Below are 70064 nucleotides of genomic sequence, written 5' to 3'. Positions count from 1 at the left end.
TGAACGGTGAACGGCGGAGAATCCACTCCTTCAAAAGCCACAGTGCGCCCAAAGGTCAGTTCCTAGAAGGAGTTTGGGGAAAAATGGGGACTATTTACTTTACTGTCTGCCTCAATGGATTTTTTTTCACAGGAAAAAAAAGTAACACCCAATATAAAACATTACAAAAACAGCCTGTCCCCAACCATCGTCCCACCACGGAAACACCTGATAAGGAAGCCAGAGCGGCTTTTTCCTCATATTTGGGCTTCAAATTAGTGGTATGTTGGTGTTTTTGTGTTGTCTTATGGGAGGCAGGAGTTAACCCCCACATGGAGCTCGCAGTTTATCCTGGGCAGAAAGCCTGTGCGTGCCAGGTTGCTGTACAAATACTAGCAGCACGTTGGGTTGGTTTTTGGAATACCAAATAAACAGTTTTGTAGTTGAGCAATGCTGGGGAAAGCTCCTCCTGCTCACAAAAGCACTTCGCTCACGAAAATGAACCTCTGGCGACTTGCCCCCAATATAAATACGGCCATTCAGTGTTCAAAGCATGAGTGGTGCCTGCAGCCAGGTGTGCAGTGTGGCAGACTAACTCCCGGACTTTAATTGCTCATTCTCTGACTCACTTCAGAGACTGCCTCAGAGTAGGTAGTCCCCCCTCATTAGGTGGGTGGTGACAATCAGCACAGCCACACCCAATCTCAAGTGTTCCAATATTAATCAGATTGAGATGATCAGCTTGAAAAAACCCAGGTTTCCCAGAACCATGCAAAATGCAGATCCAAATAACGTATATTGCCTGCTGTCTGTGCACGCTTTATTTTGGATGTGGGGGTTGTGCGTCCTCACCAACCTTGTCTCGCTGACTACAAAGTGCAAGAATACATGACCTTAGGGATGCCAAGATCCTGCTTTTTGCAATCTCAGGACTATCCAGGAGCTGGGGCTCAGTGGAAAAACCCTGCCCCTCTCAAAAATGATGAGAGCTGGCTAGCACTGTCAGGGATGGGCGATTTTTGGGGGGGGAGACCACGGGCATGCTTGGTGTTGGGGGCGTATGAATGGGCCAATGGCTGCACCCAGTGTTTCCTCCTCCTGGAGGACCCTAAAAGAATCTTCTCACCCCCACGCAGGCTATTCAGGGCGATTGGGGATGAGCTTGTGTCATCCTTGGTCAGATGGTGGGTGGAATGGTCAATGGGGAATCACAGCTAGCTTCCCAGGTGCCCCGTCAGCCAGGTTGAGGCTAGAAGGCTCCTGGGGTTTTCTACTGGCCTATGGGAGAAGGCTGGGGGGATGGCAGGGACTGGGGGCTGAATTTGCAGCCCAGGACTTTGGCGTCTCCATAACCCTCTTCTGCCTGGTGGAGAAGGGAGGAGTGAGCTCTACACTTCCACTCTAGTCACTGTGGACTGTTGGGCAAGGGAAGGAAAAAAAAAAGCAAAAAAGAAGAAGGATTGTGGCAAGGGCCCGGTGGGAGAGAGTCAGAGCGTAGCCAAACCCTCCTCCACCTACTAGAGGGGGGACTTTCGTTGTCCTCACAGCTGGAGAACACAAAGGGGCTATTCCGCTCACCACAAGTTAAGGGAGCCCCCCCTGGGAGGCCCCACCTCAACACTGGGTTCTGGAACAACCGAGCAACAAGCACCCCTGGCCCGACGGATGGGCTGTGGGAGGTTGTGGCTGGGCGCTCTTCACCAACATGTGGGAGCGGGGAGCGGGGGTTTAGCGTCCGCCCCAGAAGGCTCCCTTTGCCAAAGGGCCACCCAGGGGCCCGCCTGGTTCCTTATGCAAACCGGGCTGTCACTCTACTACTACCTTCCCACAACAAACTCCCAAACTGCGACACTATCACTGTCACTGCTCAGACCTGACAAACTCACTTGCTTCAAAACAGGCTGTACAGGCTGATTTTCCAGAAAGGAAGGAACAATGAGAGGCAAATTCTTGCAGGAGGGAGCGCCTGACTTGGTCCCAAGATATCACAGTCCTTGTGCGCAGATCGTGTGTCCCAAAGACGGCTTAACAAAGACTGTTTGCTGCTGCTAGCTCTGGCTACTACAACAACAAACTTAGTTACACTACTACTATACTACACTCCGAGCCAGGGGTGCGTGGGGGGCTCGGGTGGTGCGACTACTTCACTCAGCCACTGAATGGGAGGTGGGTGTGATCCCAAGTCATCGACCCCCAAAACCCCACCTCCCCCGCCAATCACCACATTAGCCAGGTAATGCCAGTTCTAGTCTGCCCTGGCCACAGCCCAGCCAGTCGCTGGACAGCCAGCAAAGACAACTGCCGATGAGCTCAGCCAGTGGGAGGTGACCCAGCCCGCCGGAGAGCGCCCTGGTGGGAAGTAAAGACAGTCGCGTCTCAGGATAGCAGAGGCTTTCGGTGCACAGTCATTGAGGGAACCCCTGGAGGGGGGCTTCCTTGAACATCTGGCTCCTGGGCCTTGGGCGTGGCAGGGAAACCGGCTCTGTTACCTAGACCAGGGTACTGCAGAGACGGGCGGAGCCAGGGCTGTGGCTCATGCTTTGCTCTGGGTTGTAACCAGGTGTTCCCATCACTTCTCATCATTCCCATAAACCTGCATATGGTTTGTTACAAGAGCGCCCAGGTGCTGCCTGGTTCCTGGGGTGCGGTTTGAGGGAACACGAGGGCCCATGGCTCCTGTGGGGCAGAGGCTCTGGGATGGCTGCGAGCAGCCAGTGTTGGGCTGCATGGCACAGGGGAGCGATGCAAAGCAATGTGGGAACTGGGGAGCACCTACCGTTACCCTGCGAGGCGAGGCTCAGGGCTGATGGAGCCCAGATAGAGCACGTGAGCAGCTGGCAGGCTGGGGGGGGCCAAGGAGCCGCCCAGCAGCCACCAGGCTCTGTCCTGCTGGGCAGGCGGTACCGAGGGGTCTCAGAGTCCTGATCCCCAGAACCATCACAGTTAGTGCCCCATGGCTGTACCCCATATACAGGCCATGGGGCTCACAAGGGAGTCAGTGCCCCATATACAGGGCCGTGGGGACCACAGGAGAATCACTACCCCATATACAGGCCATGGGGCTCACAAGGGGTCAGTGCCCCATATACAGGCCATGGGGCTCACAAGGGGTCAGTGCCCCCTCTATGGGTGGGTTTAGTGCCCTATGTGCAGGACACAGGGGCTGTAACTGGCTCCTTAGCGGATGCAGGCCCACATGGGGCCGTGTCCCAGCAGGCAGACAGGGCTGCATGGGATGGGGGTATGGGCAGGGGTGAGCTGCAGCGGGTTCGCACGGGGTTCGCGGGAACCCGTTGTTAAATTTAGCAGCCATTTTAGAACCGCTTGTTAAGGGCTGCTAAATTTAACAAAAGTTCCCGCCCCACTCTCTCCTGCTCCGCCCCCTTCTCCTCCCCCTCCCCTGCTTCCGCGAATCAGATGTTTCGCGGGAAGCCTGAACAAGCAGCATGGAGGCAGCCAGCAGGTAAGCTGGGGCGCGGAGGGGGAGGGGAGGTGCGGCTGGCTCAGCAGCTCCCGGTCCCAGACCGCGGCTCCCTCCAGCCCAGCGCCGGCCCGGGGAGTCGAGCCCCGCGGCTGCCGCCGAGCGGCCGGGCCCCCATGCCGGCCCGGGGAGTCGGGCCGAGTGGCTGGGCCCCGGTTGCCGGCCCGGCCCGGGGGAGGGGGGCCCCGGTGCCGGCCCGGCCCGGGGAGTCGGGCCCCGCGGCGCCAGTCGTGGTCCTGGCAGAGTGGACCCGGTCCCCAGGCAGTGTGGTAAGGGGGCAGGGAGGGGGTGGGTTGTGGGGGGGTGGATAGGGGTCAGGGCAGTCAGAGGGCAGGGACCAGGGATTGAATGGGGGCAAGGGTCCCGGGGAGCAGTCAGGAAAGAGCAGGGTTTGGATGAGGTGGTGGGGGCACTCAGGGACAGAGAGAAGGGGTAGTTGTATGGGGTAGGGGTTCTGGGGGGCCATTGAGAATGAGAGGAGGGGTGGGGTGGGGTGGCAAGGGGCAGTCAGGGGACAGGGAAGGGGGGGATGGGTCAGGGGTCTCGGGAGTGTGTGTGTTAAGGAACATGAGGGGTTGGATGGGGGCACGACCCCCCCCCACGGGGGGGGGGGAAAGAAGGGAACCCGTTGTTAAAATTTTGGAGGGAGGAGGGAACCCGTTGTTAAAAATTTGGCAGCTCATCACTGGGTATGGGATGGGTGGTGCCCTGGGGCCAGTCCCCAGGAGCTATGGGGGGTGGGGTGGAGCCATGGAGCAGTAGTACCATGGGGGCAGTGCCATGGTGTGAGGTGGGGGTTGGTGCTGGGGGGTTCAGTGCCTGGGGACTACTCCCCGGGGCAGCGCTGGCAGCATGTGGCCAGGGCTGGGGTGGTGGAAATCTTCTGCACTAGGATCCCTAATCCGGGGGCAAGCAGCTGCTCCCCCTCCCCCGGCTGGGCTGTTTATTTTCAGCACATGCAGCCCAGCAGGTCCCTTATAGGGTAAGGGAGCATGGCCCAGCCCCACAGCTCCTTCAATATGGATGGGGGGGCAAGGTCCCTGAGCAGCCCCTGTGCACACCCATGTGTCGGGTCAGCGCTTGCACTAGTGACACCGACATGTTGCCCCCCGGCACTACCAGCCCCTTCCATGGGTGTGAACTCACCACCGACACTGACATGGGGTGGGGCACACAATGCAGCCTCCTCTGCACCATACACGACCTCTCCTCAGACACAGCGTTGATGGGGGATTAGAGTTCCCAGCTCCCCCCCACACCTCAATAAACCCCCAATGCACTCAGCTCCCCCCACTCATCCAGTTCCCCCATCGCACCCAGCTTCCCCCACCTCAATACACCCCTAACGCACCCAGCTCCCTCCAATCCACCCAGCCCCCAATACACCCAGCCCCCCACACTCACCCAGTTCCCCCCACGCACCAGCCCCCCCACGCACCCAAACACACCCAGCTCCCTCCAATCCACCCAGCTCCCCACACCTCAATGTAATGTAATGTAATAATTGGAGCTATACCAATCTCCTAGAACTGGAAGGGACCTTGAAAGGTCTTTGAGTCCAGCCCCCTGCCTTCACTAGCAGGACCAATTGTTGCCCCAGATCCCTAAGTGGCCCCCTCAAGGATTGAAGCTCACAACCCTGGGTTTTAGCAGGCCACATGCTCAAACCACTGAGCTATCCCTCCCCAACCACTGAGCTAGCCCTCCTACACCTCCCCAATACCCCCAGGATGCCCCAATACACCAATCACCCAACGTACCCCACTCCCCGCATGCACCCAGCTCCCCCCACCTCAATACACCCCAAACACACTCAGCTCCCTCCAATCCACCTAGCCCCCATACACCCAGCTCCCTGCACTCACCCATTCCCTAATGCACCCAGCTCCCTGCACCGCAATACTCCTCTCCAATGCCCCCAGACACCTCCATACACCAATCTCCCAACGTACCCCACTCCACCCATCACCCAAGCTCCCCACATCCACCCAGGCCCCAAGGCACACAACTCCCCCCATGTACACAGCTTCCAACACACCCAGCTCCCCTCATACACCCAACCTCCCAATGCACCCAGCTCCCCCTGTGCACTCAGCCCCCCACTTCAATACACCACCCAATACACCCAGCTCCTTCCAATCCACCCAATGCACCCAGCACCCCCAATACACCACAACCCCCAATGCACCCAGCTCCCCCTGTGCACCAAGCCCCTCACCTCAATACACCGCCCCAATGCACCCAGCTCCTTCCAATCCACCCAACCCCCAATGCACCCAGCTCCCCCTGTGCACCCAGCTCCCCACTTCAATACACCACCCAATGCACCCAGCGCCTTCCAATCCACCCAATGCACCTAGCTCCTTCCAATCCACCCAATGCACCCTAGCACCCAATACACCCAACCCCCAATGCACCCAGCTCCCCCTGTGCACCCAGCCCCTCACCTCAATTACACCGCCCCAATGCACCCAGCTCCTTCCAATCCACCCAACCCCCAAGGCACCCAGCTCCCCTGTGCACCCAGCCCCTCACCTCAATACACCGCCCCAACGCACCCAGATCCTTCCAATCCACCCAAACCCCCAATGCACCCAGCTCCCCCTGTGCACCCAGCTCCCCACTTCAATACACCACCCAATGCACCCAGCTCCTTCCAATCCACCCAATGCACCCAGCTCCTTCCAATCCACCCAATGCACCCAGCACCCCCAATACACCCAACCCCCAATGCACCCAGCTCCCCCTGTGCACCCAGCCCCTCACCTCAATACACCGCCCCAATGCACCCAGCTCCTTCCAATCCACCCAACCCCCAATGCACCCAGCTCCCCCCATGCACCCATCCCCCCACCTCAATACACTGCCCCAATGCACCCCGCTCCTTCCAATCCACCCAACCCCCAATGCACCCAGGCTCCCCCCATGCACCCATCCCCCCACCTCAATACACCGCCCCAATGCACCCCGCACCTACCAAACCACCCCACCCCCAATGCACCCAGCTCCCCCATGCACCCATCCCCCCACCTCAATACACTGCCCCAATGCACCCAGCTACTTCCAATCCACCCAACCCCCAATGCACCCAGCCCCCCACCAAAATACTCCATCCAATGCACCCAGATCCCACCATACACCCAGCCCCCAACGCACCCAGCTCCCCCCATGCACCCAGCTCCCCACTTCAATACACCACCCACTGCACCCAGCTCCTTCCAATCCACTCAGCCCCCAATGCACCCAACTCCCTCTGTGCACCCCTCCCCCCACCTACATACATCGTCCCAGTGCACCCAGATCCCACCATACACCCAGCCCCCAACGCACCCAGCTCCCTCTGTGTAACCAGCCCCCACCTCCCCCTGTACACCCAGCCCCCAACACACACAGCTCCCTGTGACACCCTGGCACCCCCATATTCACCACGGTCCATATAATAACAATTAGGATATGTTTTGTAGAAAGTCTGCCTTGTGAGGTATCATTCTCAAAGTCTTGATCTGCTAGGCATTAATATTTCATTGGATTGGATTTGCTATTGTTGTATGTGAAGTTATGAAGTTTGGCTGTGTATTTGTTACTGAAAGATGTTGTGAGGTTGAAAACACCCACAAGCAGCCTTTCCGGTGCGACAGTAAACAGGCCAAACAATGTTAATGGCTTATTGAGGAAATGCACACAAGCACCAGGATCACCCCCAGGGACTGTGTGCAATAGAAACTTCTCAGAGATCGCACTGCACAGTGGGAACTGTCTGATCCAGGTCATAAGCAAAAGAGCTTTCCAGCGAGTGGGGAGAAGATATAAAAGGGAGAAATAACATCATGACTACAGCTCACTCTCCCTACAACCACACACCTGAAAGTACCAGAGGAAAAAGACTGACCTGGGGGAAGTGCTGATCCCAGGCTAAGAGGATTTCTAGCCTGTGTATGGAAACCTGCTGGACTGTTTGTATCATCAGCCAGGGTGAGAAATTACTAATTCAAACCCAATCTTTCTCATATTTTAGGCTTAGTTGGCAGTTTTGTTTATTTGCTAGATAATCTCCTTTGATCCGCTTGCTAGCACTTACAATCACTTAAAATCTATTTTCTGTAGTTAATAAATCTATTTTGGATTTTAGCTAAGACACTGTGTGTTATTTGAAGTGCAAAGGGGCTAAATCTCAGCTCATGAACAAGCGTTGGTGCACGTCCACTTTCCTTTGTAGAAGTGTTGAACCGGGTGATACATTCATACTGGTGGGGTTTTGACCAGGGCAGGATGGTTCAGCTCTGGGGTCCTAGTCTGGGAAGCTGAGGGTTATCTTGGCTGTAGCCTCTCGATTGTTGGCGCATGCAGTGGCTGTCCAAAGTGGCACCTGCAGCTGGGTGTGTCCCTGCCTGTACAAATGCTGGTTGGAATGTAGGATTGGGAGCAGTGAAAAGCTTGTCACACCAGCACAGTGCTGATAGGGAGCCCAGCCTGGCATGGGGGAGCCTGGTGAGGCAGAGGGCTCAGTGGTACCCCAGTTCCAGGTTGCACCCAAGGGGGGATCCATCACACTGCCCCAATGCACCCAGCCCCTCACTCATCCAGCTCCCCCCATACACCCAGCCCCCAACACACCCAGCTCCCCCATGCACCCAGCTCCCAACAAACTCAGCTGTCCCATACACCCAGCACCCAATGAGATTCTATGATTCACCCAGCTCCCCGATTCACCCAACCCCCCTATTCACCCAGTTCCCACTATGCACCCACCCCAGCACACCCAGCTCCTCCATCCCCAGCCTCAAAGTGCTCTGGCCCCAGTCCCCTCACCCCAGCTCTCCCTCCAGCACAATCACATGCAGGACCCGGACGCCCTCATGTGTTGGACCCTCGTGCTCCATGGACTGCTCCTCCAAGTGCCATTTCCTCTCCCGCGTCAGGGAATCCCCTCTTGCCCTTCCCCCTCTCCCCTCCCTCCTTGCTGGGATTCCCTGTCCCTGAGGCCTGGAGCAGCCTCATATCACCCCCCCCGGGGGCGGGGCAGGGAGCAGACCAGGTCAGCTGCAGCCCCCAGCGTAAGGGGTGAGAGTACAATCTGAGAACTGTCCGTTCCCCCCCCCCCGCGACCTCATTTTGGGGAGGGCGAGAGACTGTCTCCTTTAAACCAGACACCCTGGTTCAAAGTCAGCCAGAGGTGCACCTCAGCAGCCAGGACTCCTGGGTTCTCCCACCAGCTCTGGGAGGGGAGTGGGGGACTGGGAGAAAGGATCCTGGGTTCTGTGCCCCAGGTCTCTGTGTGATCAGCCCCTTCACAGCTCTGTGCCTCAGTTTCCTTTTACTCAGTGCTTCCCCCTGCCCCATCCAGCTGTCTGTCATTCTCTCCAGCACCTGGCCCATGGGGCTGTGGTCCCAGCTGCAGCAGCCGGGGTGGGGGCAACCCGTCCACTTCAGAGACCCCCAGCACCAAGAGATCCTGGAGTTTGATGGTGTGTGTGTGCGCACATGAGCAAGAAAGAGAAACAGCTGTGGGGAGCCACCCCACCCCCCAACCCTGCAGAGCTGGGGGTCACAGGCCCCACTGTGACCACCCCCTAGCACAATTCCCCCCCCCATCCCTCCTTACCCTTTCTGCCCCCTGCCCCCAGCCTGTTCCCCTGTGGGCGCTGACGTGGCCAAACAGCAAAGGTTGTGTGGGTAACTGGAGCCAGGACAGGCAGCAGCTGCTGCTCGAGTTACACTTCTCTGCCTGGCCTTGGGGGTGGGGGTGGGGGGGGAGTCTGGGGGCTCAGGCTCTCTGCAGACTCTGGCAGCGTCGCTGCATTGGTCACTCAGAGCAGCTCCCCAGTTTCAGTGAGATCAGCAGACTCAGGCTTGACTCTGGATTCAACTGGTGTGATTGAGACCAGAATCTGCCCTTCCATTCACAGCAAGGTGCACTGCCAGAGCCAGACAGGGCTGCCTAGGGGGCAGGGGATTGTGGGGGGCAGAGCTCTGTGCTGCTGCACGGTCTCTGGGAAGGCTCAGAGGCTTTGAAAATGGAGTCAGAGATGGAAATGCCTCACTAGGCTGGAAGATTAATGTTCCCCTTCAACTCCTCTGGGAGTCAGGACGCCTGGGTTCTATCCCCAGCGCTGAGATGGGAGTCGGGTCTAGTCGGGAGGGGCTGGGAGGCAGGACGCCTGGGTTCTATCCCTTGCTCTGGAGGGGCAGGTGCTGAGATGAGACCCTCAGCAACTGTGCCACCCTAGTCACTGAGGACATGGATCTGTGGTGGGGACAAGCCACCCCAATCCCCTTGGAGCAGAAGCCATAAATTAACTTTCCTGCCAGCACCCAATAAATCAGCTTCCATCGCCACCCTCCCCCCGAATATCCCAGCTGGGGCCAGTCACCTCAGGACAGGACAGGGAGCAGCCATGGGGGCGGAGCAGGCTGGGATTGCAGTTCTCTTGGGGTCAGGGAGGTGGGGGGCTGGGGGCAATGAGACTGGCTCAGCAGGGATCCATGGGGGTGGGGAGCAGGGCCCTATGACTCACTGGCTGCCCAGCCTCCAGGCTGCTGCTGGAGAGGAGTCTGGGTGCAATGGGGCCCCATGGAATATGCTGCATCCCCCTACCCCTCCCAGGAGCAGATAAATGCCCCATTAACAACCTGGGCCCAGACACAGGGATCCCACTGGGCCGGCCCAAGACCACAGGCCAGGACTCCTCCATCCCATGGATCCCCCCCAGCCCCACACACGATTCCCGGAGCCTCCCGGGCCGAGCCCTGTCTATGCACCAAGGGGCTGAGCTGGCTACGGACCGATCGCGTTACTGCTGCTGGCTGCGCCGCCTCCTCCAGCCAGAGGCAGGTTTTACCCGTCAGTGGGGCCCCCGTTCGCCCGCCCTCCGGCCCGGCGCTCCAAGCGGGGAAATGGGGTCGGGGTGCGGGGAGCACCCATTGGCCCATTTCCCCATTGGCCCAGTGGCTAATCCACCACTGCCTCCAGCCCTCAGCCCCACTGCCCTGCCCCTGGCCCCAGTGAGCCCCCAGCCCCACTACCCTGCCACATTGCCCTGCTCCTATCCCAGCCTCCGGCCCCACTGAGCCTCCATCCCTCAGCCCCATTACCCTGCTGCCATCCCACCCCCAGCCCCACTGATCCTCCAGCCCCCAGGTCAATTGTCCTAACCCCAGCCCACCCCCAGCCCCACTGATCCTCCAGCCCCCAGGTCCAGTGCCCTAACTCCATCCCACCCCCAGCCCCACTGATCCTCCATCCCTCAGCCCCATTACCCTGCTGCCATCCCACCCCCAGCCCCACTGATCCTCCAGCCCCCAGGTCCATTGCCCTAACCCCATCCCACCCCCAGCCCCACTGATCCTCCAGGTCCATTGCCCTAACCCCATCCCACCCCCAGCCCCACTGATCCTCCAGCCCCCAGGTCCATTGCCCTAACCCCATCCCACCCCCAGCCCCACTGATCCTCCAGCCCCCAGGTCCATTGCCCTAACCCCAGCCCACCCCCAGCCCCACTGATCCTCCAGCCCCCAGGTCCAGTGCCCTAACCGCTTCCCACCCCCAGCCCCACTGATCCTCCAGCCCCCAGGTCCATTGCCCTAACCCCATCCCACTCCCAGCCCCACTGATCCTCCAGCCCCCAGGTCCATTGCCCTAACCCCATCCCACCCCCAGCCCCACTGATCCTCCAGCCCCCAGGTCCATTGCCCTAACCCCATCCCACCCCCTGCCCCACTGATCCTCCAGCCCCCAGGTCCATTGCCCTAACCCCATCCCACCCCCTGCCCCACTGTTCCTCCAGCCCCCAGGTCCATTGCCCTAACCCCATCCCACTCCCAGCCCCACTGATCCTCCAGCCCCCAGGTCCATTGCCCTAACCCTATCCCACCCCCTGCCCCACTGATCCTCCAGCCCCCAGATCCATTGCCCTAACCCCATCCCACCCCCTGCCCCACTGATCCTCCAGCCCCCAGGTCCATTGCCCTAACCCCATCCCACCCCCAGCCCCACTGATCCTCCAGCCCCCAGGTCCATTGCCCTAACCCCATCCCACCCCCAGCCCCACTGATCCTCCAGCCCCCAGGTCCATTGCCCTAACCCCATCCCACCCCCTGCCCCACTGATCCTCCATCCCTCAGCCCCATTACCCTGCCCTTATCCCAGCCATCAGCCCACTGAGCCTCCAGCCCCCAGCCCCACTACCCGTGCCCCGGCCCCCACACCTTGTCACCTCTCTACCCCATTTCCAAATGCCCTGCTCTGCCCCACAACAGCATCCCTGACTCCAGGCCATTTGCCCTGCCCTGGTTCCCACCCCATCTCCCTGAGATCTCCCATCCATGCCCCTACACCTCCTGTTCCCCAAGGGCCACCCCCAGCCCCAATGGAGCCAGGTCCCCTCTGTTCTTCTGGCAGCTCCATTCACCCCAGACCCTAACTGAGGGGGCAGAGGGGAGATGCAGTCAGCATGGGATCCCTGAAGGGGGTCGGGGAGGAGGTGTCACTGTGTCCCCTGCCCCACTCAGCAGCAGACACAGCAGGAGCAGAAGGGCCTGGGGTGAAAAGTCTCTGACAAGACAGACGTGGTTTCCCAGGGGTTTCTGCATAGCATCCACATGGGCACAGCCAGGGCGCGCTGGCCCCGGTGGGAATGGTGGACATGGACAGATGGGCAGACAGACACGGACCCAAAATGAAAATTCTTCTCACGTCCCACCCACTCCAAATCACTCCACCAGGCACTCAGTCCCCGATGGTCACCCCTGAGGCCGGTCACCAGAGCTCCTGGCCCTGCCCTTTGGGTGGGAATAGCCTCCCTCCCTGGGCTCACAGCCCCCCACCAGCCCTGGGGCAGCAGGCCCTTCCCCCACTGATGGGAACCCCCTGGCTCACCCCCCGCCCAGCCCTGGGGCTGCTGGCCCTTCCCCCATGGAGGGGATCCCCCCGGCTCACAGCCCCCCACCCAGCCCTGGGGCTGCTGGCCCTTCCCCCACCGAGGGGATCCCCCCGGCTCACCCCCCGCCCAGCCCTGGGGCTGCTGGCCCTTCCCCCATGGAGGGGATCCCCCTGGCTCACCCCCCGCCCAGCCCTGGGGCTGCTGGCCCTTCCCCCACTGATGGGAACCCCCTGGCTCACAGCCCCCCACCCAGCCCTGGGGCTGCTGGCCCTTCCCCCACAGAGGGGATCCCCCGGCTCACCCCCCGCCCAGCCCTGGGGCTGCTGGCCCTTCCCCCACTGATGGGAACCCCCTGGCTCACAGCCCCCCGCCCAGCCCTGGGGCTGCTGGCCCTTCCCCCACAGAGGGGATCCCCCTGGCTCACCCCCCGCCCAGCCCTGGGGCTGCTGGCCCTTCCCCCACTGATGGGAACCCCCTGGCTCACAGCCCCCCACCCAGCCCTGGGGCAGCTGGCCCTTCCCCCACAGAGGGGATCCCCCCGGCTCCCCCCCCGCCCAGCCCTGGGGCAGCTGGCCCTTCCCCCACAGAGGGGATCCCCCTGACTCACAGCCCCCCACCCAGCCCTGGGGCTGCTGGCCCTTCCCCCACTGATGGGATCCCCCTGGCTCACCCCCCGCCCAGCCCTGGGGCTGCTGGCCCTTCCCCCATGGCGGGGATCCCCCTGGCTCACCCCCCACCAGCCCTGGGGCTGCTGGCCCTTCCCCCTCTGATGGGAACCCCCTGGCTCACCCCCCGCCCAGCCCTGGGGCTGCTGGCCCTTCCCCCATGGAGGGGATCCCCCTGGCTCACCCCCCGCCCAGCCCTGGGGCAGCAGGCCCTTCCCCCATGGAGGGGATCCCCCTGGCTCACAGCCCCCCACCAGCCCTGGGGCTGCTGGCCCTTCCCCCACAGAGGGGATCCCCCTGGCTTACCCCCCGCCCAGCCCTGGGGCTGCTGGCCCTTCCCCCACAGATGGGAACCCCCTGGCTCACCCCCCGCCCAGCCCTGGGGCTGCTGGCCCTTCCCCCACAGAGGGGATCCCCCTGACTCACCCCCCGCCCAGCCCTGGGGCTGCTGGCCCTTCCCCCACAGAGGGGATCCCCCTGACTCACAGCCCCCCACCCAGCCCTGGGGCAGCTGGCCCTTCCCCCACAGAGGGGATCCCCCTGGCTTACCCCCCGCCCAGCCCTGGGGCTGCTGGCCCTTCCCCCACAGAGGGGATCCCCCTGACTCACAGCCCCCCACCCAGCCCTGGGGCTGCTGGCCCTTCCCCCATGGAGGGGATCCCCCCGGCTCACAGCCCCCCACCCAGCCCTGGGGCTGCTGGCCCTTCCCCCACAGATGGGATCCCCCTGGCTCACAGCCCCCCACCCAGCCCTGGGGCTGCTGGCCCTTCCCCCACAGATGGGATCCCCCTGGCTCACAGCTCCCCCCCCCAGCCCTGGAGCTGCTGGCCCTTCCCCCATGGAGGGGACCCCCCCCCGGATCAGTCCCCCCAGCCCTGGGGCTGCTGGCCCTTCCCCCATGGAGGGGATCCCCCCGGCTCACAGCCCCCCACCCAGCCCTGGGGCTGCTGGCCCTTCCCCCACAGAGGGGACCCCCCCCGGATCACTCCCCCCAGCCCTGGGGCTGCTGGCCCTTCCCCCACATAGGGGATCCCCCTGGCTCACAGCCCCCCACCCAGCCCTGGGGCTGCTGGCCCTTCCCCCACAGAGGGGATCCCCCTGGCTCACCCCCCGCCCAGCCCTGGAGCTGCTGGCCCTTCCCCCACATAGGGGATCCCCCTGGGTCACAGCCCCCCACCCAGCCCTGGGGCTGCTGGCCCTTCCCCCACAGAGGGGATCCCCCCGGCTCACCCCCCGCCCAGCCCTGGGGCTGCTGGCCCTTCCCCCACAGAGGGGATCCCCCTCGCTCACCTCCGAGCCCTGGGGCTGCTGGCCCTTCCCCCACGGAGGGGATCCCCCCAGCTCACCCCCCCAGCCCTAGGGCTGCTGGCCCTTCCCCCACAGAGGGGATCCCCCCAGCTCACCCCCCCAGCCCTAGGGCTGCTGGCCCTTCCCCCACGGCGGGGATCCCCCTGGCTCATAGCCCCCCCCCCCAAGCCCATGGGCTACCTGACGTCCCTCAGGCAGGTCGATCTAGGTGGGTTGCTGGTTAGTGATTGTGGGCACAGCTGGCTGGTAGCTGGTGGGGGGCACATGGGATCTGACCAGTGGGTGCAGCTCAGCTGGCTGGGGGGTAGGCCGAGGAGCGGAGGACTGGACGAGGGAAGGGGGTGAGGACACGGAAATGTGAGTGAGGCAAGCCCTGAGCCACATGTCCATTATGGCCAAGGGACAGAAATAACCTGCAAGGAGCCAAGGAGCAGGATGGGGGGTGGGGGAGGTTTCTTGCAAGGAGCTGGCGGATGTTGATTGACATCTCGGTGTGCGGCTGCCTCAGCCTCTCTCCTAAGTCACCTCTCGGCCTCCCTCCTGCTGCCTCAAGTCAGCAAAAATACTTCCCTGCGCAGAATGCCATATGTGTGCCGGTGCCTGCGTGATGTCAGGGGAGCTGCCCAATGGGAGGGCAGGGACGGGACCCAGGAGTCTGCCCCGTGGGCTCCCTCATAAGGACCAGGGACAGCCCCAGTCCCCACTGAGGGTGTCTACACCGGGACGGGTTGCGTGGGCTCCCCTGTCGGATACTGGGCGCCGAGGAGGGCCATGGTCTGCTGAGTGGCAGGGGACGAGAGGTGGGAGACGCTCTGAGACCAACTGACCAGCCAGGGCTTGTGAGGGGCAGAGACAGGCTGAGCCCAGGGGGAACGGGGCTTACAGCACTGTGGGGCAGCCATGGAGAACTCCCACGCAAAGACCGTGGAGGAATGTCTGGCCTACTTTGGGGTGAGCGAGAACTCTGGCCTGACACCTGAACAGGTGAAGAAGAACCTGGACAAATATGGCCCCAATGGTAAGTGCTGGCAACGCCCTCATCGTGGCTGGACCAGCCACCGGGGCGGGGAGAGCTGCAGTGGCGAGAGGTGGAGGGAGAAAGAGACCGAGCAAGGAAGAAGGATGGAGAATGGGGAACAGAGAGTTTGCTTATGTCGGGGGAGGGGGAATGTCTGGGGCTGGGGGGGCGAGAAAGGAGACAGGCAGACAGAGAAGGAGAGAATGGAACAGGTGGCTAAGGGTGCATGGGGTTGGCTGGACACAGAGAGGTAGGGATGGAGCGAGAGACACTGAGCGAGGCTGGCATCAGCCACTGGGCCCTGGGAGGGGTGTAGCAGCATGAAAGGAGCCGGGTGTCAGCGCAAGAATCAGCAGGGCTCCCAGAGCCACATATTGGAGCCTGGAGATCCATGTATTGCATCTCGGGGAGTTGTGTATCAGAGCCCGGGGGACCGCGTATTGGACCCCGGGAGCCACATATCACAGCCCGGGGAGCCGCATATGAGAGCCCGGGGAGCCGCGTATGAGCGCCTGGGGAGCCACATATCAGAACCCCGGGCAGCTGCGTATCAGAGCCTGGGGGGGCTACGTATCAGAACCCTGGGACCCGCCTATTGGAGCCCATGAAGCCACGTATCGCAGCCCGGGGAGCCGAGTATTGCTGCCAGGGTAGCCGCGTATCAGAGCCAGGGAGCTGCATATCAGAGCCTCGGGGACCATGTATCGCAGACTGGGGAGCCGCGTATCAGAAACAGGGTCAGAGCCTGTCACAGAGAAGCCAAAGATGCACACACAGGCAAGGCCCGGCTGTCCTGGGGACAAGGCAGCTGCTCCTTGGCTAAGAATAACCTGCCTGTAATTCCCTCTGGAATGGATCGGACACCAGAGATGCTGCATGGGGCGGAGGGCATCCTTCACTCTGTGCCTCCTGTCCTGGCACAGGGTTAAGGGGAGCTCCTAATGCCGGTGGGGCAGGAAAGTCCTGTGCTGGGCCAGCATGTGTGGAAGTGATGGGAGGCTCAGACTGCAACTGAGGATGGGCATGATCACAAGCGCACCGTGGTGCCTCTCCTTACCCCATATCCTCCGGCTTCCTGCCACCCCCAGCCCCTCTGGGTTTGGTGCAGGTCCCAGAGCAGCGGGCCAAGGAGCTCAGGAATACTCAGCCCAGCTCAGGTCACTGCAGGAGAGTTTGTGAGTGAGAACTTGTGTGAATGACTATGTTTGTCTGCATCTATGTGTGTGAGGGCTTGGTCACGTTTGTGTGTGAGGGTGTGTAGGTGTGTATGGGCATTGCTGTATGTATGAAGGTGAGTTCACGTGGGTGTGTTTACATGTGTGTGTGCAGGTGTGTTCATGTATGTGAGGGCATGTTTACAGGCCGTGTTTACACCAGTGGGCATGTGCGCACCCCATTCTCTGCATGTCTGTGCAGCCCCAGCTAGGGAAATATAGGGCCCTGGTACCTCATTTCAGCTGGGCCTATCCCACTCCCATTTCACCCCATTAATTTTGGGGGCCCTGCCCCCTTTTTCCTCCTCCTGTCAGCCCAGCATGTGTCTCAGTGTGTCGTGCGCACACCCTTAGCCTGCCAAAGGCGCCAGGGCTCAAGGCCCCATGCCCTGTGTGACCCTGGGCTGGGATATTGTGCCCCAGGCCAATGAATCCATCTGCCCTGTTTGTGTGCCATGTCTCCTCATTTGGGGCTCATTCCTGTCTTCCCCGTGTGCAGCATGCGCCCTGCCCTGGGGGTTCCCTGCTCAGGGTGCTAACCAGCCTCTTCTCCTCTCTTCCTTTACTTCTGCGGCGGCGGCGGCGGCTCCATGGGCAGAGCTCCCAGCAGAGGAAGGTGAGTTCCAGCCACTGGTGGCCCCAAAACCGCAAAGTGCCAGAGCCCACGGCAGCCACCGCCGGCCACATCCTCAGGCCAGCCCCAACCTCTCTCTAACCCAAACCCTGGGGCCAACACCCCCCCCATAACTCCCCACGGCCCCTCCCATAGCCCAGTGCCCTCTATCACCCCATAACCCAACCCCTGTGGCCAGCCCCCTGTCCATAACCCACTGCTCCCAGGGCCCACGGCCCCTCTGATAGCCCAGTGCCTCCATTGCCCTATAGCTTTACCCCTGTGGCCAGCGCCCTCAACCCACTGCCCCCAAGGCCCTCCCTTGGCCCACAACCCACTCCCCAGCTCTGAGCCCCATTCTCCATTCTGGCTTCAGCCCCTGGGACTTGCAGGGCTGCCCGTTTTGGTTGCACGGATTCCTGGAGCTTTCATCACCTGACAGAATCTTTAATTCCTGGTGACTCCAGGACAGTCCTGGAGGGCTGGCACCCTAGTGACTTGGTGTTCCTCCCTCTGACCCCCTGTGCCCCCACACCCAAGGAAAATAGGGATGGGATCCCTGGGGGGGGGGTATCCCTGCTGATCCCTGACCCTGCCCCACTCCCCAGGCAAGTCCATCTGGGAGCTGGTGGTGGAGCAGTTTGAGGACCTGCTGGTGCGAATCCTGCTGCTGGCAGCCTGCATCTCCTTCGTGAGTGACGGGGGGCTGGGGTCCCAGGGTGTGGGAGGGGCTGCATCTCCTTCGTGAGTGACGGGGGGCTGGGGTCCTAGGGTGTGGGAGGGGCTGCATCTCCTTCGTGAGTGACGGGGGGCTGGGGTTCCAGGGTGTGGGAGGGGCTGCATCTCCTTCGTGAGTGACGGGGGGCTGGGGTCCTAGGGTGTGGGAGGGGCTGCATCTCCTTCGTGAGTGACGGGGGGCTGGGGTCCCAGGGTGTGGGAGGGGCTGCATCTCCTTCGTGAGTGACGGGGGGCTGGGGTCCCAGGGTGTGGGAGGGGCTGCATCTCCTTAGTGAGTGACGGGGGGCTGGGGTCCCAGGGTGTGGGAGGGGCTGCATCTCCTTCATGAGTGACGGGGGGCTGGGGTCCGAGGGTGTGGGAGGGGCTGCATCTCCTTCGTGAGTGACGGGGGGCTGGGGTCCCAGGGTGTGGGAGGGGCTGCATCTCCTTCGTGAGTGACAGGGGGCTGGGGTCCTAGGGTGTGGGAGGGGCTGCATCTCCTTCGTGAGTGACAGGGGGCTGGGGTCCTAGGGTGTGGGAGGGGCTGCATCTCCTTCGTGAGGGGGGGGGCTGGGGTCCCAGAGAGCTGGGGAGTCCCAGGCGGCTAGGCAGAGGCAGCATCTTTGTCAAGAGTAATGGGGGGTGCTGGGGGGCGCTGGGGGGTCCCATGAGTGACTGAGGGGTCCCAGAGGCTAGGGGCGGGGCAGTGCTGGGAGGGGAGCTCTCTATGGATAACATGGGAACTGAGGAGTAGATTTTAGTGTGAGAGGCCGGGAAACCCGTGGGGGTAGAGCTTGGGAGCCAGGACTCCTGAGTTCTATCCCTGGCTCTGGGATGGGAGTGGGGTCTAGTGGTTAGAGCAGGGGGGGCTGGGAGTCAGGATTCCTGGATTCTATTCCTGACCCTGCCACAGGCTCTCTGTGCCTCGGTTTCCCCCTTTGGAGTGGGGCGGGGTGAAGTCTGGATCACTCCTATGTGCAAAGTACTGGGAGGTGCCGGGGGACAGGTGTCCCGGGGCAAGGGCCAGGGGTACAGTCCCCACGCGGTGTCTCTGGCAGGGGTGCGGGGCCCGGGGCTCCTCAGGCCAGGAGGGGAGCAGGCACTGCGCGGCATCTTGCATCGTCCTTCACCATGACCTTTCTGTGCGGAGGCCTGGCCCAGGCCCGCCTGGAATTCAGTCTTGAAGGATTCAGTGTCGGCTCCCGAAGAGGCAGCATCTCAAGTGTCGGCAGCTGGGCCAGGGCTGGGGGTGGAAGGAGGGAGCCAGGGCTGCGTCTGGCAGGTGTTAAAGGATGGGAGACCCTGCCTGGGTAGGCAGTGGAGGGAGGAGGAACCCCTCCCCCCAGTGATTCTCCCCTCATGTGGCTCCATCAGCCCTCCTCCCATGTCCCCTTGATCTTGATATGTACTGGGGGGCGGGGGGGCGACAGCTGGGCCCCCCTCTCCCCTTGCGTGAGTGCAAGAGGCCTGTAAACTGATCTCAATCTCACTGGGCCTTGGATGAAACCTGAGTGGGCACAGTTGGGCCCAGCCTGGGCAAGGCTGCAGCATCCCTGTTGTATAACTAGGGGCGGGGGAGAGCTGGTGTCTGTGCAAAAGTGGGAGACACTGGGGGGGGGGCGGGGGTTCTGTGTAAGTGTGTGCACACACCTGTGGCTGCATTGCTGCAGGGGTGAGTCAGAGGGCTGGCCCCTGTGTCTGGGGAGGTGTGCATTGTGCTGTGCATGTGTGCATGCCTGAGGGTGTGTCTGTGCAGGAGTGCTTCGCTCAGTAGGGGTGGAGTGCATTGCTGTAGGTGCGGGATGTGTCTCTGCACCTAGCTGTGCAGGATGTGTGGGTGAAATCCAGCCATCCCCAGAGTCAGAGCAGCAGGAGGTGACACCCCAGCACCTCAGGAGCCCTGGGACAGTAAACCTGCAGCTTACCAAGCTGACTGTGACCAGGTAGAGGGGATGAGCCAGAAATGGAAGCTATTTGGGGATAAGATAGATTGATGAGTGTGTATGGAGATAGATAGATAGATAGATAGATAGATAGATGGAAGGAGAGGTAACCACTCTGACTTTTTGCCTATCACTTATAATCACTTAAAATCCATCTTTTGTAATCAATAAACTTTCTCTAATGTTTTTCCTTACCAGTGAGTTTGACTGACGTGCTCGGTAAACCTGCCCAGGTCACAAAGGCTGGTGTATGCCCACTTTCCATTGAGGAAGTGGTGAAACAATTAATAAACTTGCATTGCTCAAGAAAAGGTCTTGAGCGGTGCAAGATGGTATATTCCAGTGGTACAAGGCTGGGAGCTGGGGGGATTTGGTGGGTGCCTTGGTCTGTGTGATTCGTGAATGACTCTGGGAGCATTCATGCAATCTAGCTGGGTGTGGGCTCCACATGTGGTTGTACTGAGTGGAAACAGCACTAGGAGGGGTTTGCTGCTTGTCACCAGTGAGGCATTGTGAGAGACAACCCAGATTAGTGAGTTAAGGGGACACAGCAGTCCCACAGTGCCATGTTGCACCCCAGGGATCTCGTCATATACCCTATCTATCTATCTATCTATCTATCTATCTATCTATCTATCTATCTATCTATCTATCTATCTATCTATCTATCTATCTAAATATCTATCTATCTTATAAGAATGGCCATACTGGGTCAGAACAAAGGTTCATTTAGCCCAATATCCTGTCTTCCAACAGTGACCAGTGCCAGGTGCCCAAGAAGGATGAACAGAATGGGGAATCATCAAATGATCCATTCCCTGTCACCCATTCCCAGCTTCTGGCAAAGAGAGGCTAGGGACACCATCACTGCTCATCCTGGCTAATAGCCATTGATGGACCTATCCTCCATGAACTTATCTAGTTCTTTTTTGAACACTGTTATGGTCTTGGCCTTCATAGCATCCTCTGGCAAAGAGTCCCACAGACTGACTGTGTGTTGCATGAAGAAATATTTTCTTTTGTTTGTTTTAAACCTGCTGCCTATTAATTCCATTGGGTGACCCCTAGTTCTTGTGTTATGAGAAGGAGTAAATAACACTTCCTTATCTACTTTATCTACAACAATCATGAATTTATAGACCTCTATCCTATCCCCCCTTAGTCATCTCTTTTCCAAGCTGAAAAGTCCCAATACTATTACTCTCTCCTTACATGGAAGCTGTTCCATACCCCTAACCATTTTTGTTGCCCTTTTCTGAACCTTTTCCAATTCCAATATATCTTTTTTGAGATGGGGCGACCACATCTGCATGCTGTATTCAAGATGCGGGCATACAATGGATTTATATAGAGGCAATATAATATTTTCTGTCCTATAATCTATCCCTTTCTTAATGATTCCCAACATTCTGTTCACTTTTTTTGACTGCTGCTGTACATTGAGTGGATGTTTTCAGAGAACCATCCACGATGACTCCAAGATCTCCTTCTTGAGTGGTAACAGTTAATTTAGACCCCATCATTTTATATGTATAGTTGGGATTATGTTTTCCAGTGTGCATTACTTTGCATTTATCAACACTGAATTTCATATGCCATTTTGTTGCCCAGTCACCCAGTTTTGTGAGATCCTTTTGTAGCTCTTCACAGTCTGCCTAGGACGTAACTATCTTGAGTAGTTTTGTATCATCTTCCAATTTTGCCACCACATTATTTACCCCTTTCTCCAGATCGTTTATGAATATGTTAAATAGGACTGGGCCCAGTACAGACCCGTGGGGGACACCACTATTTACCTCTCTCCATTCTGAGAACTGACCATTTATTCCTACCCTTTGTTTCCTATCTTTTAACCAGTTACCGATCCATGAGAGGACCTTCCCTCTTATCCCATGACAGCTTACTTAAGAGCCTTTGGTGAGGGACCTTGTCAAAGGCTTTCTGAAAATCTAAGTACAGTATATCCACTGGATCCCCCTTATCCGCATGCTTGTTGACCCCCTCAAAGAATTCTAGTGGATTGGTGAGGCATAATTTCCCCTTACAAAAACCATGTTGACTCTTCCACAACAAATTATGTTCATCTATGTGTCTGACAATTTTGTTCTTTACTACAGTTTCAATCAGTTTGTCCAGTACTGAAGACAGACTTACCAGCCTGTGATTGCCAGGGTCTCCTCTGGAGCCCTTTTTAAAAATTGGCGTCACATTAGCTATCCTCCAGTCATTTGGTACAGAAGCTGATTTAAATCAGAGGTTACAAACCACAGTTAGTAGTTCTGCAGTTTCTCATTTGAGTTCCTTCAGACCTCTTGGGTGAATACCATCTGGTCCTGGTGACTTATTACTGTTTAGTTTATCCATTTGTTCCAAAAACCTCCTCTAATGACACCTCAGTCTAGGACAGTTCCTCAGATTTGTCACTTAAAAAGAATGGCTCAGGTTTAGGAATCTCCTTCAGATCCTCAATCGTGAAGACCGATGCAAAGAATTCATTTAGTTTCTCCGCAATGTCCTTATCATCCTTGAGTGCTCCTTTAGCATCTTGATCATCCAGTGGACCCACTGGTTGTTTAGCAGGCTTCCTGCTCCTGATGTACTTAAAAATGTTTTTGCTATTACTTTTTGAATCTTTGGCTAGCTGTTCTTCAAATTCTTTTTTGGCCTTCCTAACTATATTTTTACAATTCACTTGCCAGAGTTCATGCTCTTTTCTATTTTCCTCACTAGGATTTAACTTCCACTTTTTAAAGGATGCCTTTTTGTCTCTCACTGCTTCTTTTACTTTGTTGTTTAGGCACGGTGGCTCTTTTGGGGTTCTCTTACTATGTTTTTTTAATATGGGATATATATTTAAGTTGAGCCTCTATTATGGTGTCTTTAAAAAGTTTCCATGCCGCTTGTAGGGATTTCACTTTTGGCACCAAACCTTTTAATTTCTGTTTAACTAACATCCTCAGTTTTGTGTAGCTGCCCTTTCTGAAATTAAATGCTACTGTGTTGGGTTGTTGTGGTGTTTTCCCTGCCACAGGGATGTTAAATTTCATTATATTATGGTCACTATTACCAAACAGTCCAGCTACATTCACCTCTTGGACCTGATCCTGTGCTCCACTTAGGACTAAATCAAGAATTGCCCCTCCCCTTGTGGGTTCCAGGACCAGCTGCTATAAGAATCAGTCATTTAAGGTGTCAAGAAGCTTTATCTCTGCATCCTGTCCTGAGGTGACACGTACCCAGTATGGGGGTAGTTCCCCCATTGTTATTGAGTTTTTTATTTTTATAGCCTCTCTAATTTCCCTGAGCATTTCAAAGTCACCATCTGGGTCAGGTGGTTGGTAGTATCCCTACTGCTATCTAGCTATATATCTAGCTATCCATCCATCCATCCACCCCCATACACTCCTGGATCCTAGGCAGGGTCTGTGTAGCACTTGGCTTAAGGAAGTGGTTCTCAAACTTTTGTACTGGTGACCCCTTTCACATCACAAACCTCTGAGTGCGACCCCCCCAATAAATTAAAAACATTTTTAATATATTTAACACCATTATAAATGCTGGAGGCAAAGTGGGGTTTGGGGTGGAAGCTGACAGCTCACGACCCCCCATGTAATAACCCCATGACCCCCCAACGGGTCCCAACCCCCAGTTTGAAAACTCCTGGCTTAAGGGGACTCCTGATCTCAGTTGAGGTCTGTGTAGCACCTGGGACAAGACTCCATTATAACTGAAATACCCAAGAGAGTAATGAGTGTTGGGAGCTAGGTAGCTACCTGAGGGAGTATGAAGCAGGGTGTTGTGCAGTGTGTGTGCAAATGGGAAGGACTATAATGCTCCGAGTGCATGGGCTGGGGTGTAGTGTTCACGGTGTCTGTGGGGAGTTCTGTGTGGGATTAGGGTGACCAGATGTCCCGATTTTATAGGGACAGTCCCGATTTTTGGGTCTTTTTCTTTTATAGGCTCCTATTACCCCCCACCCCCTGTCCTGATTTTTCACACTTGCTGTCTGGTCACCCTAGTGTGGGATATATGTGAGAGCGAGACATGTAGTTCTTGAGGAGTAGAGCAGGGTGTAGTGCTCTGGCTGTGTGTCTAAGAAGCTATAGCGCTCTGAGCATCTGTGGGAGGTGTGTGAGTGTGTAGCTAGGTGGGGGAAGGAGAGGGGGTGTAGCACTATGTATGTGTGGTGTGAGAGACAGAGAAGGTGTAGAACTGTCTGTGTGTCTGGGGGAGGGTGTAGAGTTGTGGAGGGGTGTAGCACTTCTGCTATGTGGTGTGAAGGGTGTAGCGCTCTGGCTGTGTGTCTAAGTGGGCACAGCTCTGTGGAGGACAGGGGAGGGGTGCAGCACTGTGTGAGTGTCATTCTGTGTGTGCATGTGGAAGCGTATAATGCAGGGGGGTGATGTATCTCTCTGGCCATGTGGATGGGAGGGGTGTAGAACTCTGCGGGAGGGAGGGTGATGGTGAAGCTTTGGGGCTCTGGCTGTGGGTGGAAGGGGTGTAGCATTCAAGGGTGTGTGGGGTGTGTAGCTCTGTGGAGGAGGGGAACGGAGAGCTGTAACTCCCTGGCCATGAGGTGGGAAGGGTGACTTGTGCTGTGCTGTAGCTCACACAGGTGTGACCCTGGCTGTGGCTCTGCCCCTCACAGGTGCTGGCCTGGTTTGAGGAAGGTGAGGAGACAGTCACTGCATTTGTGGAGCCATTTGTCATTCTGCTGATCCTCATCGCCAATGCCATTGTAGGAGTCTGGCAGGTAACCAGGGGTCAGCGACCACCCCCTCTATGTGCTAAGCAGGGTCAGGCCAGATCAGTACCTGGATGGGAGAGTGCTGAAGTGGCTCAGGAGATAGGGCAGGCGACTTAGAAGGGGTCACTGATGTCAATGTCTCATCCCAGAAGGGGGCTGCGTCTTGGCACCGGCCATGGGCCCCTGTGTAAACAGCCCCAGTGTCCCACCCCAGAGGTGGCCACACCTCAACACCAAGCGACGGATCGCTGTATAAACAGCCCCCTGCATCCCAATCCATATCTCAGTGCTGGTCTCAGTGCGCCCAGCCCCTGGGGGGCTGTGGGCAGGTGGGCGTGACTGTTTGTGCTGCCCTGGCAGGAGAGGAACGCTGAAAACGCCATCGAGGCCCTGAAGGAGTATGAACCCGAGATGGGCAAGGTGTACCGTGCAGACAGGAAATCTGTGCAGAGAATCAAGGCCCGGGACATGGTCCCTGGCGACATTGCCGAGGTGGCTGGTGAGTGTGCGGCCATGAGCACATGGGGTTCAAGGTGCTGAAGGCACCATGGGGCAAAGGGCAGGGGGCATTCTCAGGGCAACGGTTAAACACACCCTGTGTGCTGAGAGTTGAAGGGTCAGGGGTGACGTCCCAATCATGCTGGTGCCATGATTACCCACAATGCCCTTGGAGGATCGCCAACGCTCCTCACCCTTCCCCTCTGCGAGGGTGTCAGGGGCTGTGGGGGCTGGCTAAGCAGGGCCTCCTAGCAGCTCTCGGCCTTGTTTACTGCCTGGCCCCGGCCTGCCCTGACCCCAGCTCGTGGGGCAGACGCAGCCTCATTCTCCCTGTGCTGGGAGGCGGGTGTTTGGGAACAGACAGTCCCTGGCCCCAGCTGAAAGCGGAGCCCCGTGGAATCCCCTTCGCACTGCACTTGTTCAGTGACAGGTGTTCCTGGGCCTGGGCTGCAGCCAACGCTTCTATCATGCCACTGCCCCCCCAGCCTGGGGGAGAGACCCTGTATCCCCCGCACCAACCCCGTCTCCGCCCCTCCCTGCAGGCTGGGGGGATGACCTTATATCCCCCTTCCCAGTGCCCCCCAGCCATGCCAGCCAGCCAGCCGGGAGCCCTGACCTCGCCATCTCCTTGAGAGCCCCCTGGGCAAAGGGTGGGGGGGCTGAGGCGCCGGGCGCTCCTTCTATGGCAGTGCCAAGCGGCCAGGGCGGCAGGAATGTGATGAGCCAGGTTTACGAGGACAGGGCCAGCAGGACATAGAGGGCACCGCGGGGAGGGGGAGGAGGGAGACACTTACTGAGCTGACAGGAAGGGTCCCAGCACAGGGGGGTGGCTAGTGTTACACTGCCGGGGCGGGGGCTGATCCCCAGCTGGAATAGAGGGACTGGTGCCCCGGCTAGGGGTGGACAGAGAGAGAAGATCCAGCATTTTCTCTCCCTGTATAACCTCCTCCACACCCCTGGCTGTCTGGCTCCCTCCCGCCATGCATTCTCCCAGTGTTGTGTGTTACTGATACCCAGGGCCCATGTCCCCCGAGCTGCTGCTCCAACACTCTCAACCCAAAGTCACAAAGCCCCCTCACCCTTTTGCCCTGAGCATCCCCTGCAGCCCTGCTGAGAGGGAGTGGGGTGCAGGGTCTGCCCTCCAGACTCTGGTAGTGGGGACACCCCTTCCCCCCATCCATCCATCACAGCATGTCCTGTGCCTCTTCCTGCAGTGGGTGACAAGGTGCCAGCTGACATCCGGATCATCTCCATCAAATCCACCACCCTGCGTGTGGACCAGTCCATCCTGACAGGTACAGGGCCTGGTGGGGTGGGGGGGGCAGAACTAGCCTGGGGAGCTGGGCTGAGGGGAAAAGAACTGGGGTGGGGGCTGGTCTGGGGTGGGAAAGAACTGGGCTGAGGGCCTAAGAGCAGCAAAACTGGGCTGGAAGGGACAGAACTGCGGGGCAGCCATGAGAAATACAAGCTTGTGATTGTGAGTCTGTACCCACTGCAGCTGGTGTGTGTGTGTCTAGGGGGGTGTACATTGGGGGGTGTCTGGGAGGTGTTTGTGTATGTGTCACTGTGTGTGGGTAGGGGTGTTTCTCTGGGTGACTTTGCCTCTCTGACTGTGTCTGTGTGTCGGTTGGTTGGTTGGTGGTGGGTCTCGCTGGGGTGGAGGGAGGAATCTCTAAGTTCCTGTTCTGCTCCCTGTGTGTCCACGTGTCTGGGCCTGTTTGCGTCTGTGGGTGCCCATCTGTCCATGTGGTGGGGATGTCTGGGTGTCTGTCTGGCAGGACTCCTGGTGCCCTCGTACCATGTGCTCAGCCCTCTCTGCTCCTCCTGCCAGGTGAGTCTGTCTCTGTTATCAAGCACACGGACCCTGTCCCGGACCCTCGCGCTGTCAACCAGGACAAGAAGAACATGCTCTTCTCGGTGAATGTTGCACAAGGGCTTGAATATCACTCCCCCCATGCTGAGGGCTGCCCCTCTGCCCTCCCAGCCAGAGAGTTGCCCCCCAGATCACCCTCTGACATGGACTCCCAGGCCCTGTGCTCTCTTGGCTCCATACGGCCCCTGGGAGGACGCCTCTTCAGTGTGACAGCCCTTCTCGGGGGTCCACTCTGTCTCAGGTGTTAAGCCCTGGGCTCCAGCACCTCCTGGAGCCATACCTTTCTGAGCCTTCAGCACCACTGTGTCTGCCGCTGGGCCCCCTCAGGGAGTCCCCTCTCTCTGGACCCCCAGAGCCTCCATTCCCAGAGGGAGCAATGCCCCCCAATCTGTAGCCTGCAGCGACTCTCAGCCAGCGTCACACAGGAGATTTATTGAGCATCTGAACCTAGCCCAGGCAGTTCTCAGGGCCCAGCTGGGTCTGTCCCCATCCAGGTGGACTCTGGCTGTTCTCTCTCTCCCAAGTCCAGCAGCCCCCTCCTTCCAGCCGAGCCTCCTATATCACCGCCCGCTCGGCCCCTCCTTGTCCTTTGTGTTCGGTCCTGGGTAAACAGGTCACCTGGGACCTACTCTCTTCCGTCCTTTGTTCCCCTCTGGCTGGAACCAGCTGGTCAGGTCACGGGGGGGGGGCTTCTCTCCGCAGCCCATTGTCCTCCCAGTGGCCTGAACTGCCTGACTTCCAAGCTTGGGGGCCGGTTCACAGTCACCAGTTGCTAGGGTACCCAAGCTCCAGGCCATTGTCTGGGGTCCAGGCTGCTAGGCAAGGTCACACCTGGTCTTCTGCAACAACAACCCCCCTCACCCACTCCCCTGTTACACACACAGCATGCAGGGAAACTGAGGCACTCACAGTGTTCATGAAAACCATTAAGAAAATCCCCTGCTTCATGTTATCCCCACCCTGCACCCCAACTGGAGTCACCCCAACCTTGCACCCAGCCAGAGAGCTACCCCCAGGTCACCCCCACCCTGCACCCAGCCAGAGAACTACCCCCAGGTCACCCCCACCCTGCACCCAGCCAGAGAGCTACCCCCACAGTCACCCCATCCTGCACCCCGACAACCAAAAGCTACAGCCCAGGGTCACCCCCAGACTAGAGATCTGCCCCTGGGGGACACCAGTGCCCACAGCCCTGCAGGCCAGACAGAGCTTTGCCCCGGTCCCCTGTCCTGGGCTCCACGGGGTCTCCATGCACACCCCCTGTTGGTGCCGCTGCTTTTCCTCCCCTGCCAACACCCCTTGCTGCCTCCCCCTGCAGGGCACCAATGTGGCAGCTGGCAAGGCTGTGGGCATCGTCATTGCCACAGGGGTGGCCACCGAGATCGGGAAGATCCGGGATGAAATGGCAGCCACAGAGCAGGAGAAGACGCCGCTGCAGCAGAAACTGGATGAATTCGGGGAGCAGCTCTCCAAGGTCATCTCGCTCATCTGCGTGGCCGTCTGGCTCATCAATATTGGCCACTTCAACGACCCTGTCCACGGTGGCTCCTGGATCCGCGGTGCCATCTACTACTTCAAGATCGCCGTGGCCCTGGCCGTGGCCGCCATTCCTGAAGGTCAGTCTGTGCGGCTGCGGGGCCTGGTGTCTGCCCGCCCTTCGGAGCCATTGCAGGGGCTGTGTGTCCGGGCTCCTTCTGAGTCCCAGCAGCCATTGCTGCAGCCCTCTGGAGGTGAACAGATTCCAGCCGTTCCCGGCCCTGCTCCTTCCCGGTCCAGAGCAGGGGCTGGCAGTGACTCCATGGTAACACGCTGGGCGTTAACCTCTGCTCCCCTCCCCTGCAGGTCTCCCCGCCGTCATCACCACCTGCCTGGCCCTGGGCACCCGCCGCATGGCCAAGAAGAACGCCATTGTCCGGAGCCTGCCATCTGTGGAGACGCTGGGCTGCACCTCAGTCATCTGCTCTGACAAGACCGGCACCCTCACCACCAACCAGATGTCCGTGTGCAAGGTAAGGGGCGCCCCCCTCCCTGGACAGCCCCCTGTGTCCCCGCCCCACAGCCCCTTGGGCCGCCCACCCTGACCTGTCTCTCTCTCTCTCTTGGCAGATGTTTGTTGTTGAGAAGGTGGAGGGAGATGTCTGTTCCCTGAATGAATTCAGCATCACTGGCTCCACCTATGCCCCTGAGGGAGAAGTGTGAGTGATCCCCAATATCCCCCTGACATCCCACGTTCCCTGACACTCCCGAGGGATAGCTCAGTGGTTAGGGGGGGAGAGATAGCTCAGTGGTTTGAGCATTGGCCTGCTAAACCCAGGGTTGTGAGCTCAATCCTTGAGGTCACTTAGGGATCTGGGGCAAAAATTGGTCCTGCTAGTGAAGGCAGGGGGCTGGACTCAATGACCTTTCAAGGTCCCTACCAGTTCTAGGAGATTGGTATATCTCCAATCATTACCTTAACCTCAGCATCCCCCATGGTCCCTGCCATCCCCAATATCTCCGGACCCCCAGCATTCTCCTGACCCCAACATCCACCATGGCCCTTGACATCCCCAACCCCAGCACCCCCTGAGCCCTGACATACCCCAACCCCAGCATGCCCCATAACTCCTGACATTCCCTTGACCCCATGTGACACACCCCGGGGTAGAACCTGAACCACTAAACCGTTGTGTCCCCTTAACTCTCCAGCCCACGGTGCTTCTTACACAGCCTTGCTGGTGACAAGCAGCCTCTCTAGGCTCTGCGCACACGCAGCCATGAGCATGTACAGTCACTCCCAGCAAAGTTACATGGATGTGCTCCCAATCACTCCTGAACTACGACCTGCAAATCCTTAGCCCCAGCCTTGCACCCCAGAAATGTGCATGTTACACTGCTCCGGACCCCCACCCTGAACAGTGTACACTCATGAACAGTCCATCGTTCCATCAAAAGGAATGATCGTGCACCAGCTTTTGTTAACCTGACTAGAGATTCCCCAAACACGGCAACTGGTTTAGACAGAACAATAAAACCAGTTTATTAGCCAGAGAACGAGAGAGTTTAAGTGATTATAAGTGTTAAGGCACAAAGGTCAGAATAGGTTACAGGAGAAATACAAGATCAACACACAACTATTTCCTAAATTTTACCCAGGCTAATAGTTTAAACCAAAAAGGTTTCGCTCACCCAAAAACTTCCAGCAGACTGTGCTAACTGGAAAGCCTCCCAGTCAGGACCCCCCTGCCCCAGCCAGTTCTCCTATTGTCTTTCAAGCAATCTTATGGCCGTGAGTGGAGGTGGGGGAGGAGTGGTAATTTGTGTGTTCTCTATTCTTATACTCCAACCCCTTGTGCTGGAAAAATCCTTGCTGAGTCATGGGGTTAGGCAGTTCCATTGCATATGTAGTCTGCAAACTGTCCTTCATATGAATTGTAAATTCTTTTGCCTATACCTTCCCCCCCACAGCCCGTCTTTTGAATGCCCAGTTAAACAGGGAATGGCTCTCTAGCACTTGTGCTCATTCTTTTTGCTATTTTTTTCTGGGGACCTAGTCTGTGGGTGTTCTCCAGAATTGCAGCATATTTTAGCAACACACATATAGTAAAATCTCATCATTTTACACGGAGTGCTTTTACATACATTTTAACAGGACAACGGTGTTCAGTAGTTTATGAGTTTTCAAATGATACCTCACAAGGTATACGTTGTACTAAATGTATCATAACCATATAAAAGTGTTGAACATGGGGGTACAGGGTGTCAAACCCTGACACTCCCAGCCCCAGCTTCGCTCATGACCCCGACATCCCTAACGCCAGCATCTCTCATGACCCTGACCCCCAGTATCCTCAGCCAATGTGCAACCCCCACACTCCCAGCATCCCCATGACTCCACTCTGCCTTTGACCATCCCGCTGTGAAAACTTGTCATCATCCTTCTGTTGCTGCCAGCTGGTGTCTCCTCTCTCCCCCACCTCTGTGTGTCCCTGCCTCCCCCTCCCCATCTCTGTGCACCCCCCTTTCTTCCCCACATCTCATCTCCCCCTCACTCCCCTTCCCTGTGTCTCTGCAGGCTGAAGAATGACAAGCATGTGAAGGCTGGGCAGTACGATGGGCTGGTTGAACTGGCCACTATCTGTGCCCTCTGCAATGACTCCTCCCTGGATTACAATGAGGTGAATGCCCCGCATCCTGCCTGGACCACGCTGCACCCCCCAGTCCCCAACCTGCCTCAGTCACCCTGCACCCCCCAGATCACCTTGCATCCTTCCATTCCCTGCCCTGCCTGCATCACCCTGCACCCACCAGGTCACCCTGCAACCCCCATTCTCCATCACACCTGCGTGACCCTGCATCCCCCATTCTCCACCCTGCCTGGGTCACCCTGCACCCTCCATTCCTGACCTGCCTTGGTCACCCTGCACCCCCCAGGTCACCCTGCAGCCCGCATTCCCTATCCCACCTGGATCACCTTGGCTTTCCCCCTCTTGGGTCAACCTCACCCCCCATCCTTCTCACTCCTACCTGGACCCAGGGCCAGATTTAGAGGTAGGCAGCCCAGGCGACCCCCTGGGGTTTCGGGCTTGTGGGGCACTGGGCTCAGGGTGCTGTTTTTGTTGTTATAACAAGAAATGATGGAGGGCCTATTACTAAGGAATTAGTGGATTTACCGGAAGATAAGCAATGGAAATGTGAGGAAAGTGGTGGACAGTCATCCAGTTTTCCTGTCGGCATAAAGGCGAGTGAAGATAAAGAAGAATGTGGCTCACATGAAAAGGAAGGAAAGTAATAACAAAGAAAAATCTGGTTTATATTAAAAGGAGAGAAACGATAAAGAAGAATCAGCCTCCCATGATGAAGCAGCAGTGAGAAAAATTGCACACCACAACTCGATACATCAGATCTTGCTTTATGGCTGGCAATCCTAAACTTTGCCAATATGGATCGTACAATTTTCAACAGGGCAGGGAAAATCGAGGATATGATATTGCCAGTAAATGAGCAGAAGCGACACTTTTCAAAGTCATGCTGCGATAGAGTGCTCGAGAATGGTGAGAAACTGAATCGGCGTTGGCTAGTTTACTTGAAAGCAACTGACAAAGTGTTCTGGTTTTGTTGCAAAACATTTGACAAGAATGCCAAATCATTGCTTGCGTTTTCTGGGTACAGTTACTGGCATAACTTAGCCGATGCTCTGAAGCAACATGAAAAGCCACTCAGCCATTTTACAGCCTACTCCAAACGGATGGAGGTCGAGTCCAGGCTCGAGCTAAATAAATGCACAGGTGCAGAAAACCAGCACGTTAGTAATGTAGCAACCCAGCATTGGAGGAACATGCTCGAGCATCTGATCTCAATTACCCTCTTCCTCATAGGTGTAGATTGACTGTTATATTGGGGGTGGGGGGTGGGGGAACCACATACACACACACTGAAGCCAGTTCCCTTGGCTCATTGGCTTGGGGGACGGGACGGCTTAAAAGGGGAGCTCCAGCTGCTGCTGGGAGCCACTCCGGCACTCCATGTCGCTGCTCCTTGCTGGGGCTGCTGCTGCTGTTCTGGGGACGCTACATGCCAGGCTCCTGCCCCCCCCCCCCGCCCATTCCCGTATCCCCTTCTCTTCCCCATCCCCTCCCACTTCCACTCCCCACTGTCCCATGCCCCATATCCCTCCCCTTCTCTTCCCCTGCCTGATCCCACCCCCTTTCCCACTGTCTCTTTCCTCCCACCCCACCTCTTGCCCTGCCCCTGTCCCCGCAGGCACTTACGCTTGTACAGGAAGGAGGCAGGCACTAGGACCCTGGAGGCAGCATGCAGCTGCCAAGGCAGAGACCTGGAGAGCAGCTGCTCCATGTGCAGCGGGTGGGAGAGGGAGGCACAGTGTGGGAAGGACAGAGCCCACTTTCCCCTGCCCTCCTAGGGCAGCGCTGTGCTCGCAGAAATGGGGGCGTGAAATGACACATGACCCCATGTAACTCTCCCCACCTCGCCTCTTTTGGGGGGGCAATGCCGTCCCTACACCCCCCACCCACCCATGCTCTTCCTTGCAAAGAATAATTTGTCTTTCCGGGGCTCCTCGGATAAGTTGTTCACTGAACATAACGGTAATTTCCTTGGTTTGGTAGGGCTCCTTGGGTGATACGACGGTGTCATGCATGAGCACCTACGAGGAGTAGTTTGTAAAGAAGCAATGGACCATTACTGTAGCAAAACAATTCAAAATGACTCGATTAACTTTATGGCAAGGAAGGTGCTTCATACCATATTGATGCAGCTCAGCAAAGCGAAGTTCTACGCTGTAATAATGGACTGCACGCCCAGCAGTCACAGTGAAAGATGCCATTTACAGTAAGATTTGTTGACGACGATGGTGGCTGTATCCAAGTAAAGGAACACTGCATCTATTTCCGGTCTGTGGCTGACTCTACTGGAAAAAGCCTAACAGAACTATTTATGAATGTTTTGAATGAGAATAAAATAAGATGAGATTGCACCCTCAGCAAGTTTGTGGATGACACTAAGCTGGGGGGAGAGGTAGATATGCTGGAGGGTAGGGATAGGGTCCAGAGTGACCTAGACAAATTGGAGGATTGGGCCAAAAGAAACCTGATGACAAAGACAAGTGCAGAGTCTTGTACTTAGGATGGAAGAATTCCATGCACTGCTACAGTCCGTGGACCGACTGGCTAAGTGGCAGTTCTGCAGAAAAGGACCTAAATAAAAGGTAATAATTGGAGATATACCAATCTCCTAGAACTGGAAGGGACCTCGAAAGGTCATCAAGTCCAGCCCCCTGGCTTCACTAGCAGGACCAATTTTTGCCCCAGATCCCTAAGTGGCCTCCTCAAGGATTGAACTTACAACCCTGGGTTTAGCAAGCCAATGCTCAAACCACTGAGCTATCCCTCCTGGGATTACAGTGGATGAGAAGCTGGATATGAGTCAACAGTGTGCCCTTGTTGCCAAGAAGGCTAATGGCATATCGGGCTGCATTAGTAGGAGCATTGTGAACAGATCAAGGGACGTGATCATTCCCCTCTATTCAGCACTGGTCAGGCCACATCTGGAGTATTGCATCCAGTTTTGAGCCCTCCACTACAGAAAGGATGTCAAATTGGAGAGAGTCCAATGGAGGACAACAAAAATGATTAGGGGGTTGGAGCACATGACTTATGGGGAGAGGCTGAAGGAACTGGGCTTATTTAGTCTGCAGAAGAGAAGAGTGAGGGGGGATTTGATAGAAGCCTTCAGCTACCTGAAGGGGGGTTCCAAAGAGGATGGATCTAGACTGTTCTCAGTGGTAGCAGATGACAGAAAAAGGAGCAATGGTCTGAAGTTGCAGAGGGGGAAGTATATGTTGGATATTAGGAAACACTATTTCACTAAGAGGGTGGTGAAGCACTGGAATGGGTTACCTAGGGAAGTGGTGGAATCTCCATCCTTAAAGGTTTTTAAGGCCTGGCTTGACAAAGCCCTGGCTGGGATGATTTAGTTGGTGTTGGTTCTGCTTTGAGCAGGGGTTGGACTAGATACCTCCTGAGGTCTCTTCCAACCCTAATCTTCTATGATTCTATGAAAGCTTCAGGACTGCTGTGGCCACAGCTATGACAATGGCACGAACATGAAGGGAAGAAAAAAATGGTGTCCACGAAAGGATCCTTGCGCTGAATCCAAGGGCTTTCTTCATGCTTTGTGGCTGCCATTCCCTCAGCCTGGTTATGTCAGACGCAGCGTTGTCATCTTTACATTCAGTATCTCTCTTTGGAGTACTGCAAAGGATATACGTCTGGTTTTCAGCATCAGCTATCAGGTGGAAGATCCTCAAGGACAATGTTATGAATCTGACGGTGAAGCCGCTAAGTGACACTCGCTGGGAGAGTTGCATTGACAGCATGAGGCCAGTGAGGTACCAAGTGACTGAGGTTTACAATGCCTGATGGAACTGGCACAGTCGAGTAAAGCCAAGACCAGAATGCAGCATGAGATGCAAAGTCTGGCAAACCAGATCACTGACTTCAAATGTCTGGTCTCAGTTGTGGTTTGGCACGATATCCTATTCCAAGCAAACATTGTAAGCACGGCATTAGAAACTCAATCAATGGACATTGCAATCGCTACTACTTTGATAAGAAGCTGCCTTGATTTCGCTGTGGCCTAAAGAGACCAAGGATTTGAAGATGCCATCACTGCTGCCAAAGAAATGGCAGAAAACTTAGGAGTTGAGCTTGTCTTAAAGGAAACTCGGATTCACCAGAAGAAGAGACAGTTTGGTTACGAGGGAAGAGATGAAGTGATGGGATGCTCAGAAGAAAAATACAAGAGGGAGTTTTTTTGCTCACTCATTGACACTGCTCGAGTGTCCAACGAAGAAAGGTTTGGACAAATGAAGCACCACAAAAAGATCTGGGGGTTGTATGACCTTAACCTGCTGGCGGACAGGAAAATACTCTTGAACAATCGTACGGACCTTCACCATACGCTGACACATGGGGAATACTCGGACATCCATGACAAAGACCTCTATGTCAAATTGGACAACATCCATAACATTTTACCACTTGGGAAGTGCTCTCCACTCCAACTTCTCCAATTCATTCATGATGTAGAGCTAAAAGACTCTTTTCCTAATGTGTGGATAGCTTTGAGGAGTCTGCTCATGCTGCCAGTCACAGTCGTGAGTGGTGAGTGCAGCTTTTCAAAGCTCAGGCTCATTAAAACATAGCTTCGATTGATGGCAGCCAATGAGAGATTGACATCGCTTGCTGTTTTACCCCTTGAAAATACCATTGGCCAGTCTTTGGATCTCTCTGACGCTGTGCTTCAGTTTGCAAGGGCAAAAGCGAGAAAAGCGACTGTTTGAACCAAAGACCTAGGGTTAACATTGACAAAGAGTCCTGTGGCACCTTATAGACTAACAGACGTATTGGACCATAAGCTTTCGTGGGTGAATACCCACTTCGTCAGACGCATGCCATAAGACTCTTCATCACCTTTTACAGATCCAGACTAACATGGCTACCCCTCTGATACTAGTGTTAACATTCTAACCCTGTCAACTACTGTAACACTATTTAATACAGGTCCACCCAATATCAGTGCACAGTTCAATTTCTTGATGTTAGTACATTTCAGTTATTCTTAAAATTAAAAATTGTCTATAAGTTTAGAGGAAACAATTTTGTTTATTTGCCTATATATCGCATGAATATATACAGATTTTACAGGTCCTAGTGTGCAAATTTATTGTCTTATATGACAGGGATAAGTCATGCATACACATTGTGCCTCAAAGTTGTGAAATGGTCTACAAATGCAATAAAGTATAAGGTATTCAGACGTTTAACAAATGCGGGGGGGGGGGGGGGCTGAAGATGCTCCTCTCCTGTGGTAACATTGGTCTAGTGCCATCCCTTCCAGGGCCACCTGCATCCCCCATATCGCTGCCCACCTGCCAGTATTACCCAGATCCCGCATGCCCACCCTGCTGCCTGGACATGCCCGTCCCTGACCTGCTGCATGTACTTCCAGGCCAAGGGTGCCTATGAGAAGGTGGGGGAAGCCACCGAGACGGCGTTGACCTGCCTGGTGGAGAAGATGAATGTTTTCAACACAGATGTGCGGAGCCTGTCCAAGGTGGAGCGCGCCAATGCCTGCAACTCTGTAAGTGTTCATCCACTAGGATCTTTGCCCCAGATAACCACCCCACTGCCCCCTCCAAGACCCCCCAATGCCCCCTCCCCACCATGCCAATGCCTGCAATTCTGAGCAATTGCCCCCCTACTACCCATGCCCACCCACTCTGCCCCCCTGCCTGGCCCAGCAGGAGACGTGTTGTGCTGGGCTCCCCAGGGAGACACACTTTCCTGGTCTGGTCTCATTTTCCCTGTGGTCCCTGAGTCAGGGAGGAGGAGTTGCCCTGAGCTCCATGTCCAGTGCTTTTTGGGAGGTCACTGCTCCCCCATTAGCCCCTGTTCTGCCCCTCCAGGTGATTAAGCAGCTGATGAAGAAGGAGTTCACCCTGGAGTTCTCCCGTGACCGGAAGTCCATGTCCGTATACTGCTCCCCGGCCAAGGCCTCCCGCGCAGCTGTCAGCAACAAGATGTTCATCAAGGTCAGTGCCAGGCGCTCTTATACCCTGGGTATCCCCCAGCTGCCTCTTCTTGTTACCATGGTAACCTGGGTGCCTGGGTAACCCCAGCCGCCTCCTTTCATCCCCGGCTATCTCCCCAGACACCTCCTCTCATTCCCATGTTAACCAGGATGCCCAGTGTCACAGAGCTATGGTGGGTTGGATGCTCTGTCTTTTATCCAAACCCTTTTGGAATGACCCTGTTATTTACTAGGCTAGGCCTAGCTTGTCAGCAGGGGGAGCCATGTGGCCCCACAATTCTGAGAAGGGGCCTCTGAGCACCAGCTTCCCTGTGTCTCCTGGTGAGCTCCTGCCAGTGGAGAACTGAGTTGTCCAGTGCAGCCCGTTCCCAAAACTCCATCTGTCTGGGCCTGTCCTGTTCTTGCTCTGTCCGGCCGTCTCTTGCTCTGTCCCCACTGCGCTCTGTCCATCCGCCTCTCTCTATGTCCATCCATCTCTCGCTCTGTCCCCATCTCACTCTGTCCATCCTTCCGTCCGTCTGTCCATCTCTCTCTCTCTCTCTCTCGCTCATGTTCTTGCTCCCAAAGGGTGCCCCTGAGGGGGTTATCGACCGTTGTAACTATGTCCGAGTGGGCACCACCCGTGTCCCCCTCACACCCCTGGTGAAAGACAAGCTCTTGACCGTCATCAAGGAGTGGGGGACGGGGCGGGACACACTGCGCTGCCTGGCCCTGGCCACGCGTGACACCCCCCACAGGAGAGAGGACATGGTGCTGGAGGACTCCACCAAGTTTGTTGAGTATGAGGTCAGGTTCAGGCCTCCCCCACAGGGTCTGGTGGGGCAGTGGTGGGGGGGGGGTCAGGTGGGGCTTGGTTGGGGGAGGGTTTGGGGAGATGGAAGCAGGGGTTGCTTGGGGGCTGGGAGTGGGGTGACTGGGGGTTGTTTGGAGAGTAGTTTGGGGAATGGGGGAGGGGTGGTTGGGGCATGGTTTGGGGTGAGTGTGGGGGTGTGGTTGGGGGGAATAGGGCAGAGGTGGTTGGGGTGTGGTTAGGGGATGGGGCAGGGGTTGGTTGGAGGGATTAGAGTGGGGGTAATTGGGGATGAGGATGGGGGGGCATGGTTGGGGGAATGGGTTGGAGTGTGTTTGGGAGATGGGGGGTGAGGGTTGGTTGGGAGAGTAGGGGTGTGGCTGAGGGGATGGGAGTATGGTTAAGGGCATGGATGGGGGGGAGAGGGTGGAGGTTGGTTAGAGCATGGTTGAGGGCTGGAGGACTGGTTGGGACATGGTTGGTGGATGGGGCAGGGGTGGTTGGTGGATGGGGTTTGGTTGGGGAGTGGTTGGGGGATGGGGCAGTGGTTGGTTGGGGTGTGGTGAGCGGATTGGGGCTGGTTGGGGATGAGATGGGGATGGTTGGGGCATGGTTGGGGGATGGGGGTTGGTTGGGGATGGATTGGGGGATGGGGCAGTGGTTGGTGGGGTGGTTGGGGGGTGGGGGTTGGCTGGGGATGGATTGGGGGATGGGGCAGTGGTTGGTGGGGTGGTTGGGGGGTGGGGGGTGGCTGGGGATGGATTGGGGGATGGGGCAGTGGTTGGTGGGGTGGTTGGGGGTTGGGGGTTGGCTGGGGATGGATTGGGGGATGGGGCAGTGGTTGGTGGGGGGTTTGGGGCACGGTTGGGGGATGGGGTGGTTGGGGGGTGGGGGTTGGTTGGGGAGTGGTTGGGGGATGGGGCAGTGGTTGGTTGGGGTGTGGTGAGCGGATTGGGGCTGGTTGGGGATGAGATGGGGATGGTTGGGGCATGGTTGGGGGATGGGGGTTGGTTGGGGATGGATTGGGGGATGGGGCAGTGGTTGGTGGGGGGATTGGGGCACGGTTGGGGGATGGGGTGGTTGGGGGGTGGGGGTTGGTTGGGGTGGTTTGGGGGATGGGAAAGTGGTTGGATGGGGTGTGGTGGGGGGATTGGGGCTGGTTGGGGATGAGATGGGGATGGTTGGGGCATGGTTGGGGGATGGGGGTTGGTTGGGGATGGATTGGGGGATGGGGCAGTGGTTGGTGGGGGGATTGGGGCACGGTTGGGGGATGGGGTGGTTGGGGGGGTGGGGGTTGGTTGGGGTGGTTTGGGGGATGGGAAAGTGGTTGGATGGGGTGTGGTGGGGGATTGGGGCTGGTTGGGGGGTGGGGGTTGGCTGGGGCCTGGTTGGAGGTTGCTATGGGCCCACCATGTGCTAATGCCCCCCCCCCCCCCAAGGTGGACCTGACCTTTGTGGGCTGCGTGGGGATGCTGGACCCACCCCGGAAGGAGGTGATGGGCTCCATCCAGCTGTGCCGTGACGCCGGCATCCGTGTCATCATGATCACTGGAGACAACAAGGGCACAGCCATTGCCATCTGCCGCCGCATCGGGATCTTCACCGAGGACGAGGAGGTGACGGGCAGGGCCTACACAGGCCGTGAGTTTGATGACCTGCCCCCCGCCGAGCAGCGTGAGGCCTGTAAGCGGGCCTGCTGCTTCGCCCGTGTCGAGCCCGCCCACAAGTCCAAGATCGTGGAGTTCCTGCAGTCCTTTGATGAGATCACAGCCATGGTGAGGGGGGACTCCAGGGGAGTGAGGACAGGATCACTGGGGTGGGGGCAGAGAGCAGGGGAAGGTAAGCGGGTCCCTGCCGTGGCGGGGGGAGAGAGGCTGTGCTAAGGGTCTGTGTGCTTGGGGATGCGGGGATCAGCGGGGTTTGGGGATCCCACACTCAGTGGCTTACCATAGACTCACACACAGACAGGCGATGGGGTGAATGACGCCCCTGCACTGAAGAAGGCCGAGATTGGCATCGCCATGGGCTCTGGCACGGCCGTGGCCAAGACGGCCTCCGAGATGGTCTTGGCTGACGACAACTTCTCCACCATTGTGTCCGCCGTGGAGGAGGGCAGGGCCATCTACAACAACATGAAGCAGTTCATCCGCTACCTCATTTCCTCCAATGTGGGCGAGGTCGTCTGGTGAGTGCCCCGCCCCTGACTGCGACCATCCTCTCCCATCAACCCACCCCCAGCCACGCCAGCCTTCCCCTCCCCTCCCCCAGCCACGCCACCCTTCCCCTTTCCTCCTCAAGCCACGCCACCCTTCCCCTTTCCTCCTCAAGCCATGCCACCCTTCCCCTCCCTTCCCCCAGCCACACCAGTCTCCCCTCCCCCAGCCATGTCAGCCTTCTCTTCCCCCCCCTCCCTCCCCCAGTCACGCCAGCCTTCCCCTCCCCTCCCCCAGCCATGCCACCCTTCCCCTTTCCTCCTCAAGCCATGCCACCCTTCCCCTCCCTTCCCCCAGCCACTCCAGCCTGGGACTTCCCCTCTTCCCAGCCATGCCAGCCTCCCCTCCCCCAGCCATGCCAGCCTTCCCCTCCCCCAGTCACGCCAGCCTTCCCCTCCCCTCCCCCAGCCATGCCACCCTTCCCCTTTCCTCCTCAAGCCATGCCAGCCTGGGACTTCCCCTCTTCCCAGCCACACCAGCCTCCCCTCCCCCAGCCATGCCACCCTTCCCCTCCCCCAGCCACACTAGCCTGGGACCTCCCCTCTCCCCAGCCACACCAGTCTCCCCTCTCCCAGCCATGCCAGGCTTCCCCTCCCCCAGCCATGCCAGCCTTCCCCTCCCCCAGCCATGCCAGCACTCCCCTCCCCCAGCCATGCCAGCCTTCCCCTCCCCCAGCCATGCCAGCCTTCCCCTCCCCCAGCCATGCCAGCCCTCCCCTCCCCCAGCCACGCCAGCCTGGGACTTCCCCTCTTCCCAGCCACACCAGCCTTCCCTTCCCCTCCCCTCCCTCCCCCAGTCACGCCAGCCTTTCCCTCCCCTCCCCCCCCAGCCACACCGCCCTTCCCCTCCCCTCTCCCAGCCACGCCAGCCCTCCCCTCTCTCAGCCATGCCAGCCTTCCCCTCCCCTCCCCCAGCCATGCCAGCCCTCCCCTCCCCCAGCCATGCCAGCCCTCCCCTCCCCCAGCCATGCCAGCCCTCCCCTCTCCCAGCCATGCCAGCCCTCCCCTCCCCCAGCCATGCCAGCCTTCCCCTCCCCCAGCCATGCCAGCCCTCTCCTCTCCCAGCCACGCCAGCCTTCCCAGACAGAGCCTGCCCCAAGGGGCTCCCCACAGCCTGGCGGGGCTCTGGGCTGAGCAGAACAGACTGGGCTGTAACCTGCACCCCTCTGCGCTACCCTAAGGGCTCCCTGTGCTGTGGCCAGCTGACTAACACGCCCCACTGCACGGCAGCGCTGTGGGACTGTCCCTGCCACGCTGGGCGAGGGGCACCGTCCCGGCAGTGTGGGCATGTCTCTGCCAGGCTCTGGCTCAATGGGACTCACTGGGCAGAGCTCACGGGGGAAGCAAGAGGCTGCAGCCCGGAGGTTCAGGCCAAGGAGGTGGTGAGGCCGCGTGGCCGACCCTGGAGGGACAGGGAGACCCCAGGGGGTTGACACACTGAAGGGGGCCCCCTAGAGACTGCTGCAAAGCTGGGGGCGTCACACTGATCCTGGGGATCTGGGACACCTTGCCCCCTCCCCCACCGAACACACCAGCTCTGCCTACTCTTCTGTCTATCACCCCTCTCTCTCCCCACAGTATCTTTCTCACAGCCGCCCTGGGCCTTCCAGAAGCCTTGATCCCCGTGCAGCTGCTGTGGGTGAACCTGGTGACTGATGGGCTCCCGGCCACTGCCCTGGGCTTCAACCCCCCAGACCTGGACATCATGGACAAGCCGCCCCGCAGCCCCAAGGAGCCCCTCATCAGTGGCTGGCTCTTCTTCCGCTACATGGCCATTGGCGGTAAAGTCCTCCCACCCTCTCCCACAAAACCCCATCCCATTCTGCCTGCACTCACACCTCCCCCTCTGCTCTGCTCACAGGCTACGTTGGAGCTGCTACAGTGGGTGCCGCTGCCTGGTGGTTCCTCTATGCAGAGGATGGTCCTGGCGTCACCTATCACCAGCTGGTGAGAGCTGGCCCCAGCGCAGAGCTGGGGGCCCTGTGCTGTGTGTGTGTGGGGGGGAGGGCTCAGCTGGACGCTCTCCCCAGCCGTCAGTGCTGGCCCCAGCGCAGAGCTGGGGGGCCTGTGCTGTGTGTGTGGGGAAGGGCTCAGCTGGCCGCTCTCCCCAGCCGTCAGTGCTGGCCCCAGCGCAGAGCTGGGGGGGCCTGTGCTGTGTGTGTGCGGGGGGAGGGCTCAGCTGGACGCTCTCCCCAGCCGTCGGTGCTGGCCCCAGTGCAGAGCTGGGGGGCCTGTGCTGTGTGTGTGTGTGGGGGGGGGGAGGGCTCAGCTGGACGCTCTCCCCAGCCGTCGGTGCTGGCCCCAGTGCAGAGCTGGGGGGCCTGTGCTGTGTGTGTGGGGGGGGAGGGCTCAGCTGGACGCTCTCCCCAGCCGTCGGTGCTGGCCCCAGTGCAGAGCTGGGGGGCCTGTGCTGTGTGTGTGTGGGGGGAGGGCTCAGCTGGACGCTCTCCCCAGCCGTCGGTGCTGGCCCCAGTGCAGAGCTGGGGGGGGCCTGTGCTGTATGTGTGTGTGGGGGGGGAGGGCTCAGCTGGACGCTCTCCCCAGCCGCCAGTGCTGGCCCCAGTGCCCCAGTGCAGAGCTGGGGGGCCTGTGCTGTGTGTGTGGGGCGGGCTCAGCTGGACGCTCTCCCCAGCTGTCAGTGCTGGCCCCAGTGCAGAGCTGGGGGGGCCTGTGCTTGGGGGGAAGGGGATTCTGTGTCCCTCGCGAGGGGCTGTGCGGGGAAGGAGTTTGGCTGGCAGCACTGTGCTGGCTGCATTTTGACCCCCACCTTCCCCCCAGTCCCATTTCATGCAGTGCACAGAGGAAAATGTGGACTTCGAGGGGCTGGATTGTGAAGTGTTTGAGTCGCCTGTGCCCATGACCATGGCCCTGTCTGTGCTGGTCACCATAGAGATGTGCAACGCCCTCAACAGGCAAGGACCCCTCCCCGCGCCCCCGCCCCCCGGCCCAGCCGCCACCTGCTCACTCTCTGCCGCTCTCTCTGCACAGCCTGTCTGAGAACCAGTCCCTGGTCCGCATGCCGCCCTGGGTGAACATCTGGCTGCTGAGCTCCATCTGCCTGTCCATGTCCCTGCACTTCGTCATCCTCTACGTCGATCCCCTGCCCGTAAGTGTGGCCCTGCCGAGGTGGGGGGGGGCAGGGCCATGCGCAGGTGCAGGGGGGGGTAGAAGGTCCCATCTGCTCCTTCCCCACCCCGAGCCCTGCTCCCCAGGGCTGTGGCATTCCCCTTCCCCAGGCTCGTGTGCCCCTGCCTTGTTCTCCCCTAACCCTTTGCTTCCCTGCCCCTAGATGATCTTCAAACTGACACCGCTGGACCTGACCCACTGGCTCGTGGTGCTGAAGATCTCGTTCCCCGTCATCCTCCTGGATGAGGTGCTGAAATTTGTCGCCCGGGACTACCTGGAAGGTAAGGATGCATCCCTGCCATGGAGCAGGCCTGGGTATCCTGGAGCCTCCCAGCAGGAGCCGGGACATGAATTTGTGCAGATGCCAGTCCCACTCAATGGGGCACCGAGCTCCAGCTGGCACCAGGGTGCCACCCCCTTCTCTGTCCTCCATCCCTTCCATACTGCTAACCGTGAACCATCAGCATCACATGCCATGTAACAGACCCATGAGGGCAGCTCAAACGGGCCCAGAACAGCCCCAGCACCACAGAGAGCCAGCTGCTTACTGCCCTGGGGGCTACAGCAGGGGGGCTGGGAACTAGGATGCCTGGGTCTATCCCAGCTTTGGGAGTGGAGTGGGGTGCAGTGGTTAGAGCGGGAGGTGGTGCTGGGAGCCAGGACACCTGGGTTCTCTCCCGGTTCTGGGAGGGGAGTGGGTTCCAGTGGTTAGAGCAGGGGGTCTGGGAGCCAGGACTCCTGGGTTCTATCCAAGATCTGGGAGGGGAGTGGGTCTAGTGGTTAGAATGGCAGGATAGGAGTGAGGACTTCTGGGTTCTAACCTGGCTTTGGGAGGGGAGTGGGGCCTGGTGGGTTAGAGCAGGGGGGCTGGGAGCCAGGACTCCTGGGTTCTCTCCCTGGCTCTGGGAGGGGAGTGGGGCTGGTGGGTTAGAGCAGGGGGGGCTGGGAGCCAGGACTCCTGGGTTCTCTCCCCAGCTCTGGGAGGGGAGTGAGGGCTGGTGGGTTAGAGCAGGGGGGGCTGGGAGCCAGGACTCCTGGGTTCTCTCCCCAGCTCTGAGAGGGGAGTGGGGGCTGGTGGGTTAGAGCAGGAGGGGCTGGGAGCCAGGACTCCTGGGTTCTCTACCCGGCTCTGGGAGGGGAGTGGGGCCTGGTGGGTTAGAGCAGGGGGTGCTGGGAGCCAGGACTCCTGGGTTCTCTCCCCGGCTCTGGGAGGGGAGTGGGGGCTGGTGGGTTAGAGCAGGGGGGCTGGGAGCCAGGACTCCTGGGTTCTCTCCCCAGCTCTGGGAGGGGAGTGGGGGCTGGTGGGTTAGAGCAGGGGGTGCTGGGAGCCAGGGCTCCTGGGTTCTAGCCCAGCTTTGGGAGGGGAATGGGGTACAGTGGTTAGAGCAACAGGACCAGAGTCACGACTGTTGTTTTTTACCCCATCTGTCCCTGCCACCTGTTATAATCTGTGCCCTTTACCTTCTGGGAGTATCTGTTTCCAGTCTCCCCAAAGGGCTGGGCCAGACTGCTGCTGAGCCCCGCCCCCTGCTCTGTGCTGCTCTGGTGTGGGTTTGAGCCCCATGCCCTCGATGGGTTTCACCTTCCATCCATCCCATGTGCAGATCTGGACTAACCCTCTCTCCCGCACAACCTCCTTCCCCGGGCTCTGTTAACGCTGGTTTCTTTTATCCTTTCCCCTTGTAGCGTAATCTCCTTTCCCTCCATCTCCTTGATCCTGTGTCTCAGGTATCCCACGATCCTTTGCTGCATGCCTTGCCTGCCCCATGTCTATCTGTCCCCAGCGGCGCTGCAGTGTGTGCGTGGGGAGGTGCATGTGAAATCTCATTGCTTTACCAGCTACTCCTGGCTGGGTCCCAATGCAGTTTGGCAGTTGGGGTCTGAGGCCGGGTGGTGTTGGCCATTTGAGCCTTAGCACCGCTCTCTGGTTGGGCCGGGTTCCCCCGTTGCCTTCCCTGCCCCCGGCTGTGCCTCTCCATTCCCTTCCACTCGCTCCCTGGCTGTGGGGACCCAACGGGGTGTCACACATGCTGCTGCTGCGCTAGGGGGCTCTTCCCCCACGGTCCATCATCCTCCAGCTGCCACCAAAGGAGCCAGTTGCTGTTGCACCGGCTGCTGCTCTTAGGGTGACCAGATCTCAAGAGTAAATTATTGAGACACATGGAGGGGGGCAGCCGCAGGCTCACAGCCCCCACCGGAGCCATGGGGGAGGGGGGCACACAGCCCTAGGAAGCTGCGAAGGGGGCATACGTCCCCTGCTGCAGCCCCCGCCACAAGCCGTGGTTCAGGAGCGCATGGTTCTGGCTCCAGCCCCTGCTGCAAGGGTGGGGCTCAGGGCTGGGGCAGGGGGTTGGGGTGCGGGAGGGAGGTTGGGGTGCTGACTCCAGGAGGGAGTTTGGGTGCAGGAGGGAGCTCAGGGCAGGGGATTGGGGTGAGTGAAGGGGTTCAGGGTGCTGACTCCAGGAGAGAGTTTGGGTGCAGGAGGGAGCTCAGAGCTGGGGCAGGGGGTTGGGGTGCAGGAGTGGGTACAGGTACGGGCACGCAGCAGCACAGACCTCAGGCGGCTCTGGGGAAGTGGTGATATCTCCCTTTGGGTCCCAGGCAGAGGCGCGACCAGGCGGCTCTGCGCACTGCTTCCGCCCGCAGGCGCTGCTCCGCAGATCCCATTGTTCATGGTTCCTGGCCAGTGGGAACTGAGGATCCAGTGCTTATGGTGGGGGCAGGACACAGAGCCCCCCTGGCTGTCCCTGTGCCTAGGAGCGAGAGGGAGATTTCGCCGCTTCTGGGGAGCTGCGTGGAGACAGATAGGGAGCCTGCCAGCTCCACACCAACCGGAGGCCTGGCAACCCTACAGTATAGGGACATCGGTCAGGACATGGGACAAAGAGTTAAATATTGGGACGTCTGGTCACCCTAGCTGCTCTGCGGGGGCGAGGGTAGGGCCTGGAGACAGCATCTTCTGGCACTGCTTAGATCTCTGCCAAGCAGCTGCTGGTTAAGTGGATGTGTTTTCCCCCACTTAGTGCCTCCCTGGGTGTTAGCACCAGTCAGTCCCTGTCCTGTCCCAGAGAGAGACTGCTCTGCTCGAGTGCTGCCTGGGAGTGTGGGCGGCGAGCCACGAGAGGGCGGTGCTGAGAGCCAGACTGCAGGTCATGCTGGGCCTTTTCGACTGGTGGGACAAGGGCTGGAGCCCAGACCATGGCGCCATCCTGCCATTGGGGCACAAACCCGGGGCTGGGCACTGGCCTTGTCTCATGTGTCCCATCTCTCCCCACAGTGGGTTTAGAAGACCCGAAGAGGAGGAAGAAGTGACACCTCTGGCCACTAGAAAAACTGCATCTTCACCCCAACAGTGAAGAACCCCTCGGTGCCCCCTCGCCTCCCCATGAACCTCAGCCACCCCCTCTTATTTAACAGCTGCTCCCCTCCACCAAAGGCTGCAAGCAGCCCTCTCTCTCCTCCCCCAGCCGGGTGGGGTGGACATCATGGGGGTTTGCGTGCTGCGTTTGGAGAATGGGGGAAAGCTCCCCCTTGCAAACACCCTGCCCTCCTCCCGGCCTTCTAGCTACTTTGCTTCTGTACATTTTGAGCTGCTAGTCTGTCCTAGCGGCCTCTGCCCATCCCACCTTCCCCCCATTTCCTTGCTGGGCACCCAGCCCGTTCACTGTGTTACCAGCTCACACCCAGTGACCTCCTCACTCATCGGGTGGGTTTTTTTTAATGCAAAAAATAACTGAACAGACGGAAACATTTTGTCAGGCCAAAGTGCAGCTCCCAGAGGAGGAAATGAAGAGACTGTTCTAGCTGCTTATTTATTGACATTAAAAGATAAACTCCTAACGCTGCCTGCGCTCCAGCCTCTTCCTTCGCCTCCTGGGAGGGGGGAACGGCGCAGGAGCCACAATTGCTGCTCTTTGGAAAAGTACCACAATTGGAGGAGAGGTCTGGAAAAGGCCGAGATATGTCCCCTGAAGAGTGCCCCCTGCTGGCCCTGGGTGGTATTACAGTCGCTCCCAGCCCCACCTGGCTGGGGCGGGGGGCATGGAAAAGGTCAGTGGCTGCAGTGGGGTGTGGCTTCTGCCAGTGGGCTCCAAAGCCCAGCAACTGTTGGAATATGGGCTGGAGTTTTCTTTTGATGCTCATTCTGTAACCCCACTGACTGCAGCTGAGGTTGGTATGTGAGGCCCCCCCACCCCCCATTGCTCCATTGGAGTCACAAGGCGCTAACTGGAGTGATCAGCACGGTGTAGCCTGCGATCTTGATGAATACTGGGGTGCTTTGCTGAATTGTCATGACTGCCTTTTAAATCCTGGTTATGTTTCCATAGAAAAGCAAGCGAGAACTTTTAATGGAACTAATGCTGGAAAAGGGAGAGCTGGTGAAACCAAAACATAGCACTGTGCTTGTGTGTATGTGTGTGGGGGGTGAGGGGTGTAGGGTGTAGGTGTGTGCGTGGGGTGTGTGTGTGCATGTGCGGGTTTGTGTGTGTGGGGGTGTATGTGTGTGAGGGTGGGGGGATGTAGGTGTGTATGGTGGTGGGCGTGTGTGTGTGTGTGTATATGTGTGGGGGGGGGTAAGGGGGTGTAGGTTTGTGTGTGGGAGTGGGTGTGTCATGTGTTTCTGTGTGATGTATGTGTGTGAGGGTGGGGGTGGAGGTGTGCGTGGAGGTGGGAGGGGGTGTAGTTGTGTGTGGGGTGTATATGTGTGTGGGGGTGTGTGGGGTGAGGGTGTGTGAGGGGGTGTAGATGTGGGGGGTGTATATGTTTGTGTGTAGGTGTATGTGTGGAGGTGTATATGTGTGTGTGTGGTGTATATGTGTGGGAGGTGAGGGGGTGTAGGTGTGTACATGGAGGTGTGTGTGTGCATGTGTGTGTGTGTTTGGGGGGATGTATGTGTGTGAGGGTGGGGGGTGGAGGTGGGAGGGGGTGGAGGTGTGTGTGGATGTATAGGTGTGTGTGTGTGAGGGGGTGTAGTGTGTGTGGGGTGTATATGTGTGTGTGGGGTGTATATGTGGGGGGATGTATGTGTGGGGGGTATGTGTGTGAGAATGGGGAGTGTAGGTGTGAATGGAGGGGTGTAGGGGTGTGGGTGGGTGTATATGTGTGGGGGGGTAGGTGTGGGGGTGTGCATGTGCGGGTGGGTGCGGGTGTGTGTGTGTGTGTGTATATGCGTGAGGGTGGGGGGTGTAGGTGTGTGGGTGTGGGTGTAGGTGTGTGAGGGTGGGGGTGTAGGTGTGTGAGGGTGTATGTGTGGTGTATATGTGTGTGTGGGGGGTGTATGTGTGTGGGTGGTGTGTGTGCATGTGCAGGTGTGTTTGGGGGGTATGTGTGTGAGGGTGGGGGTGTAGGTGTGTGAGGGGGGTGTAGGTGTGTGTGGGGTGTATATGCATGTGTGTGGGGTGTATGTGTATGTGCGGGGGGTGCATGTGCGGGTGGGTGCAGGTGTGTGTGGGGTATGTGTGTGACGGTGGGGAGGGTGTAGGTGTGTGGGGTGTGCGAGTGTGTAGGTGTGTGTGGGGGTGTATATGTGTGTGTGTGGGGTGCATGTGCGAGTGGGTGCAGGACTGTGTGGAGTGTGTGTGTGTGAGGGTGGCGGGGTGTGGGTGTGTGGGGGTGTATATGTGTGTGTGGGGTGCATGTGCGAGTGGGTGCAGGTCTGTGTGGAGGGTGTGTGTGTGAGGGTGGGGGGGTGTAGGTGTGTGTGGGGTGCGAGTGTGTAGGTGTGTGTGGGGGTGTATATGTGTGTGTGTGGGGTGCATGTGTGAGTGGGTGCAGGTCTGTGTGGAGGGTGTGTGTGTAAGGGTGGGGGTATAGGTGTGTGGGGGTGTGCGAGTGTGTAGGTGTGTGTGTGGGTGTATATGTGTGGGGGGGTGCATGTGCGGGTGGGTGCGTATGTGTGTGTGGGGTATGTGTGTGAGGGTGGGGGGTGTAGGTGTGTGGGGTGTGCGAGGGTGTAGGTGTGGGGGGGTGTATGTGTGTGTGTGTGTGGTGCATGTGCGGGTGGGTGCAGGTCTGTGTGGGGGTATGTGTGTGTGGGGTGTGAGGGGGTGTAGGTGTGTGGGGGTGTATATGCGTGTGTGGGGGCTGTATGTGCATGTGTGGGTGGGTGCAGGTCTGTGTGGAGGGTGTGTGTGTGACGGTGGGGTGTGTAGGTGTGTGAGGGGTGTAGGTGTGTGTGTGGGTGTATATGTGTGTGTGTGGGGTGCATGTGCGGGTGGGTGCGGGTGTGGGTGGGGGTTTGTGTGTGTGGGTGGGGGGTGTAGGTGTGGGGTGTGAGGGGGTGTAGGGGTGTCGGGGGTGTATATGTGTGTGGGGGGGGTGTATGTGTGTGGGCAGTGTGTGTGCATGTGCAGGTCTGTGTGGAGGGTGTGTGTGTGACGGTGGGGGGGTGTAGGTGTGTGGGGTGTGAGGGGGTGTAGGTGTGTGTGGGGTGTGTGGGGGGTGTATATGCATGTGTGGGGGCTGTATGTGCATGTGCGGGTGGGTGCAGATCTGTGTGGAGGGTGTGTGTGTGACGGTGGGGGGTGTAGGTGTGGGGGGTGTGAGGGGGTGTAGGTGTGTGTGTGGGTGTATATGTGTGTGGGGGGGTGCGGGTGTGTGTGTGTGGGGTATGTGTGTGAGGGTGGGGGGGTGTAGGTGTGTGTGGGGGTGTATATGTGTGGGGGGGGTGCGGGTGTGTGTGTGGGGGGTATGTGTGTGAGGGTGGGGGGGTGTAGGTGTGTGTGTGGGTGTATATGTGTGAGGGGGGGTGCGGGTGTGTGTGGGGGGGTATGTGTGTGAGGGTGGGGGTGTAGGTGTGTGTGGGGTGTGTGTGTGGGGGGGGTGTATATGCGTGTGTGGGGGCTGTATGTGCATGTGCGGGTGGGTGCAGATCTGTGTGGAGGGTGTGTGTGTGGGTGTATATGTGTGTGTGTGGGGTGCATGTGCGGGTGGGTGCGGGTGTGTGTGGGGGTATGTGTGTGAGGGTGGGGGGGTGTAGGTGTGTGGGGTGTGAAAGGCAGGGGCAGGGCGAGCCCCCAACCAGAGCAGATGCAGCTGCTGGTGCAGAAGGTGATATGAAGGGGAGGGTTGGGGTTATTGCTTGCAGGGGCGGCTCTAGAAATCATGCTGCCCCAAGCAGCGCGGTGCGCTGCGCCGCCCTTCCCCGGTCCTGCGGCGGGTCCCCTCTTCCCGCGGCTCCGGTGGACCTCCCGCAGGCATGCCTGCGGCAGGTTGACCGGAGCCCGGGACGAGCGGACCTGCCGCAGGCATGACGGCGGCGGGTGCCGTGGTCCCGCGGCTCCTGTTGACCTGCCGCAGTCATGCCTGCGGGAGGTCCAGCCGAGCCACGGGACGAGCGCCCCCTCCGCAGTCATGCCTGGGGCAGGTCCACTCGTCCCGGGGCTCCGGTGGACCTCCCGCAGGCATGACTGCGGCAGGTCCGCCGGCCCAGCCTCCCGCCCTCCCCGGCGGCAGGGGACGCCCCCTACATTTTGCCGCCCTAGGCACCAGCTTGTTTTGCTGGTGCCTAGAGCCGCCCCTGATTGCTTGAGACCCTATTGCAGCATATACTCGGGCACATGACTGCTAGGTCCTGGGCTGCATCCTGTACGGCAGCAGGCTGGCAGCAGAGAGCGCCATGACAGGCTGCGCCCTGAACGGGCAGTGCCACCCTTAGGCAAAGGTTGGAGGAGCAGGAGACACTCGTGCTGCCAATAGGAGGTGCTGACCACACAGTGAGAGAGAGACGTGAGGACACTAGAATAACCTCTTCTCCATTGGGGGCAGTGACCCCTGGTGGCCTGGGCAGAGCGGCACGTGCAGAGCTGGAAGAGATCGGGGGGGAGGGGGCGGGGAAATGCCGGGCTAGCAGAGGGCTGCTGGTGGGGTTTGCCAGGCACTGGAAGAGGTCAGCAGGGGCAAGGGCTGGGCTAGCAGGGGGCTGCGGGTCGGGTTTTCTGGGCACTGGATTAGGTCAGTGGGGGCACAGGCAGGGCTAGCAGGGGGCTGGGTTTGCCGGGCACTGGAAGAGGTCAGTGGGGCAGTTGGAAGTAACAGAGGAGGAGAAGGACCTCGGAGTATTGGTTGATCACAGGATGACTATGAGCCGCCAATGTGATATGGCCATTAAAAAAGCTAATGAGGTCTTGGGATGCATCAGGCGACGTATTTCCAGTAAAGATAAGGAGGTGTTACTACTGTTGTACAAGGCACTGGTGAGACCTCATCTGGAATCCTGTGTGCAGTTCTGATCTCCCATGAGATCAATGAATTCAAACTGGGACAGGTTCAGAGACGGGCTACTAGGATGATCCGAGGAATGGAAAACCTGTCTTATGAAAGGAGACTCGAAGAGCTTGACTTGTTTAGGAGATATAGTTGTTCTTTATATCAGAGGGATGAATATCAGGGCGGGAGAGGAATTATTTAAGGTTAGTACCAATGTGGACACAAGAGCAAATGGGTATAAACTGGTCACTAGGAAGTTTAGACTTGAAATTAGACGACAGTTTCTAACCATTAGAGGAGTGAAGTTCTGGAACAGCCTTCCAAGGGGAGCAGTGGGGGAAAAAGTCGTATCTGGCTTCAAGACTAAGCTTGATAAGTTTATGGAGGGGATGGTATGATGGGATAGCCTAATTTTGGCAATTAATTGATCTTTGATTATTAGCAGGTAAATATGTCCAGTGGTCTGTGATGGGATGTTAGATGGGATGGGATCTGAGTTACTACAGAGAATTCTTTCCTGGGTGCTGGCTGGTGAGTCTTGCCCACATGCTCAGGGTTTAACTGATCGCCATATTTGGGGTCGGGAAGGAATTTTCCTCCAGGGCAGATTAGCAGAGTCCCTGGAGGTTTTTCGCCTTCCTCTGAAGTGTGGGGCATGGGATTCTCTGCACCTTGAGGTCTTTAAACCACGATTTGAGGACTTCAATAAGTCAGACATAGGTTATGGGTTTGTTACAGGAGTGGATGGGTGAGATTCTGTGGCCTGCGTTGTGCAGGGGGTCAGACCAGATGATCATAATGGTCCCTTCTGACCTTAAAGTTTATGTCTATTCATTTAAACAAAGACAACGAATGTGGCTGTGGGTCAGGTTTGCTGGGCACTGGAAGAGGTCGGGGGGGACAAGGGCCGGGCCAGCAGGGGGCTGCGGGTTGGGTTTGCCGGGCAATGGAAGAGGTCAGCGGGGGCAAGGGCTGGGCTAGCAGGGGGCTGTGGTGAAGAGAACAGAGCAATGAGGCAGGAGCAACCCAACATTCTCAGAGGACAAATGGGGGGGTCAGCACCCCCTACTTGAACGAAACAGGCGTGCTGAGTGTGACCTAGCCATGCCCCTTTCCTCATTAGTATAGTGGTGAGTATCCCCATGTGTCATGAGGGAGACTGGGGTTCGATTCCCCAACAGGGAGAGCGAGACCTTTGGTGGGGAGGGATAGCTCGGTGGTTTGAGCTTTGGCCTGCTAAACCCAGGGTGGTGAGTTCAGTCCTTGAGGGGGCCATTTAGGGATCTGGGGCAAAAATCTGTCTGGGGACTGGTCCTGCTTTGAGCAGGGGGTTGAACTAGATACCTCCTGAGGTCCCTTCCAACCCTGAGATTCTATGATTCATGGGGCATGCCTGCTACCTCGGGACAGGAGTGTTTCCCCAGCCTTGCTTCTTTGCCCATACCTGATTGGCTGGAGGCAGGGGGAGGGTGCCACTCCAACCAAGGACACACGCTTAACGATGGCCCATCAGGGAGGGCTTGAGCAGAGTGGGGTGGCGGGAGGAGGATGAGGGACAAGCCCAGGAAGATTTGGTGAAGGGAGGGGAATAAAGGCAGACCAGGAGAAGAAGCAGCAGCTCAGATCTCTGAGCTCACAGCTTGCAAGAACATGGGGCTGCTCCAGGGGGTTGCACCTGTGGGAGGTAGGGTGTCTGTATCTAGGCAGGCGCTGTATCAGGGGAAGGGAGTCGGGAACGCCTGCCAGACCCTGACCTGGGGCTGTTCCTGGCCAGGGTTAACTCTGACCCCACCTAGGAGGGAGGGCTGGTGTTTGTGCAGATACGGGGCTGGGAACTGGGACCCCTTCCCCAACCCTAGGATTCCCCCACCCAGAGCAGGGTGTGGGGGTTTCTACAGCACCTGCTTTCACTAGGAATGGATTCGGACTGAGTTCTAATTGTGCCCCATGGACAGTGGTGCAAGTAGGGGGGTCTGGTTCATGGTACTATTATGGTATTTATTGCCGGTACGCTGTACTGGATAGACACAGGAGCACAGCGTGAACGGCCCCCATGCCGGCTGCTCCTCCGGTACAGCTGTACCTTCCCCAGTCCTGTCCCCAGCCCTTCCATGCAGCTGCATCTCCTATCTGGGGTGTGTACAGCCCTGCCGGAGGACAGGGCTGGGAGCGGGCTGGGCACAGTACAGCCACACACCAGAGCAGCCGCACATTCTGCTCCTTTCGCTGCTGCAGTTCCTGGGAGAGCCCTGAACCATGGGGCTCTCCCGGGAACCACAGCGGTGAAAGGAGCAGAACGTGGGGCACGCCAGCAGCTCCTCTGGCGACGCTATACCACCCCCCCAGCCCCGCCCCCAGGCCAGGCCCCACGTTCTGCTCCTTTCTCTGCTGCGGCTCCAGAGAGTCCTGTAGTTCAGAAGTCTGTATCTGGCACAGCAGCAGGACAGAGCCCCCCCTTCCCCCCAGGGGACAGGGGGAGTTCAGGGGCCCCAGACTGGGGGCAAGGAGGAGTCAAGTGGGGGGTCATGTGGGGAGGTCACGTGCCCCCCGCCCCTTTAGCTGGTACCCCGTGTCCCTCCCATGAGTCACGTATGCTCAGCAGACTGGTAAGAAATAAATGCTACTTGCACCACAGACGTTTTGATAAAAAAAAATTGCTCTTTTTGGACTACAAATTTTATTTGATTTTTTCGACAGAAAAATCTGTTTCTTTAGAAGTAAATTGTAATCAGTTTTTCCATAAAAATGTGATTTTTTTCCAAAATATTTGTTTGACCTTTTCGATCAAAAAATAGATTTTTTGGCTAAAATCTTTATTAAATTTTTGTTTGATTTTTTTCCAAAGAAAAATCAGTTATTTTTAGGAATAAATTGTAATCAATATCTCAATTCAAAGTTAATGTTTGCTTGCGAAAATATTTGCTTTACATTTTTGATAAAAAATAGAATTTTTTTGGTAAATTTTTTTTTATTTTTTTCCACATAAAAATATTTTTTTCAGAATAAAATTTTAGGATTTTTTTAATTAAAAATTATTTTGTCAAATTTGTTTTGACCAATCAAAAATACATTTTTTTACCTACAAATTTTATTTGATTATTCCCAAATAAAAATCAGTTTTCCAGAAATAAGTTGTAATTGATTTTTCAAAGATAAATTTATTTTTTGCCAATATATTTATGTGAAATCTTCAATCAAAAATGGATTTTTTGGCAAATATTTATGTATTTTTTTATTTTTTCCAAAAAATACATTTTTTCAGGAATAAATAGTAAATGATTTTTTGATTAAAAGCTCATTTCCCCAAAATATATGCTTGACATTTTCAATGAAAAAAATAGATGTTTTTGGCTAAATATTTTATCTATTTTTAATTTTTCCATTGAAAAAAAATCACTTTTTTCAAGAATAAATTGTAGTCCACATTTCAATGAAATAAACTTTTTCTTGCCAAAATATATTTTGACACTTTTGAACAAAAAGATTATTTTTTGCTAAAAGCTTTCCAAATGAAAATTATTTTTTTGGCAGAAAATACGTTGTAATGAATTTCTTGATGGAAAAAGGACTTGGGTGGTTCTTTTTGGCCAAAATATTGTTTGTCTTTTTTATTAAAAAATAGATTTATTGGGCTAAACATTTTATTAATTTTTGTTTGATTTTTCCCGCGACAATTTTTTTTCAGAAATAAATTGTTGAATTTGCCCAAATAATTGTAGTAGTAAGGCGGTTGTCATGGTAGTAGTAGTGGTGGGGTGTTGTAGTGGTAGTAGTAGTAGTAATAGTAGTGAGGAGTTGTACTACTACTACTAGTTGATGTAGTGGGGGTGTGGTAATAGTAATAGGAGTAGTAGTGGGGGTGTAGTAGTAGTAGTTGGGGGTATCTAGTAGTAGTAGTAGTGGGGGGTTATAGTAGTAGGTGGGGGTTCTGGTAGTAGTAGTAGGGGTAGTAGAACCGGGGGAGCTCCCAGAACCAGCTACACCCCAAATACTACTACAATCCCACTACTACTACCCCCAACAGCTACTACAACCCTCCAACTACTACTATGACCCCCCAAATATAATAAAAAACAAACTACTTCTACAACACCCCAAGTACTACTACATCCCTCCAACTGCTAGTAAACCCCCACTATCCAACTACTACTATCCCCAATGACCACTCCCCCAACTGCTAGTACAACCATTCCACTTCTACTACAACCCCCCAACTACTACTACAACCCTCAAACTACTACTATGAGCGTACAACTACTACTAACCCCCAACTTATAGTGCAACCCCCCACTACTACAACCCCTCAACTCCTACTAACTACTACTACTACTACCCCAACTGATACTACAGCCACCAACTACTACTACAACCCTCTAAGTACTATTACAAACTGCCAACTATTACTGCAACCATTCAACTACTACTAACCCCCAACTTATAGTGCAACTCCCCACTACTACAACCCCTCAACTCCTACCAACTACTACTACTACCCCAACTGATACTACAGCCCCCCAACTACTACTACAACCCTCTAAGTACTATTACAAACTGCCAACTATTACTGCAACCATTCAACTACTACTACTACCCCCAACTGCTACTACAACCCTCCCACTTCTACTACAACCCCCCAACTACTACTAACCCTCTGTTACTACTACAACCCCCAACAACTACTATGACCCCCACAACTACAATTACAACCACCAACTCATATTACAACATCCCAGCTCCTAACACAACCCCCAACTTCTACTATATCCCTACTACTAGAATGCCCACTACTAAGAGAATCCCCCCACTACAACGCCAACCCTCCCAACTACTACTATAACCCCACCCCACTACTACTATAACCTCCCCAATGCTACTACAAGCCCCCAACTACTACAACCACCCACTACTACAAACCCACAATATTTCTACAACCTCCACATCTACAACCACACCCCCCAACTACTACTAAAACACCCAACTTCTACTACAGCCCCACTACTACTACAACCACTCCAATACTACTACAGCCCCCCAATACTAGTACAACCACACACACACACACACACAGAGAAACTCCCACAACACACACACACACCAAGACACAAACAACCCCCAACACACACATATCCCAACATCCACCCACTCCCAATACACACACACATATTCCCAGCACACATAAACACCCCAAAACACATACCCCAACACACACGAACACAACCAAGACACACACACACACACCCCAATTCTCTCTCTCACACACCCTCACACTCCAACACAAATGCACACATCTACACAAACACACAACCAACAAACATACACAAACACACCCCATCACACACAGAGAACACCACACACACACACTCACCACAACACACACATACACATCCATGCCCCAACACACACACACACAGAGCCAAACATAACCAACACCCCCAAAAACACACACATACCCCAATACACACAACACACTCACCCCTCAACACACACCCCACACCATATACACACACACAACCCCCAAACCCCAACACTTGCACACCCAACACCTTGAACACACACCCCACAACACTCAAGCAACACTCACATCCCAAACACTCTCAACACACACCCCAACACACAAGCCCCCCCATACACGCATCCAAAGCACACACCCCCAACGCACACACACCTCCCATCTCACACACACCCAACACAGAGAACCCCCCCCACCGAATACACACAGACACACATACCCCCAACACCCCCCAAAACGCATGTGCACACCCACCCACACACCCACCCACACACCCGGTGCCCAGAGTGATGCACAGAGTATGTTCCCCTTGGAGCAGCAGTGACACCTGGTGGCCAGTCAGAGTAATGCACAGAGTATGTTCCCCTTGGAGCAGCAGTGACACCTGGTGGCCAGTCAGGGTCATGCAGCGAGGATATTTCCCTTGGAGCAGCAGTGACACCTGGTGGCCAGTCAGAGTAATGCACAGAGTATGTTCCCCTTGGAGCAGCAGTGACACCTGGTGGCCAGTTGGTGGTAACGTACAGCCAGTGTGTCACGTGAAGCAGCACTGACTGCACGAGACAGGCATCATGCCGAGACGGGGGGAGCAGCGGGGATCAGCCAGCTGAGCCTCTTGTCCCCTAACAGCGCCATTGGCTGGTTACTGCGTGTGCGCTCACCTTGGTGACCCTCGTTAACTGACGGGGGGGGGGAATTGAGGCACGTGGCCGCTGCCCAGAGCGCTGCGCAGGGAGCGTCCCGCGCACGCCGGGCTGAGGCGCAGCGGGGCCGAGAGGCGCGGGCTGCTGGCGCCGGGGCGGAGGGAAAGTGGGCGTGGGACGCTGTCTGGCCACGGAGCGGAGCTGCGGGGCTTGGAGGGCTCCTGTTGGCCTGGCCGGTGTTTCCCCGCAGCTGATCTCCCCTTGGGCGGTCACTGCCCGGGGCGGAGCGCTCCGCTGCCGGCGCCGCGGCTCAGAGACATCGCGAAGGCGTGGGACTGTTTGGAGTCGCTGGAGGGAGGCGGGAAATCGCCGGGCTGCAGCGCGAGGCTCCGGCGGGCAGCGAACCGGCGCGGGTGCAGCCCCTGCAGCGGGGTCGGGCTGAGCTCCCAGGCTGCGGCGCGCGCTGCCAGCGAACGCGCGGGAGGGATGTTCGCGGCTGCAGGGCTGGCTCTGTGCATGTGAGCCAAGTCCCGGCGGCAGCCGGTGAGAAGCAGGATTCCCGGGGGTAGCGCTGTGGTTTCCCAGGGTAGCCGGTGTCCCACTCAGAGGGGCTGGGCTCAGAGCTGGAGGTTAGGGCTGGGGTGAGCATGGGGCTATGCTTTGGTTCAGGGTTTAGGGGTGGGGAGCAGGTTATAGGTTAAGGGTGAGGATGGGTTCCAGTTGGGTTCTGGGTAGGGAGTGGGGTTTAGATTTTGGGGGAAGGATTTGGCCAGCAGCAGCATAGAAGTGCAAGTGGCAGTGAGATGCCAACCAATAGTGACTTATAAGTAGGGGTTTTTAGGTTGTTTTAGTGTCAGTAGCACCCTAGAGAGGGGATAGGGCCACGTTTGCTACAGGGAGCTAAAGTGCTAGGGAAGGAGGTTGCAAGGTAACATCATTCTTGAGGCTACGATTTTTGTCATGGTTATTTTTAATAAAAGTCATGGACAGGTCATGGGCATTAAACAAAAATTGATGGAAGCCCTGACCTGTCCCTGACTTTTACTAAAAATAACTTACAAAATGGGGAAGCTGGGGCATCTTACCAACTTATCCTGTGGCTCCTGGGTTCCCCCTATCACCCGTAGCTGTGCCTCCAGAGTCCTCTGTGACTGCTGGGAGCTGCAGGGTCTGCCTGTGACGACTGGGAGCTGTAGGGTCCTCCTGCTCCCCATGGTGGTTGGGAGCTCCTGGGTTCCTAAGAACATAAAAATGGCCATGCTGGGTCAGACCAAAGGTCCATCTAGCCTCACTTCTGACAGTGGCCAATGCCAAGTGTCCCAGAGGGAATGAACAGAACAGGTAATCAAGTGAACCATCCCCTGTTGCCCATTCCCAGCTTATGGCAAACAGAGGCTAGGGACACCATCTCTGCCCATCCTGGCTGATAGCCACTGATGGAACTATACACCATGAATTTACCTAGTTCTTTTTTTAACCCTGTTATATAGTCTTGGCCTTCACAATATTCCTCCACCACATGTGGCAGCTGGGAGCTCTGGCATCCACCTGCGGTGGCTGGGAGCTATGGGGTCCATCTGCAATGGCATGGAGCTGCGGCTTCTCCCCGCCAACCATGGTGACTGGGAACTCCAGGGTCTGCCTGCAGCAGCTGGGTGCTCCCTCTGTTGCCTGGAGCAGCTGAGGGCTGCCTGTGGCAGCTGGGAGCTCAAGGGTCCCCTGCCACATGTGGTGCCTGGGAGCTCTGGAGTCCAACTATGGTGGAAGGGAGCTTTGGGTTCTGCTTACAGCAGCTGGGAGTTGTGGGGTCCATCTCCAGTGGCATGCATTTGTGGGAGCTCCCCCATCACCAATGGCTGCTGGGAGATAGATGGTATCCCTGCAGGAGCTGTGGGATTAGGGTTAGGGTTGGGGTTGTCTTAAGGTTAGGGTAGGGTTAGGGTTAGGGTTGGGTCAGGGTCAGGGTCAGGGCTGGGGTTAAGGCTAGGGTTGGTTAGGGGTAGGTTAGGTTAGTTTAGTTTGAGGTTAGGGTTAGGGTTTAGGGGTTGGGTTTAGAATGAGGGTTGGGGTTAAGTCAGGGTCAGGTTAGGGTTTGGGTTAGGGTAAGGGTGGGGTCGGGATTGGGGGTTAGGGATAGGGTTGGATTAGGGTCAGGGTTAGTGTAAGGGTCAGGGATAGAATGAGGGTCAGGTTAGGGGTTACGGTTAGGGTAGGGTTGGGTTAGGGATTAGGGTGAGGGTGGGTAGGGCACTTGGAGCTAGGGTTAGGGTTCCTATGGGTAGGGCACTTGGAGCTAGGGTTAGGGTTCCTATGGGTAGGGCACTTGGAGCTAGGGTTAGGGTTCCTATGGGTAGGGCACTTGGAGCTAGGGTTAGGGTTCCTAGGGGCAGGTCGCCCCGCCCTAGGGTTAGGATTTCTATGGGTAGGGCACTTGGAGCTAGGGTTAGGATTTCTATGGATAGGGCACTTGGAGCTAGGGTTAGGATTTCTATGGGTAGGGCACTTGGAGCTAGGGTTAGGGTTCCTATGGGTAGGGCTTCCCGCTCAAGGGTTAGGGTTCCTATGGGTAGGGCTTCCCGCTCAAGGGTTAGGGTTCCTATGGGTAGGGCACTTGGAGCTAGGGTTAGGGTTCCTATGGGTAGGGCACTTGGAGCTAGGGTTAGGGTTCCTATGGGTAGGGCTTCCCGCCCTAGGGTTAGGGTTCTTATGGGTAGGGCACTTGGAGCTAGCGTTAGGGTTCCTAGGGGCAGGTCGCCCCGCCCTAGGGTTAGGGTTCCTATGGGGAGACATTTGGAGCTAGGGTTAGGGTTCCTATGGGTAGGGCACTTGGAGCTAGGGTTAGGGTTCCTATGGGTAGGGCTTCCAGTCCTAGGGTTAGGGTTCCTATGGGTAGGGCACTTGGAGCTAGGGTTAGGGTTCCTATGGGTAGGGCACTTGGAGCTAGGGTTAGGGTTCCTATGGGTAGGGCACTTGGAGCTAGGGTTAGGGTTCCTATGGGTAGGGCTTCCCACCCTAGGGTTAGGGTTCTTATGGGTAGGGCACTTGGAGCTAGGGTTAGGGTTCCTAGGGGCAGGTCGCCCCGCCCTAGGGTTAGGGTTCCTATGGGTAGGGCACTTGGAGCTAGGGTTAGGGTTCCTAGGGGCAGGTCGCCCCGCCCTAGGGTTAGGGTTCCTATGGGTAGGGCACTTGGAGCTAGGGTTAGGGTTCCTAGGGGCAGGTCGCCCCGCCCTAGGGTTAGGGTTCCTATGGGTAGGGCACTTGGAGCTAGGGTTAGGGTTCCTAGGGGCAGGTCGCCCTGCCCTAGGGTTAGGGTTCCTATGGGGAGGCATTTGGAGCTAGGGTTAGGGTTCCTATGGGTAGGGCACTTGGAGCTAGGTTTAGGGTTCCTATGGGTTAGGGTTTAGGGCTGAGGGTTTAGGGTTAGGGTGGGGGTGAGGGGTAGGGTTAGGGTTAGGTTTGGGGGTCGGGGTTAGGGTTAGGGGGAGGGTTAGGGTTAGGGGTCAGGGTAGGGGTTAGGGTAGGGTTAGGGGTCAGGGTTAGGGTAAGGGTGAGGGTTAGAGGGTCAGGGTTTAGGGGGGAGAGGGAGGGAGGGTCAGGGGGGAGGGTGAGGGTTTAGGGTCAGGGTTAGGGTTATGCCTTCTGATCTGTTTTACCCGCATTCTGCGATATATTTAATGTTATAGCATTCTTGGCTGATGACCCAGCACATGTTGTTCTTTTTAAGAACACTTTCACTGCAAATTTGACAAAATGCAGAGAAGATAACCATGGGAAATTTCTAAAGATAGCTACAACACTTGACCTAAGATTTAAGAGTCTGAAGTGCCTTCTAAAATCTGAGAGGGATGAGGTGTGGAGCATGCTTTCAGAAGTCTTAAAAGAGCAACACTCTGATGCAGAAACTACAGAACACAAACCACCAAAAAAGAAAATCAACCTTCTGCTGGTGGCATCTGACTCAGATGATGAAAATGAACATGCATCGATGCACACTGCTTTGGATAGTTATCGAGCAGAACCTGTCATCAGCATGGACACATGTCCTCTGGAACGGTGGTTGAAGCATCAAGGGACATATGAATTTTTAGCGCATCTGGCATGTAAGTATCTTGTGACGCCAGCTACAACAGTGCCATGCAAATGCCTGTTCTCACTTTCAGGTGACATTGTTAACAAGAAACAGGCAGCATTATCTTCTGCAAATGTAAACAAACTTGTTTGTCTGAGCAATTGGCTGAACAAGAAGTAGGACTGAGTGGACTTGTAGGCTCTAAAGTTTTACATTGTTTTATTTTTGAATGCAGGGCTGTTGTTTGTTTTTTTACATAATTCTACATTTGTAAGTTCAACTTTCATGATAAAAAGATTGTACTAGAGTACTTGTATTAGGTGAATTGAAAAATACTATGTCCTGTTTATTAGTGCAAATATTAGTAATAAAAAATAAGTATAAAGTGAAACTGTAAACTTTGTATTCTGTGTTGTAATTGAAATCAATATATTTGAAAATGTAGAAAACATCCAAAAATATTTAAATAAATGTTATTCTATTATTAACAGCTAATCACGATTTTTTTTAAATCTCTTGACAGCCCTAGTGCTAATATGATGAAGTACTTAACTCAGTATACTTTACGGATTCCCTCAAACCAGTGGTTTTCAACCTGCGGTCCTTGGACCCATGAGGGTCTGCAGACCAGAGGCGGCTCCAGGCCCCAGCACGCCAAGCGCGTGCTTGGGGCCGCATGCTGCGGGGGGCGCTCTGCCAGTCGCCAGGAGGGCGGCAGGTGGCTCCGGTGGACCTCCCGCAGGCGTCCCTGCGGAGGGTGTGCTGGTCCTGCGGCTCTGGTGGAGCATCCGCAGGCACGTCTGCGGGAGGTCCACCGGAGCCGCGGGACCGGCGACCGGCACAGTGCCCCCCGCGGCATGCCGCCATGCTTGGGGCGGCGAAATGGCTAGAGCCGCCCCTGCTGCAGACCCTGTGATTTCCAAAGGGGTCCACACCTCTATTTGAAAAACTGTAGGGCTCCTCAAATGAAAAAAGGTTGAAACAGGGCTGCCCGGAGGGGGGGGCGGGGGGCAAGTGTGGCAGTTTGCCTCAGGCCCCAGGCCCCGCAGGGGCCCCACGAGCCCTGGCCCGGTGGCAGTCCGGGTCTTCAGCAGCAGGGGGCCCTTCAGTGCTGCCGAAGACACGGCATGACTGAAGGGCCCCCCGCTGTAGAAATGGCCCACGAGCCCTGGCCTGGCAGCAGTCCGGGTCTTTGGCAGCATTTTGGCAATGGGGGGGGGGGGGGGGGCTTTCAGTGCTGCCGAAGATGTGGAGCGAGTGAAGGGCCCCCCCCGCCACCAAAATGCCGCCAAAGACCCGGACCGCCGCCGGGTGAGTGCAAGCGGCGCAGCTCCCCTGCTTTGCCCCAGGCCCCCTGAATCCTCTGGGCGGCCCTGGGTTAAAAACCACTGCTTCAAACCACTACTACATTCTCAACAATACTGGTGTAAATTAAGCAACTATCGGGGACAGTAATTCCCTACTCTGCTAGGTTTGGAAAACCAATGTGTCCGCCTCTGTTAAATGTAGGGAATGCTGCATATGGATGTTCGTTATTGAAAGTCTCATCTTGCGGGTTTGCCTTTAGCATCTTGTTTTACCGTGTTAACAATTGGCATATTTTGCTCTGCTTTGCTAAACTACTCTCTATTTCTTTCCCTTTGAACAGTTCGCAGGATCGACTCTGGATGGTACCGAGAGGGGGATGGGCGTGGATATCTCTTTTCTGAGCTGCCAGTATTTCCTAGCTCAGCTGCTTGTTGCGGTAGTGATGGGACCCATCACTGCGGTGGTGGGCAGCGCTAACAGGGTGATGTATTTTGCCAGCCTCGTGTCTTTCATGGGCTGTTTGTTTTCCTCCCTGTGTGTCACGTATGAGATCCCCGCCGCCGAGGCGCCGGCCGAGGAGCAGCAGCTGTTGGTGCTGAGCGCGTGAGGGCGGGATCCGCCGGCGGAGGGACCAGGCCGGGCCGGGCCGGGCGAGACCCGCTGCTCGCTACAATAAAAGCAACTCAGACAAGCGGCGCTTGTGCCTCCTGATTGCTCCGGGCGGCAGGTGCCGCGTGCCCCGCAGGAGGCTGCCCCGGTCCCCGGGGCGCTGTCCTTAGCTGCGGGGCACGGCTGTCCCGAAGAATTAGTGCCTCCTATTGGGCCACCGCCCGGATTACTCGCTGGTAGCCAATGGACTGCGAGAGTGTTGTGACGTCACCTCTGATTGGCTCTGAGATTGTGTGTTCTCCCTCAAAGGGGGCGGGGCGCCGGACTTGACTGACTGTAGTGCTCCGTCTATTGTCCCCCGTTGTCCTGTTCGGTTGCGGCTGCCCCCGCCCCGCCCCCAGAGGCTTCTCTTGCAGCGCTCCGCAGGCGCCGGTGTCGAGTGAGTCTGCGGGAGCCTGGAGAGTGGGGCGGAGCCGCCTGCCACGGGAGTGGGGCACCCTGGGCCGCGGGCGGGTCTTAAGAATTCATTCAAAGTCATGAACAAAGGCTCGTTGGTGCGCCAGGTATATGGAGGGTCGCAACAGAAAACCTGGTGTCTTTTAAAATAACCAAATAATTTGCATTGAAAAACATGTTGAGTTACCTAGAAGTTTTTCAACTGGTTTGTGACGTGCTCTAACCAATCCAGTGTTTGATTCTCTTAGGGTACGTCCAGACTACCCGCCGAATCGGCAGGTAGCGATCGATTTTGCGGGGATCGATATATCGCGTCTCATCTAGACGCGATATATCGATCCCCGAACGTGCTCCCGTCGACTCCGGAACTCCACCAGAGCGAGTGGCGGTAGCGGAGTCGACGGGGGAGCCGCGGATGTCGATCCCGAGCGGTGAGGACGGGAGGTAAGTCGGGATAAGATACTTCGACTTCAGCTATGTATCTTACCTCGACACTGCCCCCCAGTGTGAACCAGGCCTCAGTGTTCAAACCAACAAGCTTTTCATTAGGGCTGTTCGGGAGTGGGCCTAGCAGCCCACTTGCTGTAAATACTTGCTGTCCCCTGCTCGTTTGTTCTGTGCAGCCACTATACAACAGTAGGGTTTGTGGCACAGCCACCAAAGGCAAGCCAGAGAGCTACATGTCCTCCGTGATCATTTTTCATGAGCAGGTGTGCTGAAGGAAAGAGCACATACCTGTCATATTAGATTTCAGATGTGCATAGAAGTCTAGCCAAATATTCCAAAGGCTTCAGGGAAAAGTAACCTGCTCTTACATAGCAACAATAGATTATTCTTTATGATGGAATCAAAGTCTGTACTCTGCCATGACATAGCTGTAAGACCATCTCAATGTATTTACATTATTTAAGCCAGTTTTGCTCTACCACCATTAAGGGTCTTCAGTAAAGATACTGTGATACTCCCCTCCCTGGGGTAAAGACCTTGCCCTGGCTCCAGGCCTCCCTCCCTGCCCTCAGGAGAAGGTAGTTTATCAAGGCCATATGTCCATAACTCTAGCTTTAAAACTCTAGAGCCCGTGGAAGGTGGAGCCCTGACTTAGTTGACAGAGATGAGAATCTGAGAGTTGTAGTTTGAAAACCCCAAGGGAATCATGGGAGCTTAGTTGCAAGACCTGCCTCACCTCTTCTACCACCTCCCGCCCAGTGATGAGCTGCCAAAATCTTAGGAACCGGTTCCCTACTGGGTCTTCGGTGGCACGGCTCCGGCGGCTGAAGGACCCACCACCGAAGACCCGGTAGGGAACCGCCCAGTGAGTACACCCCCCACCCACGTCCTGCCCCCCCTCAGAAACCACAACCCATAACCCCCCCTGCCCTGCTCCTTGTCCCCTGACCACTCCTTCCCAAGACCCCCAACCCTAACTCCCCCCCCAGGACCCCACCCCCTGCCAAACTTGCCCCGCTCCCTGTCCCCTGACTGCCCCGACTCCATCCACCACCATCCCAACAGACCCCAGGAACTCCCACGCGGCGCCTACCCAACCCTCCCTTCCCCATCCCCTGTCTGCCCCCCCAGAACCTCTGCCCAATCCAACCCCTCCTTCCCCACCCCAGTCCCGGCCCTGGCCTCTTACCCCTGCCGGGGTCGGGGCCAGGGTCGGAGCTGCGCCGTGCGGCCGGAGTTGGGGCCAGGGCCGGGCGGCGCCTGGAGTCCTCATCGCGCCCCACTCTGCCCCAGCTCACCTACAGGAACCGCGCTGCCCCGGCCAGGAACCGCGCCGCCCCGGCCAGGAACCGCGCCGCCCCGGCCGGCCCCGGCCAGGAACCGCACCGCCCCGGCCGGCCCCGGCCAGGAACCGCCCCGGCCGGCCCCGGCCAGGAACCGCACCGCCCCGGCCGGCCCCGGCCAGGAACCGCGCCGCCCCGGCCAGGAACCGCACCGCCCCGGCCGGCCCCGGCCAGGAACCGCGCCGCCCCGGCCAGGAACCGCACCGCCCCGGCTGGCCCCGGCCAGGAACCGGGCCGCCCCGGCCGGACCCGGGCGCAGGAGCCGTGCTGCCCGGCCGAGGTCACAGCTGGACCCTGGGGGCAGGAGCCCAGCCGCCCGACCCCAGAGTCTCGCTACGACCTCCCGAGCAGCGCGCCGCCTGGAGCCCTCCTCCCGCTGGCACCCCCACCCCAGCTCACCTGGTGGAAGCGCTGCTTGCTTCTCAGCCCTCCCAGCTTCCCGCGTGAACAGCTGATTCGCGGGAAGCCTGGGAGGGGGAGGAGAAGCCAGGAGCTTCTGAAGAGGAGGCAGAGGCGAAGTGAGGTGAGTTGGGGCTGGGGAAGGGTAGGGAGCTGCTAGAGCTTTAGTTAAATTTAAAAGCCCTTTTGGAACTAGTTGTCCCTCCAGGAACAACCGGTTCTAAAGGGGGCTTCTAAATTTAACAAACGGTTTGCGCGATCCGGTGCGAACCGGCTGCAGCTCACCACTGCTCCAGCCCCAAATCAGAAGAGATGTAGATTCTTTCCCTCTCATGAGCCTCCGCACACCTCCCCCATCCCCATTGGCCAAGGGGATCCTGGGAATTGAAGTTTCAAAGCATATTCTCCCCACTCCCAAAACCAAAACACTTCCCAGGGGATCAGGAGCTATGGTCTGGGATTTAGGTAACGTTCAACCTCCTAGAACCACAGGTGAGATCACCTGTGTAAATTATTTCCAGTCACTGTTCCCCATGGAATGCTGTTAGCATACTGGGGCAAGTAGCTTCCAGTCACTGTTTCTGGTCAGACACTATTACAGTGATTACCAGGACAAATAACTTCCTGTCAGTGGTTCTCGTTCAGGGGTCAGCGGCAACCTTTCAGAAGTGATGTGGCGAGTCTTCATTCACTCTAATTTAAGGTTTCACATGCCAGTAATACATTTTAACATTTTTAGAAGGTCTCTTTCTATAAGTATGTAATATATAACTAAACTATTGTATGTAAAGTAAATAAGGTTTTAAAATGTTTAAGAAGCGTCATTTAAAATTAAATTAAAATGCAGAGCCCCCTGGACCAGTGGCCAGGACCCAGGCAGTGTGAGTGCCACTGAAAATCAGCTCAAGTGCTGCCTTTGGCACACGTGCCATAGGTTGCCTACCCCTGTTCTAGTTGAATACCATTAGAGCTTTTACTAGGGTAACTTCACTTCTGCTCGCTGTTTCCCAATCCGTAGGCCAGTAGGAAAGGAAGTGGGGATTGCAGTGACAAACTGTGCCCTGAGTGGGTGGTGCTGCTATTAGGCAAAGACTGTAGGAGGAGGTGGTGCCCGCACTGGCACTGGGAGACACTGATTTCACAGTGAGAGGGTGAAGACAAAAGATTAATATGGTCCTGCCTGCCATGCTCTGACAGGCCCTGTTGCATCATGGACATTGTAGTCCCATCCTGGGTGTTCCAGTCCCCACCCTGTTGTGCCTTGTGACCTGCCTGGTGATCTCCAGTGGGGGTATTGGGTTATTTTCGGTTTTGCAGATTCCAGCCCAGGGTCACTCCCTGGAGTGTTGCCTTAGCCCCGCCCCCAGCTGCAGCCTGCTTCTCCTCCCCCCAGGTACCCATGTGAACATCTGGCTTTAACACTAGTCCTGGGCCTGGAAACATCCAGTGACTGCATGTGTTTGCAGGAGCAGGGCCAAACTCTTTATGGGCCCAGGTGTAAAGGTCAGATTTCTTCCTTTAAAGTTCTTTGAATTGCTGAACAGAAAGTCTGCAGCATAAACACATTTTCCAGTAAATGTTAATTAATATATGATGCTACTAAGTGCACCAAGACAAGTAGCCTTAAAAGGTGTTTGTGAGAAACTGGGGGTCATGTGTTAGCATAATCAGAGTAGCTTGATTAGCTCCTAGGAAGGTCTTTCCATTCACAGATTCAAAGGAAGGAGTGTGTCTTCGGGTAATGATTCTGGGTGCTCTGGGGCCCAAACACCAATGGAAAAAAAATTGTGGGTGCTCAGCACTCACCAGCCACAGCTGTTCGGCGGCTGGGGGAAGCGCTTTGGGGAGGATGGAGAGCAGCGAGTGGCGGGCAGCAGGGGCCTCAGGGGAGGGGTTGAGGCAGGAAGAGGGAGTGAGGGTGTGGCCTTGGGAGCCAGGGCCAGGAAGGCCAGAGGGAGGGCCTTGAGGAGGAGCGGGGGTGAAGCACTCCCAGGGGAAAATAAAGCTTAGCGGCTATGATAGGTGGGGAAAACAAGCAGAGGATTTTTTCCGACAGCCACTTGCTAGTAGGTGGTGTGTGATGGAGACTTTATGGAGTGCACAGCAATTTCTTTGCCTTACTGGCTTTGATTTTTTATTTCAGTAATTTTTATCCCTATGGTACGGCTTATAAATGCTACATAACATCAAATCACTTATTTTGTAGTAAATATATATAAAGCAGCCAGAAAAATGCTCATGAATCAGGATAATAATATGGAAACTAACACTTGACATTAAAGTGAAGAGATTTGGTTTTATTAGTGTAACCCTTCTGCTGGGCCGAAACAATAGCAGCAAGGGCCGGGTTCAATACATAGGGGTCCCTTCCCCACAACATAATGCAAAACCAGCTCGAGCCCCCACCCAGTGACCTGGGAAAATCTTACACACACCCCTGGGCGCCTCGAGGAGGCAATACTTCCCCTCTCGCAAGCACAGTGTCTTGGTGTAGCAGAAAAGGTTTAATTACATGAGATAAACAACAAGAATTAAATTGGGAAAATACCTCAACTAGAGTTCATAGGTCAAACCGTGAGCAAAGACCCACCCCAGCAAATTGGGCCGTGTCGTTTTCTCTGGGCCCTTGAGTCCAGCAACCCCCAAATCACCCACAGTCCCAAAAGTCCCACAATCCAAAAGTCTCTATCCCGGGTCAGTGCAGCCCCAGAGCTCAAGAGTCTCTCTGCAGAGGTCCCCCTCCCCAGCCTGGGTAGAAAGGGGCACCTTACGTGGTTCAGGGCCGACTGCCCTGCCTCTTCGTGGGGTTCTGCTTCCACTAGTCGTCCCCGCAAACAGCTCAGCTCCGCTTGCTCTGCCAGCTGCTCTGGTCCACCGGCTGTCCTGTGATCCACTCCAGCCGTCCTCGCGAGCTGCTTGGCTCCACTCACCCAGTGGCTGCACAAACTGCTCCACTCCGCTCTGCCAGCTGCTCTGCTCCACGGTATTGCTTCAGGCTCCCCCACTCAATAGCACAGTACTCAGTGCTCTCAGCTCAGCAAGTCCAGCTCTTCAGTGATTTCAGCTCTCAGTGATTCTAGCTCATAGTAGGGGAAGCCCCAGTACCAGTGAGTTCAGCTCACTAACCTGTATCTAGATTATTTAAGGGAATCAAAAATTAACTCTGACATTCCACAGTGGAGAGAGGCATAGGTAGAACTGGTGCTTCTGGCTCACACAAAGAGCCTACACCACCAAGTACAGATATCTGCCCACAGCCTCTCTCCCTTGACTGGGTTTTGGAACCCATGTCCCTTGTCTAGCAAGTGCTATTTAGTTGATAATGAAACCCTCTATCATAAGACAGTTTTGTAGTTCCTCATTTACTTAATCGGGGTGACAACATTTTATTGCTCCTGCCCCAATAACAACGAAATTGGGGGTCCCACAGCTGTGAAAATAACCATCCCATGCTGCTTTGCGGTATGCTAAGTGGGGTGGGAGTGCCAATGCAAATAACTGAAATACTAATGCGAATACTCTAAACTTCTTTCTGCACTCCCCATAATTTACCACCAGATGTCAGGGTAGAGCTCATCCTGACTCTGCTTACATTAGTAAATATTCACGCCACCCAAGAATAAAAACTTTCACAGAAGTTTCAAATTATTAATAATATGCTTATAAAATACCTTTCAAACTAAACTTGTTTTCAAGCAATAGCCAAAGGTCTCTGTTTATGCATTTCAAACAATAATTACCCTCTATTTAACTGATGTCTAACGTAAGGCTTTAAAATGTCTCTTTGAATTAAAATATAGTCTCCCATGCTCCAGGCAGGATCTAGCTGCTCTGGGAGAGGAGCTGTGTGCCCCCAGGTCACCCAGGGGATCTGTGTGCCCCCATGTCACACACACACACACACACACCCCGGTCTC

The 70064-nt window shown here is 56.7% G+C and overlaps 1 protein-coding gene across 1 annotated transcript; it reads left to right on the top strand.

Moving 5' to 3' along the window:
- The first annotated feature begins 24465 nt into the window (after positions 1 to 24465).
- On the top strand, positions 24466 to 46851 carry LOC123369335 (sarcoplasmic/endoplasmic reticulum calcium ATPase 1-like). Its single transcript, XM_045014802.1, has 19 exons — positions 24466 to 24570; positions 24925 to 25063; positions 26277 to 26357; positions 26894 to 26979; positions 28254 to 28551; positions 28778 to 28944; positions 29042 to 29130; positions 30990 to 31092; positions 36446 to 36577; positions 36903 to 37028; positions 37595 to 37813; positions 39257 to 39592; positions 39782 to 40002; positions 41608 to 41810; positions 41891 to 41976; positions 42808 to 42941; positions 43018 to 43135; positions 43319 to 43436; positions 46433 to 46851. The coding sequence occupies exons 2-19, from the start codon at positions 24976 to 24978 to the stop codon at positions 46465 to 46467; spliced, it is 2640 nt and encodes an 879-aa protein (XP_044870737.1). The 5' UTR covers positions 24466 to 24570; positions 24925 to 24975; the 3' UTR covers positions 46468 to 46851.
- The last annotated feature ends 23213 nt before the right edge of the window (positions 46852 to 70064 follow it).

This window comes from Mauremys mutica, chromosome 4, assembly GCF_020497125.1.
Source record: "Mauremys mutica isolate MM-2020 ecotype Southern chromosome 4, ASM2049712v1, whole genome shotgun sequence".
Classification (NCBI taxonomy): Eukaryota; Metazoa; Chordata; order Testudines; family Geoemydidae; genus Mauremys; species Mauremys mutica.
This window is presented reverse-complemented; position numbering and strand designations above follow the sequence as displayed.

What these genes read in the sequence shown, in the direction of transcription:
- LOC123369335 (XM_045014802.1), top strand. Translation starts at nt 24,976, where the DNA reads ATGGGCAAGGTGTACCGTGCAGACAGGAAATCTGTGCAGAGAATCAAG. An exon ending in GCGCCAATGCCTGCAACTCT is followed by an intron (nt 36,578 to 36,902) that starts GTAAGTGTTCAT and finishes CTGCCCCTCCAG; the next exon opens with GTGATTAAGCAGCTGATGAA. An exon ending in GCAACAAGATGTTCATCAAG is followed by an intron (nt 37,029 to 37,594) that starts GTCAGTGCCAGG and finishes TTGCTCCCAAAG; the next exon opens with GGTGCCCCTGAGGGGGTTAT.